Genomic DNA, 72089 nt, shown 5'->3' with positions numbered 1-72089 from the left:
AACCATGTCAACAGAAACTCCAAAGCGTATATACTGCAGGTCAAATAACTGTGTCATATGCGGATTTTTGTTTGTGGAGAGATCTGTGTCAGTGACCAGAATATTTTGAAAGTCCCTCCGATCCCTAAATAGAAGCCGTTGTCTGATTGGTTAAAGCTATTTAACCGTCTCACTTTTGATTGGACAGTCATTGGTCGCTCAAAGGTTACCTGATGCGACCTTCTACTAGGTTTTGTTAAACCCAGTGGTGGAGTGCAACAAAATACACTGAGACTAAGTTTACTTACACTGTTGCCTTAGCTCACATGCACACTTTTGAACAATCACGATCATTATAGCAGATTGCGGGAAATAAGCATCGTTAGAAACCAATCCATATCCAATAAAATCACTTCGTACAACAGCCAAAATACCATTGACAAGGGTACAGGCATACTGCTGATGTTGAGATCTCTTGAACAATACCCGCCATCAAATAAATCACCTCACATGTTATTCATACAAAGCATCGAAAACCGAGGTATTTCATGCTGTTGCATCAAATTATCGAGTGGAAAACCACTGAATTTCGGAAATAGACAACCGTACATAATATTTGAGAAATCTTTCACAAAATAATTTCCAAACATTGCATAAATGAGGACGCACTGGATTTTAGTCTGGGGGTCCTTAAATATATCTCTGCATCCAATACACAGGAATCCTGCATCACGTAAAACCCTGAACACCCCAGTGGTTAAACACCTCAGTAACACCTCCATGATTAAACACCTCAGTAACACCTCCATAATTAAACACCTCAGTAACACCTCCATGATTAAACACCTCAGTAACACCTCCATGATTAAACACCTCAGTAACACCTCCATAATTAAACACCTCAGTAACACACCTGAGCGGATAACCCCAAATTTGCCGTACAACACCTACAGTGTATCCATGGCTACCGTCCTTTCATACACTCCACTTCACCTTCAGAAGTATGTCATCTGACATGGTTAGCTGGCCAATACAGTTAATGTACATCAAACCAGTGGAGCAATAACACCACCCAGCCTCAACACAGGAACACCTGTCCCTTGTGTCTAGTAGACAGACATACATGCACAGTTCTAGAGCCACTAGGCTAGAGGGATGAAAGGTTCCTCAGTAGAGACAGTAAACTGAAATAACAATGCATATGTGTACACCAGCTCCCTACATGAAGGACAAAATTAAGGTTGTGTACTTCATCCAATAAAGGTAACTTTTGATGGTGTGATCTACCAGGACACAACAATTCTACTTGTAGCACCTACAAAGTTGAACACACACTGAAAGGAGAATGAGAGTTAAACTCAACAGTTTTTTTATACTTTTTTCATTCTTACAATGATAACCTTTTATTGATCTAAGTTTCATAATGACTGATAACAACTTTTGGTGTAAATCCCAAAAATGACATAATAATAATAATAATAATTAGTACATTTATATTGCACTAAATTAAAATATACAGCATCCTCATAGCAAAGAAAATTATAACCACTGAAAACCCAAGGTGCGAGGTTATATCAAGTAACGTCTTGTCCCACTGGGTACTCATTTTCTGCTGGCTGAACAGCGGCAATGTTGAACAAATTCACTTGGCTCTGGTGAGACCACATGCATCACATGCCACAATCCAGGCAATTAAAAATAAAAACCAATACCATCTGCCAAAATAAGACCACATAATAGCTGCCCTAGGCACATAGCGAGTGAGTGAGTGAGTGAGTGAGTGAGAGAGTGATAGGGAGCTAGCGAGTTTAGACTTTTAAAGATATTAACAACACAGCTGGGAAGTTGGGAAGACCAGAAATGGGCTCCACATATTGACCCGATATAAGAAACTTAACGTGGGGTTTTGGCTAGATTTTCCTGCCACCCTTTGGGAGCTTAGACATGTCAGAGAAAGGAAAGGTGGATGATGTCTGATAAAAGACAACAAAATATATTTCTTGTTAACTACATGTAGCGATTTAAGTTTAGAAACTTCTTCCAACGCAAACAAACTGTTTCAGTCACAGTTGTAGAATAGAAATTAGTCTTTCTTCAGGGAACTTCTGCGGGAACTATCAAATGTGCCAAAAGACAAAAGGGCTGAGAAGAACCAAATCAAAAGTGCCAATGGGAAAAATCAAAAGGGCCGAGGTGAAAGTCAAATGGGCTGTGACAAAACGTAAAAAGGGCACTGTTCTTAATCATACGGGTCAAACAGAAAAAAAGTTTGGAAAGGTTTACATTATTAATTGACACATATATCATTGAACATATTATCATCACAACAACAAAAAAATGTTAACGGCATGGTAACAGGCAAGCACGTAGCCAAAATGTCATGTAATGGCAATACATATAATTCACAATTTACTTAATTAACACAAGGTCTCATAATTAACAAAAATAATTGATCAAAATTTACACTAGTTCATTCAATCATGATGTATCTGACTTGGGGCGGACGGAGTACGACATGAAGCATTATTTGGATGATTTTGACATTTTTCGCCGAGGATAAATGAGTTAAATGCTGGTCAGTAGCAACAATGAGATTTAAACAGATCCTGTGTTGCAGTCTCCCTCACTCATAACAAGGTTCGTTGATCTACTTAAGAATCAATTTGATTCATTAGCATCGCTAAATAACAATTAAAGAAGTTCAATAAACAATTTAAGAGCTTCTAATTAGGATTTAAGCAATAGGATGTACTACTCACCTGAGCACTTACATGGACTGAGACAAGTATGCCAGCCTCAGCTGCGTGGCTATGTTTTAATTAGATTTGGATTAACACTCACAGCAACAACAAAAACAAACATCCCATCCAGATTAGTCATGACACTCAGTCAAGAAGAGTTTGTTCAAATTCCAATGAAAACCTGGGCTTTGTTTTGACCTTTCTGACTTTTCATATCCACCAATATGACTTCTAGCCTTGGCCCTTTTGACTTTTACTTTCAGCCCATTTGTACTTTTGCCCTTTGGCTCTTTTGTCCTTCGACCCTTTTGCCTACAACCCACTTTCTGCAAAAATGCTGGAAGGCAATGACAGTTATGCAAGTGTTTACAGTTAATGGGAAGCGGTTACAAAGATCTTACTTCCACGAGAGTAGAAATTTGTATGGTCGCTTTATACAATGAATACGGTAGGCCATGTGCATGATGTAGTTTGTGTATGTAACTACTTCATGTGATCAGTAATCAGTTACAGAACACAGACCTTAAGGATCATGTCGGCCAACACTGTCGACAGCTGTAGAAGACGACAAGGAAGGAAGTTAGACGGTCATGAAGGATGTATACAAGTGATGTTACTCAACACCAACGATGAGGCCCCATCAGCTGGCTTGGAAACTATTGCCTCTCTATTCTCATCGACGTGTTAGGATTAGATGCAAAATAACACTGCATGCATTGATTACAGACATCTGCATGAAACACAACATACTTACCAACGCAGTCATACAAACAGAAAAAGCCGAAATTTATGTAACCTTTTCAGGGCCTCTGTCTCACAAGCAAAGCACGATGACAGCATGAGTCGTCCACGCGAGCGACAGATTTTAAACATTGCCATCAATGACATAATCATGATGGTGCATACTTGAAATAACTAAATGGAATCGGGTACATCTTAATTTATGGCACTTCCTACCTTAACGACTGCCTTTTCACGAGCAAACGACTTCACTTCTACAGCTGACTTGACAAGAGATGACCGACTGCTCGCGGGTTAGTATGAAAGTCAAGGGGTCACCACAATGCTGGGTCATCAAAAACGAAAATTGAATTACAGAAATCTATAGTATGCATATGTCAATCACACGTGAGTGTCTATATGGTGCACATATAAAATTCCACCCAAACTCTCTTCCCTACAATGCTCGAACAAAAGCATTTTATGAGGACACTACAGCCTATATATTTTGCAACAAATACGGTATGGAATAACTGATCCTCTCAACACCGTTTTCTTTATATATTAAGTGGCATATTTTATATATTTATAATAAAATCTATTCCTTAAATTACCAATCTGACCAGATAAATTCATACTGAGAAAATAATGTTTCAAGTAATTTCAACTCCTGTGTGATGAGATTGTTTAAAGACTGTCGTATTTTGTTGGCCCCCATCTTATTTACGCAACCCTGTTTTAATCAGATTCAGTGACAGTGATTCAGTGCTTGTATGCGATTTCTGCGACTTTTACATGAGTCATGCAGAGAGAAAAAAATAAAATAGATAATATCAAGGACGGCCGATGAAACTGCTGAGTCACCCCTGTAGAGTCTGAGAAACACGGTCTGTGTTTGTTAACACGTGACTCGCTCGTGTAGGATTGGGGTTTGACAATGTAGTAGGTTCTAAATATTTGCTGTCGAGATGTGTACAATCCCTTCACACCCGTTCACATTCGCAAGTGTAAAGCAAGTCACAGTTACTGACAAAGTAAGTACAGGTTGGAGCAAAGACTACGGTGTCACCTGTCATCGCCCGGTCATGCCTTGGCTTCTTTTAGTTAACACCAGTACAAGCGTTGGGGCAGAGAATATGGTCTCCGTTTGAAGGTGTTACGTAGTAGCGCCCCGTCATTCCTTCACTACATTTAGTAAATACCAGTAGAAAGACTATATATAGTCTCTGGTTGAAGGTGTTACATGAAAGCGCACCGTCATTCCTTGACTGCATTTAGTAAACACCAGTACAAAAGGATGGAATAGAGACTATGGTTTCTGGTTGAAGGTGTTACTTGGTAGCGCCCCGTTCTGCTGTGACTATATTTAGTAAACACCAGTACAAAGGATGGGACAGAGGCTATGGTTTCTGGTTGAAGGTGTTACTTGGTAGCGCCCCGTTCTGCCGTGACTATATTTAGTAAACACCAGTACAAAGGATGGGACAGAGACTATGGTTTCTGGTTGAAGGTGTTACTTGGTAGCGCCCCGTTCTGCTGTGACTATATTTAGTAAACACCAGTACAAAGGATGGGACAGAGGCTATGGTTTCTGGTTGAAGGTGTTACTTGGTAGCGCCCCGTTCTGCCGTGACTATGTTTAGTAAACACCAGTACAAAGGATGGGACAGAGACTGTGGTTTCTGGTTGAAGGTGTTACGTGGTAGCGCCCCGTTCTGCCGTGACTATATTTAGTAAACACCAGTACAAAGGATGGGACAGAGACTGTGATTTCTGGTTGAAGGTGTTACGTGGTAGCGCCCCGTTCTGCCGTGACTATATTTAGTAAACACCAGTACAAAGGATGGGACAGAGACTGTGGTTTCTGGTTGAAGGTGTTACGTGGTAGCGCCCCGTTCTGCCGTGACTATATTTAGTAAACACCGGTACAAAGGATGGGACAGAGGCTATGGTTTCTGGTTGAAGGTGTTACTTGTGTCAAGATCACAGATGATTTTGTTTATATAATTAGTTTATGGTACTGTAAATAGATGTAGTGTGGTATTGTCAGAGTGGGTTATAAATACCAAATCCAGAGGTAAGAACCACATATGAGTATGTACTAGATCTTCAAAACCGTCTTGAGGAGACTATTCACGTAGCACAGCAAGAACTTCAAAAGAAAGCATGTAAATACAAAAAGTTCTTTGATGTGAAGTCCAAGCCAAGAAAAATGAAGGTTGGTGATAAGGTATTATTCTGTTGCCCACTGATTCAAACAAACTGTTGCTGCAGTGGAAAGGGCCATATGAAATACAGGATACCTTTGGCATTGGCAATTACAGAATACAGGTAGGTAGCAAGATCAAAACCTATCATGCCAATCTACTGAAAAGGTACATTGAGAGAGAGGAGGTCAAGGACACAGCTGTATGTGACGTCAGCATAGCTCAACTTGTGTATGTCAGTGCTGGTCTGGTGGATGTCAAGGCTGAAGAGGTGAGTATGTTAGACATAGCTTCACCTTCTTTAGTTTCTAAGGAAACGTATCAGGATGTAGACATTTCTGAAGATTTGACAGAGGAGCAACAAAATGAGGTGAGGGAGCTCATAAGTGAATTCAAAGATGTACTGAGTGATTTACCGGGGAAGGTAGATTGTATGGAATATAAGATCAAGCTGACATGTAATGAGCCTATACGATCCAAGCCCTATCCACTTCCTCATCACATGAGAGATGTTGTAGCCAAGGAGATACAGCTAATGTTAGACATGGGGGTGATAGAACCTTCTCAGTCACCATATGCATTCCCCATTGTACTTGTGAAGAAGCCTGACTCGACTTACAGATTTTGTACCGATTTTCGCAAACTGAATCAGGTGACCGTATTTGATGCCGAACCAATTACATTAGCTGATTCCATCTTTGCAAGGTTACGGAACTGTAAATATCTTACCATAATTGATGTAAGCAAAGCATATTGGCAGATTCCAATGGAAGAGAGTAGCAAAGAACTGACAGCATTTATAACTCCTGATGGATTATACCAATGGAAGGTGAAGCCATTTGGAGTAGTTAATGCACCTGCAGTATTTTCCCGACTGATGAGACAAGTATTGCACAACATACCAAATACAGACAACTTCATAGACGACATCATAAAAGGAACTCAGAACTGGTCACACCACATGGTATGTCTGAGAGCAATATTTACGAGGTTAAGACAATTCCATCTCACAGCTCGACCTTCAAAGGTAAAAGTGGGATATAAACATCTGGACTTTTTAGGGCACAAGGTGGGTAGTGGTCTTATTCAACCAGAAGGTAAGAATGTAGAAAAGATCCTAAATGTGGAGCGACCTCAAACCAAGAAACAAGTGAGAGCATTGTTGGGACTGACCGGGTACTACCGGAAATTTATCCCAAACTATGCAGCCATAGCAGTTCCGCTTACTGATCTCACAAAGAAAGGAAAACCAAACAAGGTAACATGGACAGAAAGCCAGGAATTAGCTTTCACAACGTTGAGAGCCCATGTGTCAAGTTTTCCTATCTTGAAACTGTCCGACTTGGAGAAACCATTCTTGGTAAGAACAGACGCTTCTGACGTTGGCATCGGAGCTGTACTGCTACAAGAACAGGAAGGTGAGCGATTTCCAATATTGTTTGTGAGTCGGAAGTTAGTAGATCGTGAGAGAGCGTATTCTACAATAGAAAAGGAGTGTTTGGCTATTGTGTGGACAATACAGAAGTTAGAAAGATATCTGTATGGGAGAGAATTCATCTTGGAGACCGACCACCAGCCCTTAATATGGATGACCAAGGCAAAAATGACCAATGGACGAGTGATGAGGTGGGCCCTAACTTTGCAACCCTACAGATTTCTAATTCGTGCAATCAAGGGAAGTGAGAATGTTGGGGCTGATCTCTTGAGCCGGTGTTCACCCTAGTCATATTATGTGTATGGCAGTGTGTAAATAATGTACTCTCTGCATATCCAGATTATTTGTCAGCAGCTATTTCTTATGTATTACTGTGCTATTGTACATTCAGACAATTGTGTTTTATGATATTTATGCATTAACACAAACTTAAATGTGATCTGAGTGTAATATATAATTGTACTTGTGTACAATTATTTGAGGAGGGGGAGTGATGTCAAGATCACAGATGATTTTGTTTATATAATTAGTTTATGGTACTGTAAATAGATGTAGTATGGTATTGTTAGAGTGGGTTATAAATCGTTGGGGGGTTGTTGTTAGATTATATTCAGTAATACTATGGGAACAGGGTTATGTTCAGGGAAGCGTGACCAGGTATGGCCAGAGAGCTGGGGAGTTAATTTATAAACAATAGAGAGGTGTTGAGTAGCTTGGGTATGGGACGTCAGTATGAATAGTGAGGAAGGGTGGTAATCTGCACAGTCAGCCAGAATCACCATTGTGTTCACCTGCATGGGTTCAACTTTTGTAAGTTTTTATTATCATTATTACTTTTGTATTCATTGAGTGAGTAGATGTAGCAAGAAATTGTTTAACTGATGTAGTATTTCTAGATATATGTGTACATTGTAACATTATATAGCCACAAAGCCATTCAAAATTTGAATGTTACCGTTCCACAAAAACTGTTCCACTTTCATATATGTAAATCGGAGCAAAGTACATGTATAATGTATAAGACATTGACACATGTCTTAATGAGTAACTGTAGTTACTTATATTGTATTGTAGTGTCCCGGAACTGGCCGGTTATCCTTAAAGTAAGGAGAGGGGTATTATCTCCGCCTTTAAGGAGACAGACAAGAGTCTTCCCTGATGTGTAAGGAGCATGTATCTCCTAGTAATGTGAGATGTGGATGGCACAGCCATCAACCATTACACAGGCCCCTTAAACTCCGTGAGGGAAACCATCGCCTGGGTGTGAGGGATACCACACAAATACCATGACGTCACCAAGTGGAACCAAAGTGCACTGACGTTCTTATTACATTATAAAGAGAAAGTGTTCTCTCTGAGTGGCAAATTCCTTTGTTGTTATTCAGTTCAATTGTTTAGTTCCAATTGGAATTATATGTAATCATTATCTATATTAGTGAGGGTATTAGGATTTTAGTGTAGTTAGTAGTAGTAGTGTTATTATAACTTAAACAATATAAGTGGTAGACAGAACTGTATATGTAGCTAGGTTAGGTAATTAGCTATAGATTAGTTAGTTGTATTTGCACCTGTAGAATTAGTTTAGTATAGGTATTGGCATCCTCGATATCTCCAGGGTATACGTTCCGATAAGTCTCCACTATACCCTGGACGCATTTACGGATCAGCCCGATAATTTTATTACCTCCCTTTACTGGCTCCGCATTCTCACAGCAGCCAATCAGCTAGGCCGCCGTTATAACCGAGCTTGCCAGTGTCACCAAAGGAAGTCGTCGCAACTGCGAAGTTTGGTCGCAGTGCGACTTAGATGTTAGGGAAATCATACAAGTAAATTGACAGGTTCAAAACTTTAAATCAACATATGCAAGAACTCCTTCTACCTCTTCAAGAGAACCTATGCATGGTTTCTGTTGCCAGCTTTACACGGTTAGATAATTTGAAAAACGAATGTGAGTTGTGACTGGATCGCTCAACTTCCCAGCGAAGACACCTGATTGGATAAAAAGACAGCCAAGGGAGGTAATAAATTTATCTGGCAGGGCCGTAGTTGCATCCAGGGTATAGTGAAGACATATCGGAACGTATACACTGGAGATATCGAGGATGAGGTATTGGGGTTACTTATATCTTAAGGGGAGGAATAAAGTTTTGCAAAACAAACTATTCTTCTGTTGTGGTTACTTTGGTATGTGACAACTTGGTAACGCCTCGTTCTGCCGTGACTATATTTAGTAAACACCAGTACAAAGGATGGGACAGAAACTATGGTCTCTGGTTGAAGGTGTTACTTGGTAACGCCCCGTTCTGCCGTGACTATATTTAGTAATGTTGGAGGAGCGTGTACGGTCTCCAGTTGAAGATGTTACTTGTAAGCGACCTGCCATTCCTTAATTGACTACATTTAGTAAACACCAGCAGAATGATATTACTGCGAATCAAATAAGACCGGTTTCAACAACAACTGAATAATACCAGAAAGTATCTGTCTGGTTTTTCAATCACACTAACTGGAAGCAGTTGAATGTCACCCTTTCCACAGCCAGGGATAATGTACAACAGAAATAGGTCACGCCCTTGCTTTCTTACCATTTGTACTAATTAACGTGTGCCTCGCCATGCTCCAACGCACACCGTGACTTGGCTCGTTCCCAGCGCAACTTCAGCTGTGTTTAACAGAACTTCAGTCAGTTTATTGTATCGGAATTATAGTAAGAATTAAGAGCAAGTATTATAAGTGAATGAATGAAAGAAAGACAAAAAGTACACTTATGAATGTATGAAAGAATAAATGATACACCACGGCCATCCCTCCAAAAACATGTTTAAGAACGCAAAAGTATCGCAAAAGTAACACGTGTTGAAGAAAAACTATACTCGATTATTTGGAACTCTTTTTATCACTGCACATGAAAGATTTCTGGTTAGTAATAAACGGAACCCCATTTTTTTTTTTTTTTTAAAAAATTAAAATTGTGGTTAATTAATACCAAGCGCTCAAAAGTTGCTAAAAAGCCGTCTGCTTCTCTCTCGCCCGCAAACGAAAGCGCAGACAGGTTACGTAACTCTGTCGCCAGAGCCCTACAGTGACGTCATAGAAGGAACGATTTTCAGTTAAATGTATAGAAAATGTGTAGGAAGCTCGTCATTTTGCTGATCTCTCGACGTCACCAAAGACATGCCGAATTGTTGTGTTGCCGTCAATTGTTCCTTGGGGTCGGGTGATGGTGTCACTATGCACAGATTTCCACCGGACCCCGTAGTTTGTGCTTAAATTGGTTGTTAGTGTGTGCGAAGTGAGCGTTGTGGAAGCCTGTGGTATATACTAAATCGGATGGTTCAATCTATACCACGCTTCCAGGATAGAAAATGGGCTTCAAATTTCACTGAGTTCATAAAATCAAGACTGCTTACTACACATTGCTGACCAAAAGGATTTTGCATGGATATAACGCTTTCTTCCTCGGAAGGTTGTAGTCGAAGTGACAATATTATGGTAGGCAGGGAGCCTATATATTTTAGAATAATAACTAGAAACACTCAAACAACGCAGTGTAGTATTTCAATGGCGGATCAGATCAAATAAGTGTAGCAGTACTAACTATGTCATAAACAAAGATGACAACACGGCTACGGGTGTGATTCGGTTTTAATGATGACTATCCTCATCAGTTACACCCTGAAATACACAATAACATTTATAAGAACAATAAATATATCCAGAGCATTATAAACCTTTAAGCTTTGCATACAAAGGTATGAATAACATATGCATTGTATATATCATTAGACCTACATGAAGATAAGGTATTTGGTCGTTGTATGTCATTACAATACTGGCCACGAAACCAGTGCAGCATCAGGCTACACAATTACATTAGTAATAACGACAACCTGCATTAAAGTTGTTCAGATATATTTGGATGGATACAATATGAAGCATGCACACGTCTTACTGTCTGTGACACATAATACAATAGATAATTGAAAACATATATATAGAGAGATATGCAATAACAAACATACCAGAGGTATGGTCCCTAGGTGTGTCACACTAGAAGGACATGATGGACACATTGACTCCAGCAGTATCTACAACATGCAAACAATTAAAACTAACGTCCCTTCACAATTTTGGTACACATGTAAACATCATGATCAAACCAGAGCACATACTTACAGACCTGGCATAGCACACAACAAATACCGAACACCCTAACACTTTCGTAAATGCACATACATTCACAACACATACATTATAAAAGCTTCGTAAACATGTTCAAATACCTGACTATCTAGATTTTGCCATTTACTAAATCTATCACAAATATCGAAATTACCTTATTTAGAATACATAATAAAATGTTTATATAATCTTATCTATGTAAGATATACACATATGTTTATGTATACAATATAAAACAAACATACCTTGGTAGTATTGAGAATATGATTTTTCAAACTGAGCTGAAGTTTGTCAGTGACTTGTCTATTCAGTGACTGAGGTGCAAGTGAGAGTTAAAAAGCATGCAAGCTGATAACAATAGGGTGAGCCACTCAACCAGAACATTTGCCCTGCTTTTAACAATAGAAGCTAGTAGGGTGGTGACTGACCCAAGCACAGCTAAGTTAAAATATTTACAATGTAATATAACCTGTTAATTAAAATCCTTTTCACCCATATTACAAACTAATATCAAATGCTTATATTAATACTAATATATATAACTAATACTAATATCAATAGCTGATACCAATACTAATAACTAATACTAATACCACTACTAATACTATATATACTATAAACTAATAACTAGTACTAATACTAACACTAAAACTAATAACTAGTACTAATACTAACACTAAAACTAATAACTAGTACTAATACTAACACTAAAACTAATAACTAGTACTAATACTAACACTAAAACTAATAACTAGTACTAATACTAATATGACTAATAACTACACTGTACAAAGCTGACAGCCATATGAATATATGTGACTGCCACATAAGCGATATGTCACATTTTTCACACACCTCAAATACACCCTAACATGTTTTTTTAGATGATGAAACTATCACTATTACAATCGAGAATGGAAGCCAGTGGGCTATAATCAGGAAGCCTATATAGACGGGGAAAAGAAACTCCTCGAAAAGCCACTGAACGTATGTCTCAGGTCGTTACGTAACCAGTGTAACCAATATGGTGGCAGCGTAACATTTAAGATTGAACCTGGTTTATTTTCAACAGCTGATTAAGTTCGCTGAGTGTTGTAACAACTGAAACCCTACATGTAGAAGATAGGTTAACTATTTTGTCACTTCAGTTTAAGTCAAATAATAATTGTTATTCGAGTCAGAATTGGGACTGTTGAAAATAAACCGGGTTCAGTCTTAAATACTAAGCTGCCGCCATATTGTCGACATTGGTCACGTGACGAAGCGAGGCATACGTTCAGCGGCTTTACGGTCCTTTCTCCCTTTCTACACAGGCTCTCTGCCACAGCAATGTATTTTTTTCAGCGCATTTCACTGTTAAAATTCACAAAACCAAGAAAAACAGATGAATCCCGCCATTTCAGAACAGCGGATGTTCTGTAACCCAACGACTGGCATCCTCGATATCTCCAGGGTATACGTTCCGATATGTCTCCACTATACCCTGGACGCATCTACGGATCAGCCCGATAATTTTATTACCTCTCTTTACTGGCTCCGCATTCTCACAGCAGCCAAAAAGCTAGGCCGCCGTTACAACCGAGCTTGCCAGTGTCACCAAAGGAAGTCGTCGCAACTGCGAAGTTTGCTCACAGTGCGACTTAGATGTTAGGGAAATCATGCAAGCAAATTGACAGGTTCAAAACTTTAAATCAACATATGCAAGAACTCCTTCTACCTCTTCCAGAGAACCTCTGCATGGTTTCTGTTGCCAGCTTTACACGGTTAGATAATTTGAAAAACGAATGTGAGTTGTGACTGGATCGCTCAACTTCCCAGCGAAGACACCTGATTGGATAAAAAGACAGCCAAGGGAGGTAATAAATTTATCTGGCAGGGCCGTAGTTGCATCCAGGGTATAGTGGAGACATATCGGAACGTATACACTGGAGACATCGAGGATGAACGACTGGTGAAACGGTACGCATGTATCACCGCACAGCGTGACATTGTATCGCGGTACAAGGTATCCGGTTTGGTCCGTTTCGGTTCGGTACATGAGATTTGAACATGTTGCAGAACATTGCCAACAAGAACCAAGCCTTACACTGTTTAATGACATGGCAAAAGAAAATTACCCGGTTCTTTATTATTCAGAATGAAAAAAAACCCCCTGTCATTTCAAGACTACAAAGAAAAGATGGTACGAAAACACATCACCAGACAACGACCCTATTATTGCTAGTTGATGCTTTCAGTTGAGTTTACGAGGCAAAATATAATGAAAACCCACGAATTACCCCAGTCTCTCCAGACAGAACAATATCTAGCGGAACAAGAATATATCTCATTGTGCTGTGTGAAGTTTCCTTCTGTTGTTTTGACCAAGTTTCTCTTCATTTGTTCGTTCACTTGAATTGGCTGAGGAGATAAGTACGATGTTGATTTTGACTTTGCAAAAATTCTTGAATAATCTTACTAATTATATAAAGACGGTAGGTTTTGCATACGTAGAATTAGGGTAAGGAAGGTAGGTGGCTAGATTCAGCTGTCCGGAAATTCGTTTACCCGGACAGCATTCGAAAGCGAGGTTTGACTATTCAGCAATGCTCTGAGATCAGCCATGTGTGTTTTCATCGAATAAGAAGTGCACAACTGCTTTACGAAAGGTACCATTGACCAAACACAGCACCACTTGTGGAAGTCGCGGTGGCTGAGCGGGCTAGGCGGCTGACTTTGTGTGCTGGCGATTAGGTGCCTGACTCTGAGGGTGCGGGTTCGAATCCCGGATGGGATCTCTAACACAAGAAGTAGGCATCTCCAACATACAAGAAGTAGGCATCTCTAACACACAAGAAGTAGACATCTCCAACATACAAGAAGTAGGCATCTCTAACATACAAGAAGTAGGCATATCCAACATACAAGAAGTAGGCATCTCTAACACACAAGAAGTAGGCATCTCTAACACACAAGAAGTAGACATCTCTAACACACAAGAAGTAGGCATCTCTAACACACAAGAACTAGGCATATCTAACACACAAGAAGTAGGCATCTCCAACACACAAGAAGTAGGCATCTCTAACACACAAGAAGTAGGCATCTCTAACACACAAGAAGTAGGCATCTCTAACACACAAGAAGTAGGCATCTCAAACACATCTAACAGATAAGAAGTAGGCGTCTCTAACACAAGAAGTAGGCATCTCTAACACACAAGAAGCAGGCATATCTAACACACAAGAAGTAGGCATCTCTAACACACAAGAAGTAGGCATCTCCAACACACAAGAAGTAGGCATCTCTAACACACAAGAAGTAGGCATCTCTAACACACAAGAAGCAGGCATCTCTAACACACAAGAAGCAGGCATCTCTAACACACAAGAAGTAGGCATCTCTAACACACAAGAAGTAGGCATCTCAAACACATCTAACAGATAAGAAGTAGGCGTCTCTAACACACAAGAAGTAGGCATCTCTAACACACAAGTAGTAGGCATATCTAATACACAAGAAGGAGACATCTCTAACAGACAAGTAGGCATATCTAACACACAAGAAGTAGACATCTCTAACACACAAGTAGAAGGCATATCTAACACACAAGAAGTAGACATCTGTAACACACACGAAGTAGGCATCTCTAACACACAAGAAGTAGGCATCTCTAAGACACAAGAAGTAGGCATCTCTAACACACAAGAAGTAGGCATCTCTAACACACACGAAGTAGGCATCTCTAACACACAAGAAGCAGACATCTCTAACATACAAGAAGTAGGCATCTCTAACATACAAGAAGTAGGCATCTCTAACATACAAGAAGTAGGCATATCCAACATACAAGAAGTAGACATCTCTAACACACAATGAGTAGGCATATCTAACACACAAGAAGTAGACATCTGTAACACACAAGAAGTAGGCATCTCTAACACACAAGAAGTAGGCATCTCTAACACACAAGAAGCAGGCATATCTAACACACAAGAAGTAGGCATCTCTAACACACAAGAAGTAGGCATCTCCAACACACAAGAAGTAGGCATCTCTAACACACAAGAAGTAGGCATCTCTAACACACAAGAAGCAGGCATCTCTAACACACAAGAAGCAGGCATCTCTAACACACAAGAAGTAGGCATCTCTAACACACAAGAAGTAGGCATCTCAAACACATCTAACAGATAAGAAGTAGGCGTCTCTAACACACAAGAAGTAGGCATCTCTAACACACAAGTAGTAGGCATATCTAATACACAAGAAGGAGACATCTCTAACAGACAAGTAGGCATATCTAACACACAAGAAGTAGACATCTCTAACACACAAGTAGAAGGCATATCTAACACACAAGAAGTAGACATCTGTAACACACACGAAGTAGGCATCTCTAACACACAAGAAGTAGGCATCTCTAAGACACAAGAAGTAGGCATCTCTAACACACAAGAAGTAGGCATCTCTAACACACACGAAGTAGGCATCTCTAACACACAAGAAGCAGACATCTCTAACATACAAGAAGTAGGCATCTCTAACATACAAGAAGTAGGCATCTCTAACATACAAGAAGTAGGCATATCCAACATACAAGAAGTAGACATCTCTAACACACAATGAGTAGGCATATCTAACACACAAGAAGTAGACATCTGTAACACACAAGAAGTAGGCATCTCTAACACACAAGAAGTAGGCATCTCTAACATACAAGAAGTAGGCATCTCTAACGCACAAGAAGTAGGCATCTCTAACACACAAGAAGTAGGCATCTCTAACATACAAGAAGTAGGCATCTCTAACATACAAGAAGTAGACATCTCTAACACACAAGAAGTAGGCATCTCTCAGACACAAGAAGTAGGCATCTCTAACACACAAGAAGTAGGCATCTCTAACACACAAGAAGTAGGTGTATGTAACACACAAGAAGTAGGCATCTCTAACACATCTAACAGATAAGAAGTAAGCGTCTCTAACACACAAGAAGTAGGCATCTCTAACACACAAGGAGTAGGCATCTCTAACACACAAGAAGCAGGCATCTCTAACACACAAGAAGCAGGCATCTCTAAGGCACAAGAAGCAGACATCTCTAAGACACAAGAAGCAGGCATCTCTAACATACAAGAAGCAGACATCTCTAACACACAAGAAATAGGCATCTCAAAGACACAAGAAGTAGGCATCTGAAACACACACGAAGTAGGCATCTCCAACCTACAAGAAGCAGGCATCTCTAACGCAGAAGAAGAAGACATCTCTAACGCACAAGAAGTAGACATCTCTAACGCACAAGAAGAAGACATCTCTAACATACAAGTAGTAGGCATCTCTAACACACAAGAAGTAGACATCTGCAACACACACGAAGTAGGCATATCTAACATACAAGAAGTAGGCATATCTAACACACAAGAAGTAGAGATCTGTAACATACACGAAGTAGGCATCTCTAACACACACGAAGTAGGCATATCTAACACACAAGAAGTAGACATCTCTAAGACACAAGGAGTAGGCATCTCCAACACACAAGAAGTAGACATCTCTAACACACACGAAGCAGGCATCTCCAACACACAAGAAGCAGGCATCTCTAACACACAAGAAGCAGGCATCTCTAAGGCACAAGAAGCAGACATCTCTAACACACAAGAAGCAGGCATCTCTAACACACAAGAAGCAGACATCTCTAACACACAAGAAGTAGGCATCTCTAAGACACAAGAAGAAGGCATCTCTAACACACACGAAGTAGACATCTCTAACCTACAAGAAGCAGACATCTCTAACGCACAAGAAGAAGACATCTCTAACGCACAAGTAGTAGACATCTCTAACGCACAAGAAGAAGACATCTCTAACATACAAGTAGTAGGCATATCTAACACACAAGAAGTAGACATCTGTAACACACACGAAGTAGGCATATCTAACATACAAGAAGTCGGCATATCCAACACACAAGAAGTAGAGATCTCTAACACACAAGGAGTAGGCATATCTAACACACAAGAAGCAGAGATCTGTAACATACACGAAGTAGGCATCTCTAACACACAAGAAGTAGGCATATCCAACACACAAGAAGTAGAGATCTGCAACATACACGATGTAGGCATCTCTAACACACAAGAAGTAGGCATCACTAACACACAAGAAGTAGACATCTCTAAAACACAAGAAGCAGGCATCTCTAACACACAATGAGTAGGCATATCTAACACACAAGAAGTAGACATCTCTAACACACAAGGAGTAGGCATATCTAACACACAAGAAGCAGAGATCTGTAACATACACGAAGCAGGCATCTCTAACATACAAGAAGTAGACGTCTCTAAGACACAAGAAGTAGGCATATCTAACACACAAGAAGTAGGCATCTCAAACATACAAGAAACAGGCATATCTAACACACAAGAAGTAGACATCTCTAACATACAAGTAGTAGGCATCTCTAACACACAAGTAGTAGGCATATCCAACACACAAGAAGTAGACATCTCAAACAGACAAGTAGGCATCTCTAACACACAAGAAGTAGACATCTCTAACACACAAGTAGTAAGCATATCTAACACACAAGAAGTAGGCATCTCTGACACACACGAAGTAGGCATCTCTAACATACAAGAAACAGGCATATCTAACACACAAGAAGTAGACATCTCTAACATACAAGTAGTAGGCATCTCTAGCACACAAGTAGTAGGCATATCCAACACACAAGAAGTAGACATCTCTAACAGACAAGTAGGCATCTCTAACACACACGAAGTAGGCATCTCTAACACACAAGAAGTAGACATCTCTAACATACAAGAAGTAGGCATCTCTAACATACAAGAAGTAGGCATCTCTAACATACAAGAAGTAGGCATATCCAACATACAAGAAGTAGACATCTCTAACACACAAGAAGTAGGCATCTCCAACATACACGAAGTAGGCATCTCTAAGACACAAGAAGTAGGCATCTCTAACACACAAGAAGTAGGCATCTCTAACACACAAGAAGTAGGCATATCTAACACACAAGAAGTAGGCATCTCTAACACATCTAACAGATAAGAAGTGGGCGTCTCTAACACACAAGAAGTAGGCATCTCTAACACACAAGTAGTAGGCATATCTAACACACAAGAAGTAGGCATCTGTAACACACACGAAGTAGGCATCTCTAACAGACAAGTAGGCACATCTTACACACAAGAAGTAGACATCTCTAACACACAATGAGTAGGCATCTCTAACACACAAGAAGTAGGCATCTCCAACACACAAGAAGTAGGCATCTCTAAAACACAAGAAGTAGGCATCTCTAACACACAAGAAGTAGGCATCTCTAACACACAAGAAGTAGGCATATCTAACACACAAGAAGTAGGCATCTCTAACACATCTAACAGATAAGAAGTGGGCGTCTCTAACACACAAGAAGTAGGCATCTCTAACACACAAGTAGTAGGCATATCTAACACACAAGAAGTAGGCATCTGTAACACACACGAAGTAGGCATCTCTAACAGACAAGTAGGCATATCTAACAAACAAGAAGTAGACATCTCTAACACACAATGAGTAGGCATATCCAAGACACAAGAAGTAGGTGTATGTAACACACAAGAAGTAGGCATCTCTAACACATCTAACAGATAAGAAGTAGGCGTCTCTAACACACAAGAAGTAGGCATCTCTAACACACAAGTAGTAGGCATATCTAACACACAAGAAATAGACATCTGTAACACACACGAAGTAGGCATCTCTAACAGACAAGTAGGCACATCTTACACACAAGAAGTAGACATCTCTAACACACAATGAGTAGGCATCTCTAACACACAAGAAGTAGGCATCTCCAACACACAAGAAGTAGGCATCTCTAAAACACAAGAAGTAGGCATCTCTAACACACAAGTAGTAGGCATATCTAACACACAAGAAGTACACATCTATAAGATACAAGAAGTAGACATCTCTAACACACAAGGAGTAGGCATCTCTAACACACAAGAAGTAGACATCTCTGACACACACGAAGCAGGCATCTCTAACACACAAGAAGCAGGCATCTCTAACACACAAGAAGCAGGCATCTCTAAGGCACAAGAAGCAGACATCTCTAAGACACAAGAAGCAGGCATCTCTAACATACAAGAAGCAGACATCTCTAACACACAAGAGGTAGGCATCTCAAAGACACAAGAAGTAGGCATCTCTAACACACACGAAGTAGGCATCTCTAACCTACAAGAAGCAGGCATCTCTAACGCAGAAGAAGAAGACATCTCTAACACACAAGGAGTAGACATCTCTAACACACAAGAAGCAGGCATCTCTAACACACAAGAAGCAGACATCTCTAACACACAATGAGTAGGCATATCTAACACACAAGAAGTAGACATCTCTAACACACAAGAAGTAGGCATATCTAACACACAAGAAGCAGAGATCTGTAACATACACGAAGCAGGCATCTCTAACATACAAGAAGTAGACATCTCTAAGACACAAGAAGTAGGCATATCTAACACACAAGAAGTAGACATCTCTGACACACACGAAGTAGGCATTTCTAACATACAAGAAACAGGCATATCTAACACACAAGAAGTAGACATCTCTAACATACAAGTAGTAGGCATCTCTAACACACAAGTAGTAGGCATATCCAACACACAAGAAGTAGACATCTCTAACAGACAAGTAGGCATCTCTAACACACAAGAAGTAGACATCTCTAACACACAAGTAGTAGGCATATCTAACACAGAAGAAGTAGACATCTGTAACACACACGAAGTAGGCATCTCTAACACACAAGAAGTAGGCATCTCTAAGACACAAGAAGTAGGCATCTCTAACACACAAGAAGTAGGCATATCTAACACACAAGAAGTAGACATCTCTAACATACAAGAAGTAGGCATGTCCAACATTCAAGAAGTAGACATCTCTAACAGACAAGTAGGCATCTCTAACACACACGAAGTAGGCATATCCAACACACAAGAAGTAGACATCTCTAACAGACAAGTAGGCATCTCTAACATACAAGAAGTAGGCATCTCTAACATACAAGAAGTAGGCATATCCAACATACAAGAAGTAGACATCTCTAACACACAAGAAGTAGGCATCTCCAACATACACGAAGTAGGCATCTCTAAGACACAAGAAGTAGGCATCTCTAACACACAAGAAGTAGGCATCTCTAACACACAAGAAGTAGGCATATCTAACACACAAGAAGTAGGCATCTCTAACACATCTAACAGATAAGAAGTGGGCGTCTCTAACACACAAGAAGTAGGCATCTCTAAGACACAAGTAGTAGGCATATCCAACACACAAGAAGTAGGCATCTGCAACACACACGAAGTAGGCATCTCTAACAGACAAGTAGGCATATCTAACAAACAAGAAGTAGACATCTCTAACACACAATGAGTAGGCATATCCAACACACAAGAAGTAGCTGTATGTAACACACAAGAAGTAGGCATCTCTAACACATCTAACAGATAAGAAGTAGGCGTCTCTAACACACAAGAAGTAGGCATCTCTAACACACAAGTAGTAGGCATATCTAACACACAAGAAATAGACATCTGTAACACACACGAAGTAGGCATCTCTAACAGACAAGTAGGCATATCTTACACACAAGAAGTAGACATCTCTAACACACAATGAGTAGGCATCTCTAACACACAAGAAGTAGGCATCTCCAACACACAAGAAGTAGGCATCTCTAAAACACAAGAAGTAGGCATCTCTAACACACAAGTAGTAGGCATATCTAACACACAAGAAGTAGACATCTGTAACAGACACGAAGTAGGCATATCTAACACACAAGAAGTACACATCTACAACATACAAGAAGTAGACATCTCTAACACACAAGGAGTAGGCATCTCTAACACACAAGAAGTAGACATCTCTGACACACACGAAGCAGGCATCTCTAACACACAAGAAGCAGGCATCTCTAACACACAAGAAGCAGGCATCTCTAAGGCACAAGAAGCAGACATCTCTAAGACACAAGAAGCAGGCATCTCTAACATACAAGAAGCAGACATCTCTAACACACAAGAGGTAGGCATCTCATAGACACAAGAAGTAGGCATCTCTAACACACACGAAGTAGGCATCTCTAACCTACAAGAAGCAGGCATCTCTAACGCAGAAGAAGAAGACATCTCTAACACACAAGGAGTAGACATCTCTAACACACAAGAAGCAGGCATCTCTAACACACAAGAAGCAGACATCTCTAACACACAATGAGTAGGCATATCTAACACACAAGAAGTAGACATCTCTAACACACAAGAAGTAGGCATATCTAACACACAAGAAGCAGAGATCTGTAACATACACGAAGCAGGCATCTCTAACATACAAGAAGTAGACATCTCTAAGTTACAAGAAGTAGGCATATCTAACACACAAGAAGTAGACATCTCTGACACACACGAAGTAGGCATTTCTAACATACAAGAAACAGGCATATCTAACACACAAGAAGTAGACATCTCTATCATACAAGTAGTAGGCATCTCTAACACACAAGTAGTAGGCATATCCAACACACAAGAAGTAGACATCTCTAACAGACAAGTAGGCATCTCTAACACACAAGAAGTAGACATCTCTAACACACAAGTAGTAGGCATATCTAACACAGAAGAAGTAGACATCTGTAACACACACGAAGTAGGCATCTCTAACACACAAGAAGTAGGCATCTCTAAGACACAAGAAGTAGGCATCTCTAACACACAAGAAGTAGGCATATCTAACACACAAGAAGTAGACATCTCTAACATACAAGAAGTAGGCATCCCCAACATATAAGAAGTAGGCATCTCTAACATACAAGAAGTAGGCATGTCCAACATACAAGAAGTAGACATCTCTAACAGACAAGTAGGCATCTCTAACACACACGAAGTAGGCATATCCAACACACAAGAAGTAGACATCTCTAACAGACAAGTAGGCATCTCTAACACACACGAAGTAGGCATCTCTAACACACAAGAAGTAGACATCTCAAACATACAAAAAGTAGACATCTCTAACACACAAGAAGCAGGCATCTCTAACATACACGAAGTAGGTATCTCTAAGACACAAGAAGTAGGCATCTCTAACACACAAGAAGTAGGCATCTCTAAGACACAAGAAGTAGGCATATCTAACACACAAGAAGTAGGCATCTCTAACACATCTAACAGATAAGAAGTAGGCGTCTCTAACACACAAGAAGTAGGCATCTCTAACACACAAGTAGTAGGCATATCTAACACACAAGAAGTAGGCTTCTGTAACACACACGAAGTAGGCATCTCTAGCAGACAAGTAGGCATATCTAACAAACAAGAAGTAGACATCTCTAACACACAATGAGTAGGCATATCTAACACACAAGAAGTAGACATCTGTAACACACACGAAGTAGGCATATCTAACACACAAGAAGTAGGCATCTCTGACATACAAGAAGTAGGCATCTCTAACACACAAGAAGTAGGCATCTCTAACACACAAGAAGTAGGCATCTCTAACATACAAGAAGTAGGCATCTCTAACATACAAGAAGTAGGCATATCTAACATAGAAGAAGTAGACATCTCTAACACAGAAGAAGTAGGCATCTCTAACATACACGAAGTAGGCATCTCTAAGACACAAGAAGTAGGCATCTCTAACACACAAGTAGTAGGCATCTCTAACACACAAGAAGTAGGCATATCTAACACACAAGAAGGAGACATCTCTAACAGACAAGTAGGCATATCTAACACACAAGAAGTAGACATCTCTAACACACAAGTAGAAGGCATATCCAACACACAAGAAGTAGACATCTGTAACACACACGAAGTAGGCATCTCTAACACACAAGAAGTAGGCATCTCTAAGACACAAGAAGTAGGCATCTCTAACACACAAGAAGTAGGCATCTCTAACACACACGAAGTAGGCATCTCTAACACACAAGAAGCAGACATCTCTAACATACAAGAAGTAGGCATCTCCAACATACCAGAAGTAGGCATCTCTAACATACAAGAAGTAGGCATATCCAACATACAAGAAGTAGACATCTCTAACACACAAGAAGTAGCCATCTCTAACATACACGAAGTAGCCATCTCTAAGACACAAGAAGTAGGCATCTCTAACACACAAGAAGTAGGCATCTCTAACACACAAGAAGTAGGCATATCTAACACACAAGAAGTAGACATCTCTAACACATCTAACAGATAAGAAGTAGGCGTCTCTAACACACAAGAAGTAGGCATATCTAACACACAAGAAGTAGGCATCTCTAACACATCTAACAGATAAGAAGTAGGCGTCTCTAACACACAAGAAGTAGGCATCTCTAACACACAAGTAGTAGGCATATCTAACACACAAGAAGTAGGCATCTGTAGCACACACGAAGTAGGCATCTCTAACAGACAAGTAGGCATATCTAACAAACAAGAAGTAGACATCTCCAACACACAATGAGTAGGCATATCTAACACACAAGAAGTAGACATCTCTAACACACACGAAGTAGGCATCTCTAACACACAAGAAGTAGGCATCTCTAACACACAAGAAGTAGGCATCTCTAACACACAAGTAGTAGGCATATCTAACACACAAGAAGTGGACATCTGCAACACACACGAAGTAGGCATATCTAACACACAAGAAGTAGACATCTGTAACACACACGAAGTAGGCATATCTAACACACAAGAAGTAGGCATATCTAACACACAAGAAGTAGACATCTCTAAGACACAAGGAGTAGGCATCTCTAACACACAAGAAGTAGACATCTCTAACACACACGAAGCAGGCATCTCCAACACACAAGAAGCAGGCATCTCTAACACACAAGAAGCAGGCATCTCTAAGGCACAAGAAGCAGACATCTCTAAGACACAAGAAGCAGGCATCTCTAACATACAAGAAGCAGACATCTCCAACACACAAGAAGTAGGCATCTCTAAGACACAAGAAGTAGGCATCTCTAACACACACGAAGTAGGCATCTCTAACCTACAAGAAGCAGGCATCTCTAACGCACAAGAAGAAGACATCTCTAACGCACAAGAAGTAGACATCTCTAACGCACAAGAAGAAGACATCTCTAACATACAAGTAGTAGGCATGTCTAACACACAAGAAGTAGACATCTGTAACACACACGAAGTAGGCATATCTAACATACAAAAAGTCGGCATATCTAACACACAAGAAGTAGAGATCTGTAACATACACGAAGTAGGCATCTCTAACACACAAGAAGTAGACATCTCTAACACACAAGGAGTAGGCATATCTAACACACAAGAAGCAGACATCTGTAACATACAAGAAGTAGGCATCTCTAACACACAAGAAGTAGGCATATCTAACACACAAGAAGTAGAGATCTGTAACATACACGAAGTAGGCATCTCTAACACACAAGAAGTAGGCATCTCTAACACACAAGAAGTAGACATCTCTAACACACAAGAAGCAGGCATCTCTAACACACAAGAAGTAGACATCTCTAACACACAATGAGTAGGCATATCTAACACACAAGAAGTAGACATCTCTAACACACAAGGAGTAGGCATATCTAACACACAAGAAGCAGAGATCTGTAACATACACGAAGCAGGCATGTCTAACATACAAGAAGTAGATATCTCTGACACACACGAAGTAGGCATCTCTAACATACAAGAAACAGGCATATCTAACACACAAGAAGTAGACATCTCTAAGACACAGAAGTAGGCATATCTAACACACAAGAATTAGACATCTCTAACACACAAGAAGTATAGGCATCTCTAACATACAAGAAGTAGACATCTCTAAGACACAAGAAGTAGGCATATCTAACACACAAGAAGTAGACATCTCTAACACTCACGAAGCAGGCATCTCTAACACACACGAAGTAGTCATCTCTAACATACAAGTAGTAGGCATATCTAACACACAAGAAGTAGGCATCTCTAACACTCACGAAGCAGGCATCTCTAACACACAAGAAGTAGGCATCTCTAACGCACAAGAAGTAGACATCTCTAACATACAAGTAGTAGGCATCTCTAACATACAAGAAGTAGGTATCTCTAACACACAAGAAGGAGGCATATCTAACACACAAGAAGTAGACATCTCTAACATGTAAGAAGTAGGCATCTCTAACACACAAGAAGTAGACATCTCTAACACACAAGAAACGGGCATCTCTAACATACAGTAAGCAGACATCTGTGGAACACAGAGCGGATAAAGTGAATATTTGATCATATATCAACTCCTGAATGATGATCACATATACTTGCTGTTATTACTATCATTATTAATTAGTGATAAAATATATAATAAAACATATTAAACATGTACTAGTTTGGATATATTCTTATCTGAATTTCATCTATGGCCCTTTTGACTTAAATGTCTGGTATTTATATATATGTCAACTGAGTCCGGGATTGAAGTCAGAAGTGAGGTAGATGTCAGACGGTCCCTGCTGTAGTGAAATCCAGGGATATATAGAAGTGAGGTAGATGTCAGACGGTCCCTGCTGTAGTGAAATCCAGGGATATATAGAAGTGAGGTAGATGTCAGACTGTCCCTGCTGTAGTGAAATCCAGGGATATATAGAAGTGACACAATCAAGACGTAAATCTTTGTTGTGCCCAATCGTACCCACAGCACCGTGTTGGCGCTGCCCCGGCCTTTGAAAGGGTGTACGAGACTGTAAGGTCCCTGTAAAGTCTACGCTTCTTGAGGCGCAGGGGATGAGTTGGTCATTTTGCATTTTGACAAATCCGTGTTGTACTTCATTCTGGCCGTTTTGGGTTTGGCTGTTATGTTCTGTTGACACACTGCTGGTTTGAGTTCGTCCAAACGTTACTTCCGGGCCGGCTGATGGTGTAAACAGATATCATGACTTTGGACATTTCCGAGAAAATAGCGGCCTTCACCCTTGGGGTGACAGGACTGCTGACCACTCTGTTCTATAGACTGTACTCTAGCCGTGAACGAACTGCTGACAGAGTTCGGGTAAGAAGCAGCGGCTCTGCCACCAGGGTGACGTTTTCAACGTGCCAGACTAGAGTAGGAGTTGAAACGAAAGTAACTGATTAGAGAGATACACATTCCAACTTGGACTAAATACGTACCCATGTTAACAGACAAGGGCTCCTTTCACGACACAACCTTTTCTGCGGTTAATCTCAACTCCCATTGTATTGTTATATTAGTGAGTTACGATCACCTTTGTGGAAGAACTCTTGGGCTCCTTTCACAAGGCAGCCTCTACTACGGTCAACCATAGAAAAGGTTACTTGGTGAAAGGCGCCCCTGGACATCCAACTGCAGAAGTCTACAACCTCGATACTTGACTTAGCCATAACTGTATATAGAATTGTGAAGTTATCAGGTCTATTTTACCATGGATTCCGATTAGCGTGACATTTAATCAACACGTTTGTGAAAAAAGAAATTATTTAGCTGGTTAATATTTACCAAAGGAGAGAAGTCCATTGTATCATTGTAAACAGTCTAAGTTGTATGATTCTAACTAAAAGTGCTTTATGGTTCAACTTCTTTATTATACAAGGTCACAACGTATTGAGACAGATTCTAGTCTCTTCTTCTGGTGAGGTGAGGATAAAACTAAAGGGTTGTAGTATATATACACATAACAATAGACCCATAACAATGGGTAACAAGATATACAGGTTTATATTAATTGATGTACAGGCTTCGATTGATTGATGTGCAGGCTTCAACTTATGTACAGGCTTCAACTGATTGGTGTGCAGGCTTGTGTTGATTAGGTTAACGAGTTACAGGTAAAGATGTTTGGATAAAGATTAGTCACTGAGGATAAGGTGGTTCCATGCATTGGGTAAGTAAACACCTCCGTCTCTGTTGATTGAGGGCTTGTTCCGCTTGATTGCAATGGCTTCTAGGAGCTTCCGTTTTTTTAAGTCATTGGCGTTCCTAACTAATGTCCTGGTGTTGTCCCAAACAATCTTGTGATTGGGGTTGTGCATGATGTGTTCACATACAACAGACTTCTGATCCAAATTTTGAACTGATGTTTTGTGTTCTTTTAACCTGATAGTCAGTGGTCGACCAGTTTCACCAATATATGTCTCTTTACAACTGCATTGGATCTGGTAGATGCATCCTGCTGGATTGTTGCATTTAGGTGTTGTTGGCCCGCGTCCATTAGCTGATAGTAGCGTTTTCAGGTTGGTGTCGCTACAGAAGGTGACGTCTATTCCTGTTGTTTTCTTGATGAGACGGCTGATGCGATGACTTATCTGGCCATGGTATGGTATGTTAATTCTGATGGGAGAAGGTTCTGGTTTAGTTGACTTGGGAGTTTCTTTCAGGGTCTTGGTGATGGTGTTGCTGACTAGATGGGGTGGGTACTCGTTAAGGTCTTGGAAGGTTGATTTCAGCTGTTTTAATTCGCTGTGGAGGCTGTCAGGACTGCAGACTGCTTTTGCTCTTCGTGCCAGGGTAGCTACTATGCCTGTCTTGATCTGGGGATGATGGGTGGACTGGTGATGAATGTACTGATCCGTATGTGCTGGTTTACGGTAAACACTGGTGGCTATGGATTGTTGACGTCGGTGGAGAAGAACGTCCAGGAAGGGAAGCTGTTGGTGTGTCTCTTCTTCCATTGTAAACTGAATTCTTGGGTGTTGGGAATTCAAGTGTTGCAGCAGGGCCTCTGGATCTTGGTTGTCGTCGATGAGGGCAAGGACATCATCTACTTTGCGGAACCAGTGCTTTGGGGTGAATGGTGCAGTTTTCAGGGCAGTTTCTTCAAAGGCAATCGTTGTGACCTTGTATAATAAAGAAGTTGAACCATAAAGCACTTTTAGTTTGATTCCTCCAACTTCTAAATGCCTTTGAAACAACTTGTATGATTCTCTCGAGGGTAATACGGTCTGATGTGTTCCTTTTTCTAGCAGCGTCACCCGAGCTGGCACCGCTTGCCAGTCAAACTCATCTTTACACTCCTTACAGTTACAGCACCGCTTGCCAGTCAAACTCATCTTTACACTCCTTACAGTTACAGCACCGCTTGCCAGTCAAACTCATCTTTACACTCCTTACACTTACAGCACCACTTGTCAGGCAAACTCCCCCTTACAATCCTTACAGTTATGACACTACTTTCCAGTCAAAACACCCCTTCACAATCCTTACTGTTAAGGCACTGCTTGCCAGTCACACTCCCCTTTACTGTCCTTACAGTTAAGGCACCACTTGCCAGTCAAACACCCCTTTATAATCCTTACAGTTAAGGCCCCAATTGCTTATCAAACACCCCTTCACACATACTTACAGTTGTAGTCCCACTAGCCAAAAAACATCCCTTCACAATCCTTACTGTTAAGGCATCAGTTGCCAGTTAGACACCCCTTCACAATCCTTACTGTTAAGGCACCAGGTGCCAGTTAGACACCCCTTCACAATCCTTACTGTTAAGGCACCAGGTGCCAGTTAGACACCCCTTCACAATCCTTACTGTTAAGGCACCAGGTGCCAGTTAGACACCCCTTCACAATCCTTACTGTTAAGGCACCAGGTGCCAGTTAGACACCCCTTCACAATCCTTACTGTTAAGGCACCAGTTACCAGTTAGACACTCCTTCACAATTCTTACTGTTAAGGCACTTGATGCTAATACAGCTGATTAACCACCACTTGCCTATCAAACACCCGTTCATGATCCTCAGAGTTTATTCTTCTCTTGACCACTTGTTATGGTTGACCAACACTTAACGTCCTGTCTGTGCTTGACCATCCTCTCTTAATGATTATGGATGATATTCCTCTGTTCAGAACGCCCGGAGTGTTCCCCTGAAGGAGCTGCATGATGTTTTGCGTGAGAATGACAACCGACTACCGTATGCAACTGTGGAAGGCATAGTAGTGCCGTACTACCAGGAGCTGCGGAGTAGCCACTGTGACATGAAGGGCGTCATCCAGCACATACAGAAAGTAGAGCACAAGTCTAAAAGGGTGCAGGGATATTGGTGAGAACTTCAGTGTCGTGTAGATATTGGTGAGACCTTCTGTGTTGTGCAGATATAAGTAAGAATTACAGTGTTGTGTATAGATGTTGGAGAGAACTTCAGTGTTGTGCAGAGATATTGGTGAGAGGTTTATGGTTAGGGTTGAGATACTTTTGAAGAATGGCCTGTATGCTGTTCAGTATTCTCACTGTACATGATGTTCCTATTTTGCAGGTCGGATGCCAAGAAAATCATGCAGGACACACTGGAAGCTGTTCCCTTTAAGTTGGTGGAGCCACCAAAGGGAAAACAGGAAGTGTACGTGAATGAGGCTCTCAGCGCTGACCTCCTTCAAGATGAACTCACAGTCACTTTTGACCATTTTGAGCCAGGCAAATCATCTCTGCTGCAAAGTGGCATTGACCGAATCTTTGGTGAGGTGTCAAAGGGTATTCAGGACACAGAGAAGATGTTGCTGGTTGGCACAAACCTGAGGGGCATCGGCGAAGTTTGTCTGGAGGATGGGAAGGCCATGATTGGACCACCAAGTGATGGCTCCAGGTTTATACTAACCAAATTAAGTAAAGCGACAGTAGTCCGCAAGTTTGAATCCCAGGCGTACGTTTACAAGTGTTTGACTGTTGTGTTGGGAGCAGTCAGTTCTGGACTGTTGTTTTACATCTTGTGGAAGTTTTACAGAAGGTGGAAAGACATACGTCAACAGCAGGCTGAGTTTGCCCAGATCCGAGCGACTAATGAACTCAATGACTCTGATAACTCAAACTCAGATCAGCAGTGTGTGGTGTGTCTGGCCAGGAGGAGGAGCATCATCATCATGGACTGCAGGCATGTGTGTGTGTGTTCACACTGTGCGCAGCGACTCCCATCACCGAAGAAGTGTCCTGTGTGCAGATGCTACGTTAAACAGTTTCTTCCCTTGTATAATGCATAAACAGAAACTATTTACCCACCCTGACACACTGACATGATACTCCAGTGTGATGACAGTCAGATGCATATAATACATAGATACTGCAGTGTTCAGTATTCATGAATTCCCCCGACAAACCAGATCAAGCGTTAAACACTTCATTGTTTCAGCGCTCAATTACTGCAGTAGACCCCAGGCATTTGAGGTCATTCTTCCTTTTGTGACACTTGAATCAAGTGTAGAATGCTCATGGAGAGCAGTGTCTGATATTTGCATATGTGTAGTTATTTGTTCCTTGTGTTGATTGGTCATTTAAAGACATATGATGTCAGGGTGCTCAGTGTGTTCAGTGAGGAAGAGTCTCTTAAGTTTGCTCTTTAGAACAGCATGCCTTGATTATGTCAGAACAAGCCAACACCACAAAGCAGATGATATGAACATGTGGTCGCAGTTTGATATGGTGTGTGGGTGCAGTGTGATATGAACATGTGGTCACAGTGTGATGTGGTGTGTGGTTGCAGTATGATATGAACATGTGGTCACAGTTTGATATGACATGTGGTTGCAGTGTGATACGAACGTATGGTCATTGTATGACACAGACGTGTGTTTGCAGTATCATACGAACATGTGGTCATTGTATGATACAGACGTGTGTTTGCAGTATCATACGAACATGTGGTCATTGTATGATACAGACGTGTGTTTGCAGTATCATACGAACATGTGGTCATTGTATGATACAGACGTGTGTTTGCAGTATCATACGAACATGTGGTCATTGTATGATACAGACGTGTGTTTGCAGTATCATACGAACATGTGGTCATTGTATGATACAGACGTGTGTTTGCAGTATCATACGAACATGTGGTCATTGTAAGATACAGACGTGTGTTTGCAGTATCATACGAACATGTGGTCATTGTATGATACAGACGTGTGTTTGCAGTATCATACGAACATGTGGTCATTGTATGATACAGATGTGTGTTTGCTGTATCATACGAACATGTGGTCATTGTATGATACAGACGTGTGTTTGCAGTATCATACGAACATGTGGTCATTGTATGATACAGATGTGTGTTTGCAGTATCATACGAACATGTGGTCATTGTAAGATACAGACGTGTGTTTGCAGTATCATACGAACATGTGGTCATTGTATGATACAGACGTGTGTTTGCAGTATCATACGAACATGTGGTCATTGTATGATACAGACGTGTGCTTGCAGTATCATACGAACATGATGCAGGATGAATTCACAGTATGATGCAAATGTATGGTTGCAGTATGATATGGACATGTTGCAGTATGATATGTATGGTTGCAGTATGATGTGGACATGTTGCAGGATGATATGGACATGTGATTGCAGTATGACACAGACATGTTACAGGATGATATGGACATGTTACAGGATGATATGGACATGTTGCAGGATGATATGGACATGTTGCAGGATGATATGGACATGTTGCAGGATGATATGGACATGTTGCAGGATGATATGGACATGTGATTGCAGTATGATACATATCATGATTGTCACAAGAATAGTTGTAATGAAAACTCTGAAGATGTATCAGCTGGGTGACATGTTGTTTGAGTTGTATTCTACTTCTGCCTTGAGATGTGTATATCAGAATCATTATATGAAACACAATAAACAGGAAATATGTACCATTCTTCCCAATAGGAGCTATGAAGGCATGTTTGTATGTTATATTTTATTAAAACCATACAATATTTTCAACACTCTACAGCCATCATTCCCAGTGCCCTGCTCTCACCTTAGGCAAGTGGGTTTCTTCAAAATTGCCTGTGTTCACCCAGCAGAAATGGGTACCTGAAAGGATAAGGTCACATGACTAGAACTTTCTAGCACCTAAGAGGCGATTTGGGTTATCCAGGGTAATAATCTGCTGTGCTATTCATTGTTAGTGCCATGGAGTTTGGCGGTATATAAATGGGTACATTATTATAACTGTATTCATAACTCCCTCACACCCTCAACCCCCAGCCCCAGAATGTAGGAATTGTTCAAGTTTGGTGAAGCGTTTTGTTCTTTCAGGGCATTGAGTAAACCCTGCTTTGTTAATGTTTTGAATTAAAGTGATTGTTAATAATGTTACGATGTATGTGTTCGTCCAGCATGGAGAGTACATGATACCACCATGCTGGAGGAACTGACTTTGTGATAGTCATCTGCCTGTGCAGGTGCTTTGTACTCATTAAAAGAGTTGACCTATTGTTCATTGTCCAGTTGTTGTTGTTCAGTCTGTTAAAGTGTGGTGTGTTGTTTAAGTTAGCAATATTTTGATAAACATATTCTGCTTATTCCAACTTCTCAGTGTCACTTAAAGAAGACATTTAGAGTCACAGCTCAGCTGAAAATGTGATGTTCGGAGATTTTCTCATTTATTTCTGAAATGGTCAGACTGAGAACTTTCTTCATGACATGACATCATAATTTCTCATGATTGTTCGATTAAAGAACTGAAAAGAAAAATGCTGTTAGTATATCATATCCTCAAAACCAAAGTCTGTGTAAGTTTTGACTCTTCGGTGTAATACCAAGAGATTTCCAAAGGTAATCCACCATTTATTTATGGGAAAACTGAACTAGCATAGAAGGAGAGTGTAATCTATATTCCAAAGAGTCTGTGTGTGTCAACACATATGGCATCAAAGACAGCACAGAGTTGTCTCCTTTAACACACCAGGAACCTATGATTTTGTGTTCTAATCCAGACGTTGTCGGTTTCAATAAAATGATAAACATCAGAAACTTGGAAAACCTCTAACTCTCCTCCCCAAGAAACTAACACACCATTATATAACGAGAATATTCTGTCAGTTGACATTAAACCTGACTCGTTCACACCCTCACAATATCCTGGTGCTAAGAGACAGTTCTGGTTACTATATCTTCGACCACCTCTGTTGTGTAGTTAATAGAGCATCTGCCTCCAGACTGGAGGCTTGCTGGTTTCGTCTCTGACCGGATCATAACAAAAGACATTAAAATATGGTACTTGGTCCCAGTCTGGCACTTGGCATCAATGGGCACAACAGGGACTGGTCGGCTGAGAGTCAGTATGTGTCTGAATGGGGTGTTCATTCTCAGCTGCAGCATGATATCTCTGTGAGGTAGCACTATAAAACCAGCTGAAGTCTGGTCCAGTACAAGCAGCCTCACATACACACACATGCACATTGTCATATGAGTGTTGTATTCTGTGCAACCTTAAACCCCTTTTCGCCTTGCCTACCATGGCTTCAACAGTGACGACATGTAATAAATATGTTATTATATATAGACTCTGGTTTCAACTTCCAGCTTGCAGTACATTGTGATGTGAAGAATCCCCAGTAAACTTGTTGATGTAGTCAGATTGTCAGATACCTATGTGAACTGATACATGTGAAGCCTGAAAAAACAGAAACATGTTACATTCTGATTCAACCACACTTCTTTCCACTATATCTGTTGTGACAGTAAACTATATATTACTGGCTTATTTTAATTACTACTGTTGGCAACTATTTTTTGTTTCTCTCTATTTTGTACACTAACTATGTAATTATTGTTTAAACTAAAAGTGCTTTATGGTTCAACTTCTTTATTATACAAGGTCACAACGTTTCGAGACAGGTTCTAGTCTCTTCTTCAGGTGAAGTGAGGGTAAAACTAAAGGGTTGCAGTATATATACATATAACAGTAGACTGATAACAATGGGTAACAAGATATACAGGTTTCTATTAATTGATGTACAGGCTTCAATTGATAGATGTACAGGCTTCAAATTATGTACAGGCTTCTACTGATTGGTGTGCAGGCTTGTGTTGATTAGGTTAACGAGTTACAGGTAAAGATGTTTGGATAAAGATTAGTCACTGAGGATAAGGTGGTTCCATGCATTGGGTAAGTAAACACCTCCGTCTCTGTTGATTGAGGGATTGTTCCGCTTGATTGCAATGGCTTCTAGGATCTTCCGTTTTTTTTAAGTCATTGGCGTTCCTAACTAATGTCCTGGTGTTGTCCCAAACAATCTTGTGATTGGGGTTGTGCATGATGTGTTCACATACAGCAGACTTCTGATCCAAATTTTGAACTGATGTTTTGTGTTCTTTTAACCTGATAGCCAGTGGTCGACCAGTTTCACCAATATATGTCTCTTTACAACTGCATTGGATCTGGTAGATGCATCCTGCTGGGTTGTTGCATTTAGGTGTTGTTGGCCCGCGTCCATTAGCTGATAATAGCGTTTTCAGGTTGGTGTCGCTACGGAAGATGACGTCTATTCCTGTTGTTTTCTTGATGAGACGGCTGATGCGATGACTTATCTGGCCATGGTATGGTATGTTAATTCTGATGGGGGAAGGTTCTGGTTTAGTTGACTTGGGAGTTTCTTTCAGGGTCTTGGTGGTGGTGTTGCTGACTAGATGGGGCGGGTACTCGTTAAGGTCTTGGAAGGTTGATTTCAGCTGTTTTAATTCGCTGTGGAGGCTGTCTGGGCTGCAGACTGCTTTTGCTCTTCGTGCCAGGGTAGCTACTATGCCTGTCTTGATCTGGGGATGATGGGTGGACTGGTGATGAATGTACTGATCCGTATGTGCTGGTTTACGGTAAACACTGGTGGCTATGGATTGTTGACGTCGGTGGAGAAGAACGTCCAGGAAGGGAAGCTGTTGGTGTGTCTCTTCTTCCATTGTAAACTGAATTCTTGGGTGTTGGGAATTCAAGTGTTGCAGAAGGGCCTCTGGATCTTGGTTGTCGTCCAGAAGAGCTAGGACATCATCTACTTTGCGGAACCAATGCTTTGGGGCGAATGGTGCAGTTTTCAGGGCAGTTTCTTCAAAGGCAATCATGTATATTTCAGTCAGTAGTGGTGATAGAGGGGATCCCATTGCCAATCCATGGATCTGTTGGTAGAGCTGGCCATTCTAATTGAAATATGAAGTGTCGAAGCATTTACTTACGAGATCGACGATGCTTTGGGCTGTGAGTTTGGTGTCTAGGTCTGGTAGAGATGTTTCCAGTCTAGTAGATAGGATGTGAATGGCTTCTTTGATGGGCATATTGGTAAATAGGTTTACCGTAAACCAACACATACGGATCAATATATTCATCACCAGTCCAACCATCATCCCCAGATCAAGACAGGCATAGTAGCTACCCTGGCACGAAGAGCAAAAGCGGTCTGCAGCCCAGACAGCCTCCACAGCGAATTAAAACAGCTGAAATCAACCTTCCAAGACCTTAACGAGTACCCACCCCATCTAGTCAGCAACACCACCACCAAGACCCTGAAAGAAACTCCCAAGTCAACTAAACCAGAACCTTCTCCCATCAGAATTAACATACCATACCATGGCCAGATAAGTCATCGCATCAGCCGTCTCATCAAGAAAACAACAGGAATAGACGTCACCTTCCGTAGCGACACCAACCTGAAAACGCTACTATCAGCTAATGGACGCGGGCCAACAACACCTAAATGCAACAACCCAGCAGGATGCATCTACCAGATCCAATGCAGTTGTAAAGAGACATATATTGGTGAAACTGGTCGACCACTGGCTATCAGGTTAAAAGAACACAAAACATCAGTTCAAAATTTGGATCAGAAGTCTGCTGTATGTGAACACATCATGCACAACCCCAATCACAAGATTGTTTGGGACAACACCAGGACATTAGTTAGGAACGCCAATGACTTAAAAAAAGGAAGCTCCTAGAAGCCATTGCAATCAAGCGGAACAATCCCTCAATCAACAGAGACGGAGGTGTTTACTTACCCAATGCATGGAACCACCTTATCCTCAGTGACTAATCTTTATCCAAACATCTTTACCTGTAACTCGTTAACCTAATCAACACAAGTCTGCACACCAATCAGTAGAAGCCTGTACATAATTTGAAGCCTGTACATCAATTAATAGAAACCTGTATATCTTGTTACCCATTGTTATCAGTCTACTGTTATGTGTATATATACTGCAACCCTTTAGTTTTACCCTCACTTCACCTGAAGAAGAGACTAGAACCTGTCTTGAAACGTTGTGACCTTGTATAATAAAGAAGTTGAACCATAAAGCACTTTTAGTTTGATTCCTCCAACTTCTAAATGCCTTTGAAACAACTAATTATTGTTTAGTTTGAAAGTTGATGTACAAAAACTTTTTATATAATTTTAAAATGCTGTAGTTCATTTGAACCTATGCCTTTTGCTCACAAGCGTCACATCACATAAACAGCTATGGAATCAAATTGTCTCCCCTTGTTTGCCAGGGGAGTTAACTGTGGGATCATGTGCGTCACTTATGTCAACAGTGTCATGTTCGCTCAACAAGCGCTAGGGTGATTTACAGCTGGTTTATGGCAGTTCTTCACTTCAAATGCAAGTCAAGACTGTGACAAACCTGCAACAAGTTGTAACAAACAGTTTCCCAGTTCCAGTCGTATTTACGCGTTGCAAGGCGCATCTCTATAGCTTACAGGTAAGTGTATTAATGTTTGGAAACATTTGACATGATTTGTAAACCATGGCCCTTTTAGAGAATTGCAGCGCGATACCCAAGTGTGTATCACATTTCTAACCCTGAGTGCATGAGATGGCAGTCAAGTCGAGATAAAAGTTTATACCAAGTCAACTTCCATGTGTAGCCTGCACCATCAGTAACTTGACCTTACCTTCAGTAACATTGCTGTACCATCAGTAACATCACCTGTACCCTCAGTAGCATTGCTGTACCATCAGTAACATCACCAGTAACATCACCTGTACCCTCAGTAGCATTGCTGTACCATCAGTAACATCAGTAACATTGCTGTACCATTAGTAATATCACCTGCACCATCAGTAACTTGACCTTACCATCAGTAACATCACCTGTATCATCAGTAATATTGCTGTACCATCAGTAACATCACCTGCACCATCAGTAACTTGACCTTACCATCAGTAACATCACCTGTATCATCAGTAACATTGCTGTACCATCAGTAATATCACCTGTACCATCAGTAACTTGACCTTACCATCAGTAACATCACCTGTATCATCAGTAACATTGCTGTACCATCAGTATCATCGCTGTAGCATCAGTAACATTGCTGTACCATCAGTAACAACACCTGTACCCTCAGTAGCATTGCTGTACCATCAGTAACATTGCTGTGCCATCAGTAACATCACCTGTACCATCAGTAACATTGCTGTAGCATCAGTAACATCACCTGCACCGTCAGTAACATTGCTGTACCATCAGTAACATCACCTGTACCCTCAGTAACATTGCTGTACCCTCAGTAACTTGACCTTTCCATCAGTAACATTGCTGTAGCATCAGTAACATCACCTGTACCATCAGTAACATTGATGTACCACAGTAACATCACCTGTACCATCAGTAACATCACCTGTTAAAACAGTAACATTGTTGTAGCATCAGTAACTTGACCTTACCATCAGTAACATTGTTGGGATTGTGTCGTGTTTCCTTCCCTTTCCACCGGGACGTTGCTTGTGCATGTGGGAAGACCTCGAGAAAGATCCGTTCATCAGCCATGCTTTGAGCACCTTCAGCTCCAACATGTTTTATCGATACAGGATGCTGTTGGCTCCTCTCACCATGGTCATCATCATGGCAAACATTGTCAATTTGAAGAGAACAATATAAACCCTAGTGGACAAGGTCAGTGGTCTGACCATAGGCCACGATCGATTGAGCAAAATGATCACCAAACAACTCGATTTCAGCCTGCAAGACATGGGCATGCTCGTGTTCAACGTGGGAATGGCTGTGGCCACCAAAGAGATCATCAAGCAAGGCATCATTCTGGAAAACATATGGAAATATTAAAATAGAATACATATAAAGATGGCCATGATCGCGTTGATGGTGGGCAGGGCTATTATCAACGCCTTGGCCTTCTTGGGAAGCAATTACCTCTTCTCCCAATTACGTTTGAACAATTCCCCTGAGATCAAAGCGGAATGGAAATGTCATGATTTGGCAGTGGAGCTGCAGGCACAAGCCAGGTACACGCAAAAATGCATTGAAAAAGAATCGATTTCTTCAACACCCAACTTCAGAGCGAAAACCACGCTGTTCGAAGATTCAAAGACGCCAACGACCCCATGCAACAATACTGCCCGCTCAACAGCAAATGGCTATACCACCTCAGCAATGAACCCTGAAGGAATATGTGGTGAAACAACACATCAAAGACCTCTGATTCAAGGAAACCTGTTAATGAACAAACCATTCAAACACCAAATGAACTTGCTGAGAAGCAGCGGACACATGACTTACAGACTGAGGATCAATAAGACCTTGCTGTCTCCCATGGACAATTTATTACAGCCCGTGAGGGTACAGAAAAGGTGCTGACACTCTCCCAAAACTCACCAAAGCTGCACGAGTCTTGAAAGAAGCATGGCTTAAAAAGCAAGCTATCTGGCAAGTCTACCTCCTGGCACCTTGGTACATCCCAAGAAAAAAATTCAACATTTTGATGCTGAATCGCATTTGCCAAGCCGACCTTCTGTTTCTCCTGCACAACATGGAGACACAAAACCTACAAGTATGCCCTGAGCGTCATTGATGTCCACAGTCGTTACAAAGAAGTCGAAGTGCTGATGACAAAAGATTCAAACTAAGTCTCTAAAGCCATGGAATGCATCTATAACTTCACCCACTTCACTTCGCCAGCCATGTTGCAAGTCAATCCCAGATAAGAGTTCTTGGGAACCTGCTGCCCCGGCTCGACGTCAACATGAAACCAGGCATGACAGGAGCTCATTACAGCCAAGCCATTGTCGAGAGATTCAATCGTACCCCAGCCGCCCTTGCATCAGTACTCGCAGGATTTATTTCATCCCTGAAACAGAAGTATGGAATGGATCGCACGCTTGCCGCGAGAGGTAGATGCGGCAGGACATCGCGATGAAAGTGAAGAGAAACCATTACCAGACTGGGTTAGCATTAGGTACTTGAACCAGCCAAGCGAATATGAGGGAGACAGCAGAAAACATGCCACTGATCATATATGGTCCATGAAAACGTGCAACATCAACCTGGTTGACATCAAAGATGATGAACCCAACTTGTACCACTTGTCGCTGACAGCATTCGTCAGAGAGGAGTTGATGATTGTACCTCACAGCACGATCCCTTACGCATCACCCACCTTGTTATGATCGTTCTCTATAACATTCCAGCTAACACTGTCTCCTGTGCAACTTTCCCTGACACTGATTGTTTCTTTCAAAGTTTTTCGAAGTCCAGCCACAAGTCCAACAGCTGCATGTCAACAGCTAAGGGAGTGAACAGAAACATTCTACTAATGCTTCATTTATTTTCATAGTCTGAATGTAAAAGGCATTGAAGACAGAAGTGATTGTAACCTCATTACTCCATGTCATTTACATAACAAGTTGAGAAATATGTCTTGGCCATGTATTTATACAAGGATTATATATGTATACACATGTACTCTAGGCTAGAGTTCTTTAAGAACAACTAAACTCAATTTTTGGGTACTCTTTTTATCACTGCATATGAAGGACCTCTGGTTAGTCATAAACGAAACACCATTTTTTGTTTTAAAAAAAACTTGTGGTTAATTAATACCAAGTGCTCAAAAGTTGCTAAGTCTGCTCCTCTCTCACCCGCAAACGAAACTGCAGACAGGTTACGTAACTCTGTCACCAGAGCCCTACAGTGACGTCATAGAAGGAACGATTTTCAGTTAAATGTATAGAAAATGTGTAGGAAGCTCGTCATTTTGCTGATTACTCGACGTCATTAAAGACATGCCAAATTGTTGTGTTGCCGTCAATTGTTTCTTGGGGTCGGGTGATGGTGTCACTATGCACAGGTTTCCACCAGACCCCGTAGTTTGTGCTTAAATTGTTTGTTGGTGTGTGCGAAGTGAGCGTCGTGGAAGCCCGACCTCGCTTAGGTTATGTTAAACTAATTAATCAATCAGCGTGTTATCGGTTAATCCTTTGATCGATCCAGACACAAGAAATTCCAAATGTGGGCCTTTGTCGGGTAATCTAAGTGGCGTTACCACTAATTATACCTGTTATAAATTCATTAACTCAGCATCAAGTGACTGATGACAAATAACGTGTAGGTTTATACCACCTAACACGGATTACTACCAAGCAACACCAAGTGATTTTGACAGAATCGTCTATGAAAACAAGGGTTGTAACTCGAAAACTAGGCAAAGCAGGATACAAAACTAAATGATAGTAGATTGTGAGAACATATAGCTTTCATTTTTCTCAACAGATTTCGCGATTTCAGGTTTGTACAAACCTGTAAATAAAATAGTTTAACCCCTGAAATGTAGATGAATACTGCACAGACCCTCATTTCTATACCTACAATTACTTCACGCAGACGCGCTGCACTCATTGGTTGAAATTTCATTTGCGGCTGAGAATTGTGCACTGTTGTCAAAAAGGTTGATTTAAGTTAATTGTCAGCAAGTGATTTTGTATTTGTACCCTACTAGAGTATATGTGATCCTTCAAAAAGTCTTGAATAAGTCTGATTGAGAGTCCCTATAATAACAATACTGTACTGGTGAATGCGTATGGTTGCGAGTCTAAGAATATGAAACAAATTTCTTGTACAGCATGAGTGAGAGGCTTGTGTCATGTGACTGGCTGAAGAGCCAGATCGAGGGGGGGAGACAACCGCATGACTTGGTCATCCTGGATGTTTCCTGGTCCAGCACCAAGGACTGCCACAGTGAGTACACTAGGTAAGACAAAGCTGTTGTTTATCATGGATGGTGTTGTATAGATGTAAACAGAATATGATCACTCTCTCCAGAGTGGATTCATGTGCAGTTTATGATCACTCTCTCCAGATTGGATTCATGTGCAGTTTATGATCACTCTCTCCAGACTGGATTCATGTGCAGTTTATGATCACTCTCTCCAGATTGGATTCATGTGCAGTTTATGATCACTCTCTCCAGATTGGATTCATGTGCAGTTTATGATCACTCTCTCCAGACTGGATTCATGTGCAGTTTATGATCACTCTCTCCAGACTGGATTCATGTGCAGTTTATGACATATTATTAAGAAAATACTCCACTTTTGTGCTTCTGTACCAAATATCATAATCATGTACAGTGAATAAAAAAATATGCATTATTTTGAATGTTTTCTTGACAAATAATTAATTTGAATCAAACTTTCTTTCTGATATACATAACCACTGAGGTGGAGCACACAAACGATATGTATACTTGGATGGCGGCTTGTGTAAAGCTGGTTTATGTTTAAGATGGTTCTGATCAGATTTTCTGAAACCATCTGTAATATAAATTATGGCTGGTAACTCAACAAGCTGATACACAGAAGATTGTTTTCAAGTACTGTGTTTGTGATTGTCACTTTATGACTCACTCACTCGCTTCAATTATGAATCATATGGCAGGATCACTCTTGAGTTGAGGAGAGAGTTTGCTCTTCCCACTGTACCAAGTTTTTTTTACCTCCTCACTTCCAGGTTTAATGCAAGTTTTTTCATGCAATGCACCATGTTCTACTTGTTATTTTTGCAATGCTCCATAGAACTATTTGGCTGAACTACATAAAGCCATGTAGCATTAAACCTGAACTCACTCACTCACTCACTCACTCACTCACTCACTCAGAGAGCACATACCTGGATCAGTGTACTTCAACGTGTTTGACTTGGCCATCCATACCGACCTGCATCCACGGAATATACCCACGTTAGATGTCTTCCAGAAGGCAGCTAGGGATGCTGGCATCAATAACATGTCTCATGTGGTCATCTACAGCAACAGTGACTTCTGTAGCTTCTTCATCTCAGGCCGGGTGTGGTGGACATTTAAGGTGAGGTCAAGGTCAGGAACTTTATTGTAGTCTTTCATCGGTTTGATCGAAAACACCTTTCTTATAGTCTCTGTAACCTTGGATTTTGATGTAACATCGTGTTCTCCGTTAAGACACACTTTCTTTAGCCAGAAAACACAGGCAATAAATACAGTTCTTATCAATATGTCCTTCAAATGATTGATTGCCTTTTTTCTGAAGTTTGATTCTGAAATGACAGGTTTAGTTTGAAGAAGTTGGTTGTGTGTTGTGCTTATTCCTGGTCCTCAAAACGTTATCAAGATGAATGCCAAGTTGTGGAGAACTTAAAGAAAAACACAAAAAAATAACAAAACTGCAATCCAGTACTCCAGTCAAGGTGCCTGCAGACTCTAAGATGATCATTGACAATCAGCTGATAAGTCGTGACTATAACCTTCTAGCGCCTAACAGGCAGCTTGGGTTATCCAGGGTAATAATATGCCTGCTTTGACTGTTAGCGATATGAGCATTCACCTCATGAGTGGAGTTTGGCGCAATATAAATGCAGATATTATTATTCTAGTAAAGGTTCAGTTATATTTTGAAGGAATCATTAGCAAAGGCATATCCAGAATTTCACATATGTGGTTGAAGTGGTTAACGAGAAGGTGAAAAACAATCTGTCATTTGTTCACACTTGGATGATGGGATGAGGTCAGATATGATATGAAATATGTTCAGTATAAATGGATGAGATCATGTCATAATCACCATTCAAAGATTTGGATTTTTTGTTTTATATTTAGACGTAGCTGTTTTTAAAGGGCACTCCCATTATTATCTTTCAAAAACTTTTTGTCCAGAGATTCAAGTTGGCACTGTTTACAATGTATTGAGAGCTGACACTTATGTGACTATTCAGTATTTTGTTTGAACCCTTGGAATCATGCATGAATAAGTGAAAATATTAGAATAAGTTATATCCTTTTGATTATGTCCTCTGAAAGTGGGATGGATAGTGTCTCCAAAAAAAGCTCTATCAGTAAACATCATGGGGGGAGTCACTTTAAGAAGCGATTGTAGTTTCAAGTTGCATTTTTATGCACTGTAATATTAAGTTTGATTCTAGAGGACTACTGCTTATCTCAAACACACAAAATGTTTGAACCATACTTTGTTTCCTGAATTTGTGGGAGTTACCAAGATAAAAAGTCAAACAAAACAGGGATCATGAGGCTGGAACATGGCAAAAACAGTTTGCTTCAGCTTGACAGATTTTATGTAGAAACATAAAATATGAAAACAGTTGCATTTTGATAACTGTCCAGGTGAGGCTGAACACTGTTGCGACACCTTTTGTGCAACAGTGTCATTCTGTATGCTCACTGTGTCATTCTGTAGACTTATTGATAATTTGTGTTGTAATAATTATTTCTTGGATTTAAATCTATAGATTGTTCTGACAAAAACATAAAATTGGTTATACTTTGTTCAAGATCTGGGGGCACCCAAAGGTTTCCATCTTAAATGGAGGCTTACAGAAATGGAAGTCTCTTGGTTACCCAACGACTGCTGACACAACTGACGTACAGGTGAGCTAGTGAGGGAGTCAAGACCCAGGTTGGTTCTGTGTTCTTGGTGAGATTTTCACCTTATCCTACTTGATATCACCGTGTCTCACTTGACATCACTTTGTCTCACCTGGAACCACCTCGTCTCACCTCACTTGACATAACCTTGTCTCACCTGACAGCATCTTGTCTCACCCAATATCACCTTTATCATCTTGCCTGACACAACTTTGCCTCACCTTGTTTCACCTAAAATCACCTGGTTTTACCCGATATGACCTTTCTCACCTCACCTTACATAAACTTGTCTCACCTGACATCACCTTGTCTCACCTCAACTGACATTACCTTTCTCATCTCACCTGACATCACCTTGTCTTACATGACATGACCTTGTCTGACCTTGGTTCACCTGAGATAACCTTTTTCACCTCACCTAACATAACAGTCTCACTTTACACCACCTTGTCTCACCTGACACCAGTTTGTCTTACATCACCTGACATAACCTTGTCTCACCTTATCTCACTTTGTCTCACCTGACCTTGCCGTATCTCACATGACCTGACATAACCTTATCTCACCTTGTCTCACTTGACCTCACCTTGTCTCACATCACCTGACATAACTTTGTCTCACTTGACATTACCTTGTCTCACCTTATACCAACTTGCTTCACCTAACATTACCTTGTCTCACCTGATATCGACTTGTCTCACCTGACATCACCTTGCCTCACCTGACATCACATTGCTTGCCTCACACACATCATCTGTAATATTTTCTAAAAGCATGGCATATTGTGTTCTAGGTTGGCAACTTTGAGGCAAAGTGGACCCCTTCCTTGTATCGGACATTTGATGAGTTTAATGAGGCCCTTTCAGGACAGAAGATCCAAGTCTGTGACTCCAGGGGTACCGAGAAATATGCTGAGCATGGTAACTGTTGTTACGCTATATAGTTCTTCGTATTGGATATGTGCTCAATGTTGAGCACATTGCTTGACTGACCTCATTGTTGAGCACATTGCTAGACTGACCAGGTTGGACTCTCCTCAATGTTTAGCACATTGCTAGACTGACCAGGTTGGACCCTCCTCAATGTTTAGCACATTGCTAGACTGACCAGGTTGGACCCTCCTCAATGTTTAGCACATTGCTTGACTGACCATGCTGGATCGACCTCATTGTTTAGGAGATTGCTTGAGTGACCAGGCTGGACTGACCTCAATGTTGAGGAGGTTGCTTGACGGACCATGTTTCACTGACATAATTGTTTAGCACATTCGGTGACTGACAATTTTCTTTGGCCTCATGAGCTGAGCACATTGCTGTCCTGACCACTTTCTTTGACTGACCTCATTTTGAGCATCTAGCTTGACCAAACACTTTCTTTGACACTTTGTTTTATGACCAAATTGCTTGACTGACCCAAATTTATTGGTTGAACCAGAAAGCCCAGTGGTTAATGCATTGTTAGAGTTGATTTAACAAACCAGTGATAAATACAGTGTTTGTTATTTTGCTGTTTAATGCTGTACACATCATTGTTCCATCCACCTGTGTCTGGACAGACATTGCAGTGGTTGCTGTTGTTTGAAGTGTACTATGCTGGTGGAATGTGACATTATCCAGTCCTCCACATCACAGATGCTGGACACTAATTCCTCGAAGTCAGTCGTGTATGACATACAGTTGCTATTTGGGACATGTTTTAACTGGCTATTCCCATGACACTGACACCAACACTACAGTCCATTTGAGTCAAATCTCCGTAGTGAATTGCACTCCAACTCAAAAACAACTAATTGTAAAGGACTCAAACAAACGCCAAATTTAATAGGAAAAACACATCAGAATATTTATATAATAATTGTCAAAAAATATAATATTTTTTTTTTAAGAAAACATCATTATTTTCATTTGATACTGCAAGACTTGTGACAAGGGTGTAGCAACAGCTCAGGTAACAGCCAGGTAAGCGAGAGGCATTGGCTAGAATTTGTCATGTGACGGTTTGTGCTACTGATTGAGCGACTGATTCAGCTCAGTTTACTGCTGATGTTAAAACTTTAATGTACAAGGTCTACGACTTCTTCAAGTGGGAAACTCAATGGGACAGACAATTTTATGCACTTGATAAATTTCTTAAATGTACATCTTGTGCTGTTGGGGTTCCAGAGCAGCAATTAAAACATTATTAAAACAACAAACTCCATCTTCAAACACGTGTGCCCTGGAGAGGGGTGTATCAAAATCCACGAAAATTGAAAAACCAAAGTTTATATGGCACTTATCATTACACATATTTCAAAGAGAAATGGAAACTACCTGTGTGTTCTCTTGTGTTTAGGCCTAAAGTGGAAATGGAAACTACCTGTGTGTTCTCTTGTGTTTAGGCCTAATGTGGAAATGGAAACTACCTGTGTGTTCTCTTGTGTTTAGGCCTAAAGTGGAAATGGAAACTACCTGTGTGTTCTCTTGTGTTTAGGCCTAAAGTGGAAATGGAAACTACCTGTGTGTTCTCTTGTGTTTAGGCCTAAAGTGGAAATGGAAACTACCTGTGTGTTCTCTTGTGTTTAGGCCTAAAGTGGAAATGGAAACTACCTGTGTGTTCTCTTGTGTTTAGGCCTAATGTGGAAATGGAAACTACCTGTGTGTTCTCTTGTGTTTAGGCCTAAAGTGGAAATGGAAACTACCTGTGTGTTCTCTTGTGTTTAGGCCTAAAGTGGAAATGGAAAGGTATTTATGGAATGGGTACAAAAACAACTGGTACCAGCGTTGCCATCAAAGAGTGTAGTTGTCATGAACAGTGCTTCATATCATAGTGTCAAGGATCCTCATTAGACATGATTACATGGTTAGAAAACCATAATGTACCATTTCCACTTTGCACATCACAACTAAAACTTTATGAAATTGTTAAAATATACAAAAGAGCACCTGTGTATAAAACTGATCAGTATCTGAAATCACAATGTCTTGATGTCTCACGTTTGCCTCCTTATCAATGTGATTTGAACCTGATTGAACTGATCTGCGGTATCATCAGATCTCACATTGCCTGGACTAACACGATGTTTAATGTGACAAGACGTTCAAAATCTAGTCCACAAATCCATGGCTAAGATTTTACAAAACACTCAGCTGAGAAAGTTGGAACTGCTGTGGAGCATCAGTACTGGTTTCAAAGCTGTTTACAACAGGCGACTCTCAGTCCTGTTATCATATGAGTGCACTCTGATGACTCTGACAGCAGCGACTCCAACAGCTTTTATATTTTGTTGACAAAAATTATAACAAAATTCTGAAGAGTTGTGTTTTTCCTACTTACATTGGCGTTAGTTTGGGTCATTTACAATTATTTGTTTTTGAGGTGGAGTGCAATTCATTGGGGAGACTTTGACTGACATGGGCTGTAGGTGATGAATGACTTGGACCATTCTGACACCTCCACCATCCCTGTCTGGCCAGTCCCGAAATGACATCAGACATTTACTCATGGAACTCTAATGGATATGGTTGTCTGGCAGGTCACATTCCTGGCGCCCATAACATCCCACTGTCATCACTGATGGATGAAGACAGTAAGGAGATGAAGTCTGTCGAGGAAGTGAAGAAACGTATGTTCTTGAAACCCATGTAAAACCCACATTACCCGGCAGCTGTTTTGCAATGTCTTGTGTGTCACATTCTCTTTCCACACAGGTTACTTATATCTTCCTACAAACCTCTGTTCTACTTCAGCCCTTACATGGTGCGAGTGTTCGTGATTGGTTGCAGTCAAATTTAGTTGTGCAATCAGCGATTTTGTTTCATTCACAAGGCATTGGTAATTTTTCTGTATGCTTCAGTAAAACTGCCAGGGATTTCCAAAAAGTGGTCGGCCTCACTTGGACAGTGAAATAAATGCAACTGTTTTTTCTACATATCTGTGAAGCTCAAGCAAATTGCTTTTGCCATGTTCCAGCCTCAGTTTGACATTTTATTTGGTACCCCCAGGAAACACGAATCGACAATAAAAGCATCACTAACTTCAGGAAACAAAGTATGAAGGAAACATTTTGTGTGTTTGAGATAAGCAGTAGTCCTCTAGAATCAAACAGAAATATTACAGTGCATAAAAATGCAACTTGAAACTACAATCGCTTCTTAAAGTGACTTCCCCCATGATGTTTACTGATAGAGCTTGTTTTGGAGACACTATCCATCCCACTTTCAGAGGACATAATCAAAAGGATATAACTTATTCTAATATTTTCACTTATTCATGCATGATTCCAAGGGTTCAAACAAAATACTGAATAGTCACATAAGTGTCAGCTCTCAATACATTGTAAACAGTGCCAACTTGAATCTCTGGACAAAAAGTGTTTGAAAGATAATAATGGGGGTGCCCTTTAAAAACAGCTACGTCTAAATATAAAACAAAAAATCCAAATCTTTGAATGGTGATTATGACATGATCTCATCCATACTATACTGAACATATTTCATATCATATCTGACCTCATCCCATCATCCAAGTGTAAACAAATGACAGATTGTTTTTCACCTTCTCGTTAACCACTTCAACCACATATGTGAAATTCTGGATATGCCTTTGGTAATGATTCCTTCTTAAATAAAACGGAAGCTTTTCTAAGTTTGGACATCGAGAATATAGTGAGGTCGGGCACTTTTTGGACACGCCTCATAGGTTGATCCGCAAACGTCTCTTGTAGACAGAACTTACTCATGGAATGGATGATCAATGGCATCTACATAGTTCTTGTTGACAATGGACAAGCTTGCCATTAAATGTCATGTGTGCCAGACCAACACATGTTCCAGCAGGGATGTTTGTGGCCTTGCATTTGCTTGTATGAGTCAAGTGAGATCTAGGTCAGTGTAGGAAGATATGACAAGAACCTCAGTGGGAAGAGAATCTGTGCGTCAATGAGGTGTGTAGTCTGTGTTGTGTTTCACATTGTGTAGTCTGTGTCATGTTTGACAGTGAGTAGTTTGTGCTGTGTTTGACAATCAGATTCATATCAAGCTGTGTGACTGCAGACTGAATTATGTCAGGTGTGATGTAACAGTGTGACTGCAGAATAAAATGTGTCAGGTGTGATATAACACTGACTGTAGACTTCGTGTGTATTTGATGTGATATAACAGTGTGACTGCAGACTAAATGTGTACCAGATGTAATATAACTGTGTGACTGCCGACTGTGTGTGTATCTGATGTGATATAACAGTGTGACTGCAGACTAACTGTGTGTGTCAGGTGTGATATAACAGTATGACTGCAGACTAAATGTGTACCAGATGTAATATAACAGTGTGACTGCAGACTGTGTGTGTATCTGATGTGATATAACAGTGTGACTGCAGACTAAGTGTGTGTGTCAGGTGTGATATAACAGTGTGACTGCAGACTGTGTGTATCTGATGTGATGTAACAGTGTGACTGCAGACTAAGTGTGTGTGCCAGATGTAATATAACAGTGTGACTGCAGAATTAGTGTGTATCTGATGTGGCATAACAGTGTGACTGCAGAGTAAGTGTGTGTGTCAGGTGTGATATAACAGTGTTACTGCAGACTTTGTGTGTATCTGATGTGATATAACAGTGTGACTGCAGACTAAGTGTATGCCAGATGTAATATAACAGTGTGACTGCAGACTTAGTGTGTATCTGATGTGATATAACAGTGTGACTGCAGACTAAATGTGTGCCAGATGTGGTTTAACAGTGTGACTGCAGACTTAGTGTGTATCTGATGTGATATAACAGTGTGACTGCAGACTAAATGTGTGTGTTTCAGTGTTTGCAGGTGCTGGTGTGGATCTGACACAGCCAATCGTCACCCACTGTAACAGTGGGATGTCATCCTGCTCTCTCGCCTTTGCTGCTCTCTTGTGTGGCAACAGTGATGTCGCTGTCTTCCACGTGAGTCCACCTGTCACATCTGGTCTCTGCTGGCTCACCTGTCACACCTTTCACACCTGTCCTCATGACCATAGATCATGTTTGGGGCATTAGGATACAATATTCATGTATTTAAACCAGTCCTTCGTCAAGAATGGAATGCAATACCTCATCAACAAATTAAATTTCTGATACAGTTAATGAGGAGGAGGGGGCAGAGATATTGAAGGGGGCAGAGGTTACACCAGATATTTATGTTGTGCCAGTTGTTGACACTATTGTGATTTCTAGAGGATTGTGGGCCAAAATCATGAAACTGTTGTATGTAACATCATACAACCAGCAATACAACACAAGTCAGCTGGAGGTCAGTTTTGATTTCCAGAATATATTGCATTTGGTGCTCTCTTTGCATTTAGATTTCTTATTTCGTTATTCCTGACAGGTCAATTTATCTTGAATGTAGGGATAAGTTCCTCGTCTTTGGTTAATGGTAAAATATTGATACTTTGAAAAACATGGGGTGTTGTAATATTTTTTTCTATGTTTATATTAGATCTGACTACTTGTGGCAAGTCTTCAGCTAGCCTGCTGCAACTGATATGCTTTAGATCATCACTCACAATTAAAGTTGTTAAATAATACCTGTTGGTAGGTGCTCTAACTCACCTTTAATGTTTATCTGCATGTTTAATGTATTTGAAATAGTTCAAAAATTTGAAACTGAACTAGTGATCAGTTTGTGTTTTGCTGCAGGGTGGATTCACGGAGTGGAATATCAAAGCTTCAGACAGGATTGACAAGAGCAGCTGAACTACTGTGTCGACACTCCCACATGCTGAGATTTTACTGTTTCAAAAAAAAATATATTGTTATATAACCAGACTTTATATGCTGCCAAAATATTTACATGATGCTAAAGTAACTATAGAAACCAGGTGCGATTTGTCAGGTATGTCTGAGAAGGAAAACGTTGTGCAGGTCATGGAAAACATAATATACCTATTGCCATAGTAACCAGATTGTCATGTATGGTCTTTTATTTCATTATCTCAGAGAAAGAAACTTTTGCACAAGGTGATGGGACAAGAAAGGCCTCCAGGATGTAGGCAGTGTAGACTTGATGTACGAGAGGACTAAATGACATCAGGGGCCAGATCTTCAGTGCATGTTATCCTAAGCACAAGTAATATTGATCATCACTAACATCCCTCACTGGACTGTTGTCTCATGTGCCCCTAGCAATGTCAGATGGGATCAACACCTTTGTTTCCCTCATTCCTTCTGCAAAGCTTTGGGAAGGAGTGACATTTGTTCTTTTGCAGGATTAAAAAATGATGGCAGCTTTTTGATGTTGATCTCATGAGGTCATGATGTCACTGTGTTGTGTTACACTCCATTTTCTACACTATGGTTTTTAATTAATGAATATTGTTGTAATTGTTAATTTGATAATAAACTTAAATGAAAATCAATAACACATTTCTTCAGTTTTGAATGATCTGTACCATTGACTAACTTTCGTGACTCCTGAGATCTAAGTAAGTGAACACATCAGCTGTATTCTTATTCATAGATGTAACCAGGGAGCCTATATAGCTGTAGAGTACACACATTGAAACTTGTGTATGTGCAATCAGGCCACTATTTGAATATGACATATTTGCACCAACACAGTTTGAGAAAAGTATATTCAGCCACATACACCTGCTGACATGATGCTGGAGCACTTGTCCAGCATACGTACCTGACAGTCTCCTGTTACATGACGCATGTGACATGTTACACTCAAGACTCTGACACTTGTCATGCAGACCCTGAAACAAATATACCTAATGTGGCCTATGCAAATCAAGAACGGGATGGCCTAAAAGTCGGGCCGGGCCGGGCCACGGCGTGCCAAATATATTATTGGATAATGAACCCATTAATGAGCACCATGTCTACAAATGATTAATGCAACATGCATCCTTGACAATAATAATGAATTTCCTACGAGCTGGCTGACCGAGGTTACGTCTAAAAGTGGAATCGATAAACGAAACAAGATTTAAAATGCTTAAATATTTGACTTCATTCTGACACAAGCTTCTATCGGCACGAAAATGTTTCCTACGTCTACATCCAATTAATACCACCCCATAAATTCACTATTCATAGTATTTAAAGCATGCAAGATATCAACTCTTCCCCACACTCTAAACATCATCTCAACCACAATAGTTTGGCCCGAACTCTCAAAACCAGCTTAAACCTAGAACATGCATCTTCAATTGTAATTAAATCCATAGACCGGCTTTATATCCACCTAAATACTACTTCATAATGTTATCAAGTGCAACATGTAAAGAAAACTGGCCCCTTAAAGTGAAGCCCTTTTCGCTCTCCATTCTCAACATAGCCTTAATCAAAAGTGTTAAGTCTCTGTTCGGCCCGACTTGGCCCGACCCCTCAAACACAGCTTAATCCTAACACACGTGTACTGTTTTGTGTTTACAATTACAGATGACTATTCGATCTACCTAAATGCCTCTTTGTTGAGTCTCAAAACGTAGTATTTGAAGCAATCACGTTGTTTAAAGTCAACCCTATTTCTAGACATTCTCAATAAAGACACAGTATCACAATCTTTCGGTCCGGCTTGGCCCGAGCTCTCAAAAGCAACTTCAACCTAACTCATGTATGTAGAAATGCATTTAAATCCTTAGAGTGGTATCATATCCACCTAAATACTACTTCATAATGTTATCAAGTGCAACATGTAAAGAAAACTGGCCCCTTAAAGTGAAGCCCTTTTCGCTCTCCATTCTCAACATAGCCTTAATCAAAAGTGTTGAGTCTCTGCTCTCAAAAGCAACTTCAACCTAACTAATGACAACGGAAAGGAGTAACACAGCACTGTGAAATTTAGTATGCAAAACATTATGTGCACCCATCCGATCTTTTCCCCATCCGCTGAAATCTGAAATATCGAATTTATCTGAATAACTAATCAGTAGTCGGACAATGCCTTGACCTTTAGACCTTACTTTGCAACCGCTTGTATACGTAAATGTCAGATTAAACTGTTCTTATTCATAAAAACGTAACAGGCATTCAAATGTCATGTTTTGAATAGATACATAAAACTAGATGAAATACCCTGGGTTCCGTTTCCCTATAATGTCAACCAGTTTCGAAAAGTTGACCAAGACCTGTCCAGGCGTCCTAGGCATGTACGCCAGGTCGTTACTCCCTGCGTGGACGATGATGAACTGGAAACAATTTAGAATTAAAAATAACTTCAGAAATGAATCCATATGGGCGATCAAAATATAATGTGCGCTTTGTAGCTTGCAATATCCAAGGATATATTACGACCACGCACGTGAAATAATCCTCATTCTGTGCAAAATCCTACATACTTCGACTGTTATCTATCTTAAAGTTCTCAATGTCCCGCAAGAGATCTGGAATATCATCCATCTTGGCTCCGGACAGAGACCTTGTCACGATCCCTTCTTTCTCCGTATAACGTCCAACATACTTCAACAACGAGTCGCCAAGAAGTAATGCAGACATTTTCAGATCATATGACTTGAAAACAGTTTTATAGTGATACATTTGGAGAAGGTTACGTGAGACACTGAGGGTTTATGAAAATATACTGCTCCCACGGCCCTCTTTAATGCTTTTATTGTCTGTATGTGTGTTCAGGAAAGCAAGTGTATCTGAAAGGCTGGACGTTTACAACATCCGGAAACAGCATCTCCGAGTAGTCCTTTGTGTTGCAAAGCTCATGCAGTGAAACCAAATTTCTATTGGTCCGGAGCTGGACAACCTAGAGGCGTATTGGATGTGTTTTCATAGTTTCGTATGTTCAAATTATGTAACCATGATATGTCATACTCAAGGTATTAAGTTTCTGATATGTTTAAATCATGCCATGAATAGTCTCACTCGTCTGTCTGTATCTGTGATGGTATTCATTGATGTCTATGCTATAAAAATGTGCGGGAAAGTTCTATATTCTTAACCACTGAAAAAAACCCAAGCCTTTCAAGCGTTTCATGTCATATATCTGGGTGTAATATCTTCTACTATTTTGTCCGTTTATTATATGTGTACATGTTCATAAATATATAATGAAACAAATGTCTCATTTTAGTATTTGTAATTTAGTCAGTTATTGTGAAAAACGTTATAAAGAAACGGTGGAGTAATCAAAAACTCTGAAGGCCCCTGACAGGTAATTAAGAGCAACAGTATGTTGATTGAATCGCAAAACCTAGCTGATTGCAATTAGACAAGGGTAATTAAGCAAGCTGGATGCAGGTGTAATTAACAAGTCCATCAAGTTCATTACAACCGGTAGATATGATACTAAACTATGGATTTAAATAGAACTTAAGATACATCTGTGAGGCGTAAGGTGCTTTAGAGAGGTCGGGACAAGTCGGGCTGAACAGAGATTTAGCACTTTTGGTCAAAGCTATGTTTGAAAGACAGGTAATTCACTTTAAGGGACCGGTTATCTTTACATTTTGCATTTTGTAACACTACAATGTGATGTTTAGGTAGATATGATACCAATCTATAGATTTAAATACACTTAAAGGTCCATTTGAGAGATGAAAATTGCTTCTGACTGAACTTGCACGCAAAGCCGGACCGCACGCTTGTGATACAGTGTGTATGTTGAGACTATATAGAAAAAGAGTCCTGCGCTGTGAGGAAACGTGTTTGCACATGCTCTGCTAAGTGTTATTTAGGTAGATATTATTACATTTTGTCTGTCATGTGTACTTGTAAATTTAAATCTTTTAACACATATTTATAATCATGTCACAGTTGCCCACTGGCTCTCGCCAATGCCCGCTCCTCTTCAACATAAACATCCTCTGCTGATTCAGCATGAGACAATAAAGGTTAATTAGGAAACCCCAAATGTTTTAATTAAGGAAAGAAAAGCTATAAAAACACTGTCACTTCCTGCCCAGAACCCCAGGATGTCACACCTTACGCGCTAAGAGAAGTAAGTAACCTTCTCACACAGACATATCAAGGAGAACACATAACAACAAGACAATGTCTTTTCTCTGGGACTCTCGGTATGTTATCAATTTTGGTTTTTCATCGTTAACTATACATTTTCAACCAAACCATACTTGGAATTCTAGCTACCCAAATGCGCAGATTTCGTTTTAATATTCTGCAATCCATTTTTAGTAGTACCCGGTGGCCCGGCCCGGCCCGGCCAGGCCCGACTTTTCTTGGCCCGACGTTTAGGCCATCCCATCAAGAACAAGAACATATGGCAAGTCTTCAAGTTTCTGGGCTATCTTTTTATTGTATCATGTAAACTTTTTTTCTGTAAAATGTTAATTTCAGATACTAGCTGTTGGTCTAAGAAAGACGTGTAATGGGATCTTCCAACGAGCTCTTTCAAAATCGATTGTTGTATTCGCTGCACCAACTATAAAACCTGTTGTAACACAAAAACGATGTCTGGTCAGCAGTGTCCGTGTTGCCGCAGTGATGCGCTTACGCCTGACAGACCGCTGAACAAATCAGTGACCAACCATAGACCGCTATTCAGAACACATATTGATCTCAAACCAGAAGATTCAAAAGTTAGATTCTGTATAGGTCTTGTGGGAATTAGTTCAAAATGGTTTATATGATCTGCTGTCGAAATGTAAATACCAGATTGAGAACAGATTTCAGTAACGGGGACGACTTAACAGCACAAGACACAAGTCTGTTTAGGCTGTAATTCTGGTGTATTACTGTAGTTGTGACTGTATAATACAGATCTGAAACAATGTATATGAATATATAAATCTCCATAAAAAATACCCATTTTATCACATTCAATTCATTGTACATTGTTCAGATAACAATTGCTGTGCCATGTAAAAAGAACATAAAATATATGGATATAAAAATAACGCTTCAGTTACATAGTGAGACTCTGTGCAATTATGGAACACTGTCGGCATCTTCCAAACAATGAAATCTGACCATCTGTGGAACAGCTTGCCCGAAACCGGCCACATGTTGTGAAGCACCAAAATATACACCATCCATGGACCTATAATATATATGCCTTAATTAGCATGGAAATGCTAAATCTCACCAGAAAAGTAAACGTACAATCGGTTTGGACTCAAACACTAATCTGAATGAATTGTAAGTTAAATTATTGACACCAACAACGTCTAACTCGGAGTGAAAACATGCATACAGCTACAATAAATACTGAATGAACGTTTGCAGTTTATTTCTTTTTAATAAAATCAATTATAACTAACCTGAAATCCACCAAAGTCTAAATCATCTACTCGTGACTTTCAAACCACCTTGCCCAGTTGGGAAAAACACAGCAAGTGAACCACCTTCACACTTTCCAAATGCAACTGACCCGTGAAGGTCCCGGGGTAGAATAGCCCTCCAGCAACCCATGCTTGCCATAAAAGGCGACTCAGCTTGTCGTAAGAGGCGACTAACGGGATCGGGTGGTCAGGCTCGCTCACTTGGTTGACACATGTCATCGGTTCCCAATTGCGCAGATCGATGCTCATGTTGTTGATCACTGGATTGTCTGGTCCAGACTCGATTATTTACAGACCGCCGCCATATAGCTGGAATATTGCTGAGTGCGGTGTAAAACTATACTCACTCACACACCCCCAAATGCAACTAAATTCAACATCCAATCAAGATGCTGCTCATCCTCAGCCAATGGAAACCAAGGATAAGACAGCAGGCCTGACCTCATTAAAACTTGGCTAATTTGCACAGGAACTACTTCTAACCCATGACCCAGTGATGACTTTGAATACATCATGGACTTGTGAAAATGTAAACCTGTTCACTGACAATTGTATTATTGTTTAAAGTGCTATGAACTGATCCCAAACAGACAAATAAGACGAGACATGTTAAAATGGTTTATATTTTTCCAGAACACTTTACAAATCGTATATTTTGTTACATTTCTATAACATATCAATTAAAGCTCTGTTCGCATGGTACATGATTTGCACATATGTAAGCTTGCACCCTAATGTATATTTACATACATATGCAAAAGCATATTTACTCTGCGTTCGCATGAAGAAAAGTGTGTGTGTGTATTGTTAGGGGGTAAACAACTTGTTGCCATGTGATCATTCAGTCTCTAACCTTTTCCATGTGAGGATACCATGTAACAACCTGGTTCTAGGGCAGAGGAACAGATACAGAATGGATCCATACTATGACTAACCTGTTTGGCACAGGCAAGACAACAGTACATGTATAGGACTCTACACACCAAGTATGCCATATCCTACTGGATCACTTAATGGAGACCTATGTTATCTACCAAGGGTGAGGAGCTGGATCTTATGATCCAAGGTTATGAAAGGCGATGGAATGTTCCAAACTGTGCTGGTTCCATAGATGACACACATATACCCATCAAGTACCCCAAAAGAAGCCCACGGTGATTACTTGAACAGAAAAGGCTCTTACTCAGTTGTAATGCAAGCCATGTGTGATCATCAATGTGTATTCCGTGATATAAACATCGGTTGGCCAGGCCTTGTCCATGACGCTAGAATCTTTGTAAATTCAGAAATATTTCACAAAGGCGAGTCTGGAAAACCGTTTCCTCAGTTTCACAAAAGGGTACCCTCCCCAGGAAGAGATTTTAATCTCCCAACTGTTATTCTCGAAGATGGAGCCTACCCTATGACGAAATAGCTTCTGAAGCCATACAGCAATAACCATTTCTGTGAACCCTGCTCATTATCCTTTGCTGAAAACAATGAGCGATTTCATGGTGGCTGAATCTTTGGAAGAGCATCCTCTGTTTCAGGGTTATCTGCACTGGTTCCAGGTCTTGGCTCTTGCTCGTGGTCAGAAGGAAGAGTGTTATCCCTTTTTGTCAGCCTCTGTATCACTAGTAACCCAGACACTTCTCCATCAGGACCAACCTCTGTGTCACTAGACACATCAGTAACTATGTCATCATATGCATGGGTTTTATCTATTGCAGAGTTCTCAATGATCTTCACAGGAGAGGACGAAGGTCTACAACCCAATATTTCATTGAAGTTCTCAAAATGCTTGCAGAGTGAACGGCCTCTACCATTCTCCTTCAGTTTTCCCATACACATCCTGTAGCATTTGTGAGAGTATGCAATTTAACTTTACATTGTTCTGGTGTCTTTTGAAATCCATAGTCCTAAAGGACTGAAGAAATAGTCCTGTAAATACCTGTGCTGTTGGTTTTAGGATCATCGAGGCTTTCCTCCACATGTAACTCATGTCAGATGTTCAACAAGGCTGGTGTTTGTTGTTTCAAAGGCATTTAGAAGTTGGTTGGTGGAAACAACCTAAAAATACTTTATGGTTCAACTTCTTTATTATACAAGGTCACAACGTTTCGAGACAGTTCCTAGTCTCTTCTTCGGGTGAAGTGAAGGAGAGTCTAGGAACTGTCTCGAAACGTTGTGACCTTGTATAATAAAGAAGTTGAAACATAAAGCATTTTAGTTTAAGGCTAGTGTTAACGTTTCATCGTCTGACCAGGACGCGCCCTGCCTCTTGACCCTCTTTGTCATTTTGGAAGTCTGATGCACGAAGAAGCACTGCGAGGGAGACGGCAACAATTCCTGCCAAAACTGTAAATGGATCTTATGCAATCCTGGCTTCTATATAAGTTTTATGAAAGTTCATCTTTCAAGACATGTTTATTTTGCACATGTGCAAAGTTATTATGCGTTCGCATGGGACAATTTGCTCGCCGTGCAAATTTGCACATGTGCAAAAGTATATTTACACCTGAGTCAAATCAGATGCAAATTTACTTCCAGTGCAAATTTGCATGGTGTGTAAATTGTGTCCGCATGAACTAGTTTGCACATGTGTATTTTATTTGCGGGCGTATGTATATTTACATGGTGTGCAAAAGGGTCCATGCGAACATGGTATTAGGAACGACAGAGATGAAGAAGAACGATGATCCAGGAGGTGTTTCAACACAACAATGGTGGAGACGGTTGTGTGTGTGACTATGGTTGGAAGTGTTTTTGCACAGTAACCTTCCTAATCATTTTGGGAACCGATCGTTCAATAGTCATGTGTGGCAAGATTAACCATTTGTTGGATATGCCGAATATAGAAAATTATTTGAAACAGTAGTTTGGGCCATTCTCCATTTTGAGAAAACTAAGGACCGAAGAAACGTTTCCAGATTTCTTGAGATCATTTCACGAAGACTCCACAACTGCTGTGGTATTATCACCTCCTTATATTATGGTGTTATCACCTCCTTATATTATGGTATTATCACCTCCTTATATTATGGTGTTATCACCTCCTTATATTATGGTGTTATCACCTCCTTATATTATGAATCATGTGCTAATTTCGTTTATCTCGACACAATCGAGCACAATTGTGCTTATTCTGAAACTTGAATCATATGGAACATTGTCCACTACGTTCTAAATCGAGTTAAGCAGTATCATGTGGACTGTGGACTCTCTCGCTTGAGAAGACACACATCAAAGTATGTCATGTTGTTCTATTCATTCCTGTCATATACATGTATACTAATAACCCAACGTCTCCATGGGGGACTTCCCACTCTTTACATTTTATTTCTTTGATATAAGTTGAATGTGTCATCAGGGGTTCTGCATTCACAAACGAAAGTTGTCTCAACTGAACTAAACATCGCAGCTGCTACTTGTGCAAACCCCCAACGTAATAATTAATAGGTTAAATGATAATTTCTAAAAATAGATATAAATAACTGACTGGGGTCCTCAGATTTCTCCTAATCTAGACTTGTATCTAGGATTGAATTGGTAGACATGGGTCTGCCAATCAGTATATGTATCTGTTTGAATTCCGAGCACTCCATTAATCCTGATTATTTCACCTTTATTTATCTTATGGAAAATTGATGAATGCCACCATTCCGTTTGTAAACGGTTATGTGAATGCTTAAGATGTATATTTGCTTAAAACAAAAAGTGGAAAGGTTTGAGGGAGCTGACTAAATAAAGTACACTACATAATTACTATAATGTCCTTGTTAGCCAAAGAAACACGTGGTCACTGAACCGGAATAAACTGCAGGTGTGATACAGGCACGCTTCTTGACTGACTACTACAGCAGACAACGAGATCCCTTCGTACTCCACACTCAGTAGAACTTCGACACGCACGTAAAATATCTCTTCGGTGCGTTTGGGTGACCAAAATCAACAGTGCCCGAGTTTTCTTTTCACTGACCACTGTCTACATCTCCGTGTGCGTCGACGTCTCCGTGTGGGTCTAAATCTCTATGCGTCTACTTCTCCGGGTGTGCACATCTCAATGTTCGTCTACATGTCCGTGTGCGTCTACTTCTCTGTTCGTAGGTGATGTCCGGCATCAGTTTGCCCTTTTACTCGGAGACAATATATATGTTGGGAGAATCAGTGTCTGTGAGAATTAGTGTCTTGGTGCTGCGGGCCTGTTGTTGTAGGTGTAGACGGGATGAGAACCCCTCCAACATACAGAACACTCTCTAAAGCTGATCACTACTCCGTTATGTGTGCTCGGTCTGCAGGCTATGTCCACGTGTCATCTAAAACAACATCGCTTTCAAGTGCAACGTATCACAAAATACTTTATTGAAGTAGATCTTGCACATGTGGGTTTATACAGTCGTCACGTGTTCCACGTCTTCGAATGGGAGTAACACCTGCTATGTCCAACGCCCATGTTAACCTAATTTGCCTTTCAGATGAAACCGCAGGTCGATCTGACGTTAGACAAATTAAATAAATCAGATACAACACATTTTCATGCGAAGAATATACCGAATCAGGTAACAGTTTTACTATTTAAAAAATCTTTTCACAGATGGATTTCAAGATAGGTGGAACAGATGCTGGGCCCACGGTTATTGTTTCTAAAACAATTTCATGGCGATGTGCTGACAGTTCAGTTTTCACACTAGAATACAAGAAAATTATGACAGTACTGAAATATTAGCATATTACTGTTGAGTCCAAACATTTTGTGATTCCCATTTCCGTATTCAGTCCATAAAAAATATGTATAGGTTAACCCGCCTTATAAGGTAGAATGTAAATAAACTCTATAGTTTAGAGAATGATCATAGGGTTTACACCACAGCTGAGTGTGTGACGGGTCTGGCATGAAATGTCTCAAAGTAATAGGAAGGTTCGGAAGGCAGGGATTTGTCACCTGAACGAAGGTTTCCACTTGGTTGATACACCACTGTCAGAGTTGGAGGATATGGAGAAGATGTTGTGTACTGATTAGCTGACAAGACACCCGACGTTTAATTGTATTCTTTCATGTCCTTCTACCCAATGAAGTTATCTGACTGCAGGCTTCCTCCAGGATTCTGTATTCTGTATTCTGTGAAACTGATCCTCAGAGAACCATGGAGGATGCTGTCCTGCTTGCTTGCCCTGCTAACAATGGTTCAATCCTCTAAACATGGACATTATGCATATGACTAACGACGTGTTGTTTCCTCGGGTATTCTAACCCTCTGCCTATCGCTTGTATGTTGCTGGCAGACCACTCCAACATCAGCGGCAAGTAGTCGTCTCACACGGTCTGACATCACGTCTCCACGCCGTTACCGCGGATGACGAGGCAGCTCTGGGTCTGGTCATCTGTCTAGGTCATTCAACCTACGACCTCTCTGCAGGTTGTCTAACACGTGTTGTCTGACTTCTTAACGTTGACCCGTTGACAAGATAACATCCATACTTGTGATGTAGTCAGCATCGTACAGTGGACCTTTATGTCCAGATGTCCGTTACTGCTGGTGGAGATGTGTTCTGGCGAGTTCAATGCCTTATGTAATAATGTCCATTTGTATGGCGCCCACACACTGGTGTATGCTCATGGCACCGTGTCCACACACTAGTGCATGCTCATGGTGCCGTGCCCACACAGTGGTGTATGCTCTTGGTGCCGTGTCCACACACTAGTGTATGCTCATGGTGCCGTGTCCACACACTAGTGTATGCTCATGGTGCCTTGTCCACACACTAGTGTATGCTCATGGTGCCGTGTCCACACACTGGTGTATGCTCATGGTGCCGTGTCCACACAGTGGTGTATGCTCTTGGTGCCGTGTCCACACACTAGTGTATGCTCATGGTGCCGTGTCCACACACTAGTGTATGCTCATGGTGCCGTGTCCACACTAGTGTATGCTCATGGTGCCGTGTCCACACTAGTGCATGCTCATGGTGCCGTGTCCACACTAGTGCATGCTCATGGTGCCGTGTCCACACACTAGTGTATGCTCATGGTGCCGTGTCCACACACTAGTGTATGCTCATGGTGCCGTGTCCACACACTAGTGTATGCTCATGGTGCCGTGTCCACACACTAGTGTATGCTCATGGTGCCGTGTCCACACAGTGGTGTATGCTCATGGTGCCGTGTCCACACACTAGTGTATGCTCATGGTGCTGTGTCCACACACTAGTGTATGCTCATGGTGCCGTGTCCACACAATAGTGCATGCTCATGGTGCCGTGTCCACACTGGTGTATGCTCATGGTGCCGTGTCCACACACTAGTGTATGCTCATGGTGCCGTGTCCACACTAGTGTATGCTCATGGTGCTGTGTCCACACACTAGTGTATGCTCATGGTGCCGTGTCCACACTAGTGTATGCTCATGGTGCCGTGTCCACACTGGTGTATGCTCATGGTGCCGTGTCCACACTAGTGTATGCTCATGGTGCCGTGTCCACACTGGTGTATGCTCATGGTGCCGTGTCCACACTAGTGTATGCTCATGGTGCTGTGTCCACACACTAGTGTATGCTCATGGTGCCGTGTCCACACACTAGTGTATGCTCATGGCGCCCAGTTTATAAGCTCGAGGCAGAACTGCAGCAGCTGGTAGCTGTACAAGTCATTCATAGTACCTCGTGAAAAGATGGGTCTTCAATAGGGATTTGAAGGAGTGAAGGGAGGTTGCTGTGTTTATGGATGTGGAAAGACTGTTCCAAAGTGGACAGTACTGTATGTACTGTAGATCTGTTGAGCTTTCCGGAAAGGTGGGAATAGTTGATGTTGAAAGTTCCTCATTACACTGTCCGGCACAACACATTTCCTTTTAAGATATAATCGGATTCAGAATAACATTTGAGAAAACGTTTAAATATTTCAAAGCTGCATTATAACGAGCCAGTGCTCAAGTAGACCAAAGAAAGTGCTCCCACGGTTTCTGTTTTATAGTTTATTCTGAATTAACGACTGGCGTTCAGTGGAGGTTGCACAGATACTTTTCAAATCAAAACATAAAAAATAGAGGGTCATTTTCAAAACATCTGTCTGTTCTGATCTGCTAATGTCTCCATTCAAATAGGGGTGAGCAAAACCATCTTGTGGACAGAGAGTTCCCCATCGCGGAGACCCTTCTAACGTTGCTTTTGATTAAATGCCGATCTTAAAAGTTCGTTTAAGGCGGTATTTTTTGTCAAAAAGCTCGGACCTGATGGTTAATGTCAATTGATAAAGAAGCATCTGCAGTATTGAGTATGAGTCGTTGATCAATACTTTTACTAGCACATTCATTTATTCATTGCTGCCGTTGTGTATCTAAGGGGTCAGAGGCTAATGAACCGATTACTATACAGAACTCACAGATCAAGGGAATCGATTGGAGCTTTTGTCTATAGATCACACCCATACTCCCACGTTGTAGAGTGGTGCGTTTTGGAGTCAGGTTCGTCACTGATGTTTACACCAATAACCACAGGGAGGAACACTATGTATGATTAAGATAAATTTTTTTGTGTTGTATGTTAATAAGTTTTAGTTTATATATTGTTTTCAAATATGTAAGATGCTCTATTTCCTTCTTGGCACTGCTGTGAGATGCTCTATTTCCTTCTTCGCACTGCTGTGAGATGCTCTATTTCCTTCTTCGCACTGCTGTTTGATGCTCTATTTCCTTCTTCGCACTGCTGTGAGATGCTCTATTTCCTTCTTCGCACTGCTGTGAGATGCTCTATTTCCTTCTTCGCACTGCTGTGTGATGCTCTATTTCCTTCTTGGCATTTATCAAACGATACATTCTGTTTACTCAGTTTGCTTAAGTAAGTAAGTGCATTATAAACATTCCTGTACATATGAGTACATTACCCGTGTGCCATTTGGTGTGCTTATTCTTCAATATATCCTGTAACAGCTCCGGTTTGATGACGATGTACCGATGCACATCTATAAGTCACATCAATAACACCCTATCATCCTTAACGTTGAATCGTTTCATATTTACTCACTACCTTTCTCATGCCCATCAGATAACTCTTACCTCAAACCAATAGCTTAACGCAAGCACACGTAGGTTTAACATGTAAGCAGGCCTTCTCTCTCACTTAAAAATACCACTTAACATGAATCTTCTGGTCTATCAGCAGGTATATACTGTTATAGTTAGGGTTAATTCATTCATGGGTCAACAGTCACTAGATCCGAAACTGTTACTTCCTGAATATACGACCATAGCCATTTTTCTCTGCTGATACCAAAACCTTTTTCATTTTCGATGCATAACAAGCAAATGGAATCAAAGTATTTCCTAACTTGCCTCTGATTTTGGAAACTGCATAACTATTGTCATGATTTTATCAGTGTTGTTGTTTCATCTGTACTTATATAAATATCTACTGTCTAGTTTTCTCAACCACCCGCTGAAGGAGTCCAAAACGTCGTGATGTCACATACATTTTCATCTTCTGTGTGTATCAAAAGGACGTTCAAAGTCCGGCACGGTCTTCAAGCTGGAGTGGCGCTGTTGGATAGTTTAGTGGCTCGTCATGCCGATGGTGTGGGTTCGATTCCTCACATGGGTACATGTGGTGTTCGACTCCGTGCTATTGTTGGACTATTACTCACTCACTCAAGGTGTGGAATGCCGTGTGTCATACGAGTCTGTGTCTTTATAAGCCGCAGCTGAATCTGTTGTAGCTCTTGATTTACTGTGACCTCCTTGTTTTGTCCACGTGACCCCGGATTATATTCCCCACACGGGTAAAGTGTGTGAAGCCCATTTCTGGTGTAGCCCACCATGATGGACTATTTCCAACCTGACTAAAAGTATACTCACTCGCCTTGTCCATACACTGTAACACAAAGTGACCGTGTGTAAACTGTAATTAACCATTGAAGCCATGATAAAGTCACAAAGGTGTATTCTGACCACCTGCTTCACTACCCTCCACCCTTCTGACCACCTGCTTCACTACCCTCCACCCTTCTGACCACCTGCTTCACTACCCTCCACCCTTCTGCCCACCTGCTTCACTACCCTCCACCCTTCTGAACTCTGCTTCACTACCCTCCCATCTTCTGACCACCTGCTTCACTACCCTCCACCCTTCTGACCTCCTGCTTCACTTCCCTCCACCCTTCTCACCACCTGCTTCACTACCCTTACCCTTCTGAACTCTGCTTCACTACCCTCCACCCTTCTGACCACCTGCTTCACTACCCTCCACCCTTCTGATCTCTGCTTCACTGCACACCATCCTTCAGAACCCTGCTTCACAACACTCCATCCTTCAGACCCCTGCTTCGCTACACGCCATCCTTCAGAACTCTGCTTCACTGCACACCATCCTTCAGAACCCCCTCACAATGTTGCTACTTGTATCTTCCGGGCATCTTGCTATTCCAACTGTTCGCCATTCATTCTTCAGACCTTGTTCGACCAGCTCCTAAACCCCTGCTATTCATGGGCGACTTATATTGCCATAACTCTGACAAGGAAATACTAACACAAATACAGGGGGAATGGCTCCTGGCGTTATCTAGAATGATTTACCATTTCCCAACAATTCGTATATTTATCAAATCCGCTGTTGAAACACCTTTAACACGGTGGACCTAACAGAAAGCCAGTTTTCCACTATTTCAAACCCTATTTACTGAAACATAGCGGCATAGCGCACAGACGCCCTTGATTCCGAGGCTGTCCTTGACAAATCGCTATCCTCTCTGGTTGTTCCGTACTCGTACAGTGATGTTCAACGGTTCAAAGATATACTCTGGACCTTGGAGACGTGACACACCCAGGTGAGAATCAATATAGTGCATGAATTTTAACCAAAGTTATGTAATATCTACTTGGGTTGTAAGTCAAGACGTTATGAGGTCGTATCGGCCACCGGGTGTATACTCACCTATATCTGCCTAAACAGACGAGGACGAACGTATTACTTGTAAGTTGTGATTACAAACTCACGGTCAAACATATGGTAAGGGTTTTGCAATGGCACGGGATTCACAATAACATTCCTGTAAGATTTCACCCATTTGAATTTGAGTTGTCATCTTATATCAAAATCCGTTTTAAATTATTCGTGAATACTAATGTAACAGCCCATGCACCAGCTTGTGAAATATGTTGTGGTTTTTAAACATGAATGTATTTGTGTCTACTTGTTCATGCCGCCATGTGTCTGAAATAATGCTGACGCGACTATATATTGTAACCCACTCATTCAAACCCATTTAGCAAGTACATACAATGAATATTTCCTACAAGTCGCCCGTGCTTCGGAGACCACAGTTTTGACCCTCAACTCATCAACATGATAAGAGCGATTACGGAACAGTGCCTCCTTTCACAAAGCACTAAGGTGAAGGTTAAGGTAAACGTCAGTAAAGGCTGCTGGGTGAAAGGAGACCCACTAAGGTGATCGTGAAGGTTAAGGTAAACGTCAGTAAGGGCTGCTGATTGAATGGAGACCCACTAAGGTGATCGTGAAGCTTAAGGTTAACGTCAGTAAGGGCTGCTGGGTGAATGGAGCCCCACTAAGGTGATCGTGAAGGTTAAAGTTAACGTCAGTAAGGGCTGCTGGGTGAAAGGAGCCCCACTAAGGTGATCATGAAGGTTAAGGTTAACGTCAGTAAGGGCTGCTGATTGAATGGAGACACACTAAGGTGATCGTGAAGGTTAAGGTTAACGTCAGTAAGGGCTGCTGAGTGAATGGAGCCCCACTAAGGTGATCGTGAAGCTTAAGGTTAACGTCAGTAAGGGCTGCTGGGTGAATGGAGACCCACTAAGGTGATCGTGAAGGTTAAGGTAAACATCAGTAAAGGTTGCTGGGTGAATGGAGCCCCACTAAGGTGATCATGAAGGTTAAGGTTAACGTCAGTAAGGGCTGCTGAGTGAATGGAGACCCACTAAGATGATCGTGAAGGTTAAGGTTAACGTCAGTAAGGGCTGCTGGGTGAATGGAGACCCACTAAGGTGATCGTGAAGGTTAAGGTTAACATCAGTAAAGGTTGCTGGGTGAAAGGAGACCCACTAAGGTGATCGTGAAGGTTAAGGTAAACATCAGTAAAGGTTGCTGGGTGAAAGGAGCCCCACTAAGGTGATCGTGAAGGTTAATGCTAACGTCAGTAAGGGCTGCTGGGTCAAAGGAGCCCCACTAAGGTGATCGTGAAGGTTAAGGTAAACGTCAGTAAAGGCTGCTGAGTGAATGGAGACCCACTAAGGTGATCGTGAAGGTTAAGGTAAACATCAGTAAAGGTTGCTGGGTGAATGGAGACCCACTAAGATGATCATGAAGGTTAAGGTTAACGTCAGTAAGGGCTGCTGAGTGAATGGAGACCCACTAAGATGATCGTGAAGGTTAAGGTTAACGTCAGTAAGGGCTGCTGGGTGAAAGGAGACCCACTAAGATGATCGTGAAGGTTAAGGTTAACGTCAGTAAGGGCTGCTGGGTTAAAGGAGCCCCACTAAGGTGATCATGAAGGTTAAGGTTAACGTCAGTAAGGGCTGCTGGGTGAAAGGAGCCCCATTAAGCTGATCATGAAGGTTAAGGTTAACGTCAGTAAGGGCTGCTGGGTGAAAGGAGACCCACTAAGATGATCGTGAAGGTTAAGGTTAACGTCAGTAAGGACTGCAGGGGAAAGGAGCCCCACTAAGGTGATCATGAAGGTTAAGGTTAACGTCAGTAAGGGCTGCTGGGTGAATGGAGACCCACGAAGGTGATTGTGAAGGTTCAGGTAAACATCAGTAAAGGTTGCTGGGTGAATGGACACCCACTAAGGTGATGGTGAAGGTTAAGGTAAACGTCAGTAGAGGCTGCTGGGTGAAAGGAGACCCACTAAGGTGATCGTGAAGGTTAAGGTAAACGTCAGTAAGGGCTGCTGATTGAATGGAGCCCCACTAAGGTGATCGTGAAGCTAAAGGTTAACGTCAGTAAGGGCTGCTGGGTGAAAGGGGCCCCACTAAGGTGATCGTGAAGGTTAAGGTTAACGTGAGTAAGGGCTGCTGAGTGAATGGAGACCCACTAAGGTGATCGTGAAGGTTAAGGTTGACGTCAGTAAGGGCTGCTGGGTGAAAGGAGACCCACTAAGATGATCGTGAAGGTTAAGGTTAACGTCAGTAAGGGCTGCTGGGTGAAAGGAGCCCCACTAAGGTGATCATGAAGGTTAAGTTAACGTCAGTAAGGGCTGCTGGGTGAAAGGAGCCCCATTAAGGTGATCATGAAGGTTAAGGTTAACGTCAGTAAGGGCTGCTGGGTGAAAGGAGACCCACTAAGATGATCGTGAAGGTTACGGTTAACGTCAGTAAGGGCTGCAGGGGAAAGGAGCCCCACTAAGGTGATCATGAAGGTTAAGGTTAACGTCAGTAAGGGCTGCTGGGTGAAAGGAGACCCACTAAGGTGATCTTGAAGGTTAAGGTTAACGTCAGTAAGGGCTGCTGGGTGAATGGAGACCCACTAAGGTGATCGTGAAGGTTAAGGTAAACATCAGTAAAGGTTGCTGGGTGAATGGAGACCCACTAAGGTGATCATGAAGGTTAATGTCAACGTCAGTAAGGGCTGCTGGGTGAATGGAGACCCACTAAGGTGATCATGAAGGTTAAGGTAAACGTCAGTAAGGGCTGCTGAGTGAATGGAGACTCACTACGATGATCGTGAAGGTTAATGTTAACGTCAGTAAGGGCTGCTGAGTGAATGGAGACCCACTAAGATGATCGTGAAGGTTAAGCTTAACGTCAGTAAGGGCTGCTGATTGAATGGAGACCCACTAAGGTGATCGTGAAGGTTAAGGTAAACGTCAGTAAGGGCTGCTGAGTGAATGGAGACCCACTAAGGTGATCGTGAAGCTTAAGGTTAACGTCAGTAAGGGCTGCTGGGTGTAAGGAGCCCCACTAAGGTGATCGTGAAGGTTAAGGTAAACATCAGTGAAGGTTGCTGGGTGAATGGAGACCCACTAAGGTGATCGTGAAGGTTAAGGTAAACATCAGTAAAGGTTGCTGGGTGAATGGAGCCCCACTAAGGTGATCATGAAGGTTAAGGTTAACGTCAGTAAGGGCTGCTGAGTGAATGGAGACCCACTAAGATGATCGTGAAGGTTAAGGTTAACGTCAGTAAGGGCTGCTGGGTGAATGGAGACCCACTAAGATGATCGTGAAGGTTAAGGTTAACGTCAGTAAGGGCTGCTGGGTGAATGGAGCCCCACTAAGGTGATCGTGAAGGTTAAGGTAAACATCAGTAAAGGTTGCTGGGTGAAAGGAGACCCACTAAGGTGATCGTGAAGGTTAAGGTAAACATCAGTAAAGGTTGCTGGGTGAAAGGAGCCCCACTAAGGTGATCATGAAGGTTAATGCTAACGTCAGTAAGGGCTGCTGGGTCAAAGGAGCCCCACTAAGGTGATCGTGAAGGTTAAGGTAAACGTCAGTAAAGGCTGCTGAGTGAATGGAGACCCACAAAGGTGATCGTGAAGGTTAAGGTAAACATCAGTAAAGGTTGCTGGGTGAGTGGAGACCCACTAAGATGATCATGAAGGTTAAGGTTAACGTCAGTAAGGGCTGCTGAGTGAATGGAGACCCACTAAGATGATCGTGAAGCTTAAGGTTAACGTCAGTAAGGGCTGCTGGGTGAAAGGAGACCCACTAAGATGATCGTGAAGGTTAAGGTTAACGTCAGTAAGGGCTGCTGGGTTAAAGGAGCCCCACTAAGGTGATCATGAAGGTTAAGGTTAACGTCAGTAAGGGCTGCTGGGTGAAAGGAGCCCCATTAAGCTGATCATGAAGGTTAAGGTTAACGTCAGTAAGGGCTGCTGGGTGAATGGAGACCCACGAAGGTGATCGTGAAGGTTCAGGTAAACATCAGTAAAGGTTGCTGGGTGAATGGAGACCCACTAAGGTGATCGTGAAGGTTAAGGTAAACGTCAGTAGAGGCTGCTGGGTGAAAGGAGACCCACTAAGGTGATCGTGAAGGTTAAGGTAAACGTCAGTAAGGGCTGCTGATTGAATGGAGACCCACTAAGGTGATCGTGAAGCTTAAGGTTAACGTCAGTAAGGGCTGCTGGGTGAATGGAGCCCCACTAAGGTGATCGTGAAGCTAAAGGTTAACGTCAGTAAGGGCTGCTGGGTGAAAGGGGCCCCACTAAGGTGATCGTGAAGGTTAAGGTTAACGTCAGTAAGGGCTGCTGATTGAATGGAGACCCACTAAGGTGATCGTGAAGGTTAAGGTAAACGTCAGTAAGGGCTGCTGAGTGAATGGAGACCCACTAAGGTGATCGTGAAGGTTAAGGTTAACGTCAGTAAGGGCTGCTGGGTGAAAGGAGACCCACTAAGATGATCGTGAAGGTTAAGGTTAACGTCAGTAAGGGCTGCTGGGTGAAAGGAGCCCCACTAAGGTGATCATGAAGGTTAAGTTAACGTCAGTAAGGGCTGCTGGGTGAAAGGAGCCCCATTAAGGTGATCATGAAGGTTAAGGTTAACGTCAGTAAGGGCTGCTGGGTGAAAGGAGACCCACTAAGATGATCGTGAAGGTTACGGTTAACGTCAGTAAGGGCTGCAGGGGAAAGGAGCCCCACTAAGGTGATCATGAAGGTTAAGGTTAACGTCAGTTAGGGCTGCTGGGTGAAAGGAGACCCACTAAGGTGATCGTGAAGGTTAAGGTTAACGTCAGTAAGGGCTGCTGGGTGAATGGAGACCCACTAAGGTGATCGTGAAGGTTAAGGTAAACATCAGTAAAGGTTGCTGGGTGAATGGAGACCCACTAAGGTGATCATGAAGGTTAATGTCAACGTCAGTAAGGGCTGCTGGGTGAATGGAGACCCACTAAGGTGATCATGAAGGTTAAGGTAAACGTCAGTAAGGGCTGCTGAGTGAATGGAGACTCACTACGATGATCGTGAAGGTTAATGTTAACGTCAGTAAGGGCTGCTGAGTGAATGGAGACCCACTAAGATGATCGTGAAGGTTAAGGTTGACGTCAGTAAGGGCTGCTGATTGAATGGAGACCCACTAAGGTGATCGTGAAGGTTAAGGTAAACGTCAGTAAGGGCTGCTGAGTGAATGGAGACCCACTAAGGTGATCGTGAAGCTTAAGGTTAACGTCAGTAAGGGCTGCTGGGTGTAAGGAGCCCCACTAAGGTGATCGTGAAGGTTAAGGTAAACATCAGTGAAGGTTGCTGGGTGAATGGAGACCCACTAAGGTGATCGTGAAGGTTAAGGTAAACATCAGTAAAGGTTGCTGGGTGAATGGAGCCCCACTAAGGTGATCATGAAGGTTAAGGTTAACGTCAGTAAGGGCTGCTGAGTGAATGGAGACCCACTAAGATGATCGTGAAGGTTAGGGTTAACGTCAGTAAGGGCTGCTGGGTGAATGGAGACCCACTAAGGTGATCGTGAAGGTTAAGGTAAACATCAGTAAAGGTTGCTGGGTGAAAGGAGCCCCACTAAGGTGATCATGAAGGTTAATGTTAACGTCAGTAAGGGCTGCTGGGTCAAAGGAGCCCCACTAAGGTGATCGTGAAGGTTAAGGTAAACGTCAGTAAGGGCTGCTGATTGAATGGAGACCCACTAAGGTGATCGTGAAGCTTAAGGTTAACGTCAGTAAGGGCTGCTGGGTGAATGGAGCCCCACTAAGGTGATCGTGAAGCTAAAGGTTAACGTCAGTAAGGGCTGCTGGGTGAAAGGGGCCCCACTAAGGTGATCGTGAAGGTTAAGGTTAACGTCAGTAAGGGCTGCTGATTGAATGGAGAGCCACTAAGGTGATCGTGAAGGTTAAGGTAAACGTCAGTAAGGGCTGCTGAGTGAATGGAGACCCACTAAAGTGATCGTGAAGGTTAAGGTTGACGTCAGTAAGGGCTGCTGGGTGAAAGGAGACCCATTAAGATGATCGTGAAGGTTAAGGTTAACGTCAGTAAGGGCTGCTGGGTGAAAGGAGCCCCACTAAGGTGATCATGAAGGTTAAGTTAACGTCAGTAAGGGCTGCTGGGTGAAAGGAGCCCCATTAAGGTGATCATGAAGGTTAAGGTTAACGTCAGTAAGGGCTGCTGGGTGAAAGGAGACCCACTAAGATGATCGTGAAGGTTACAGTTTACGTCAGTAAGGGCTGCTGATTGAATGGAGACCCACTAAGGTGATCATGAAGGTTAAGGTTAACGTCAGTTA

General features: G+C 41.4%; 4 protein-coding genes across 5 annotated transcripts in view; 2 read left to right on the top strand and 2 right to left on the bottom strand.

The window, feature by feature from the left end:
• Positions 1-3769, bottom strand: part of LOC137257770 (probable phosphite transport system-binding protein PtxB) — a 14988-nt gene extending 11219 nt beyond the window's left edge. Inside the window, exon 1 of one of the 2 annotated variants that reach the window (XM_067795198.1) lies at positions 3678-3769. The gene's annotated coding sequence lies outside the window, so the exon portion shown is untranslated. Of the gene's footprint in view, positions 1-3242; positions 3290-3677 lie in introns of those variants that run through there. The other variant, XM_067795206.1, reaches the window with a different exon arrangement.
• Positions 3770-26016: 22247 nt separating this feature from the next.
• LOC137285760 (mitochondrial ubiquitin ligase activator of nfkb 1-like) lies at positions 26017-32542 on the top strand. Its single transcript, XM_067817758.1, has 3 exons — positions 26017-26361; positions 29170-29363; positions 29577-32542. The coding sequence occupies exons 1-3, from the start codon at positions 26245-26247 to the stop codon at positions 30292-30294; spliced, it is 1029 nt and encodes a 342-aa protein (XP_067673859.1). The 5' UTR covers positions 26017-26244; the 3' UTR covers positions 30295-32542.
• On the bottom strand, positions 32049-35155 carry LOC137277903 (uncharacterized). The gene is made up of 2 exons (XM_067809902.1): positions 34636-35155; positions 32049-32128 (listed from the first exon to the last, which is right to left on the bottom strand). The coding sequence occupies exons 1-2, from the start codon at positions 35153-35155 to the stop codon at positions 32049-32051; spliced, it is 600 nt and encodes a 199-aa protein (XP_067666003.1).
• A 1409-nt stretch (positions 35156-36564) lies between these two features.
• On the top strand, positions 36565-51112 carry LOC137257752 (thiosulfate sulfurtransferase-like). Its single transcript, XM_067795174.1, has 8 exons — positions 36565-36787; positions 40944-41072; positions 41979-42183; positions 43641-43736; positions 44527-44653; positions 47248-47337; positions 49527-49651; positions 50387-51112. The coding sequence occupies exons 2-8, from the start codon at positions 40945-40947 to the stop codon at positions 50441-50443; spliced, it is 828 nt and encodes a 275-aa protein (XP_067651275.1). The 5' UTR covers positions 36565-36787; position 40944; the 3' UTR covers positions 50444-51112.
• The last annotated feature ends 20977 nt before the right edge of the window (positions 51113-72089 follow it).

The sequence above is a fragment of the Haliotis asinina genome, chromosome 1 (genome assembly GCF_037392515.1).
Source record: "Haliotis asinina isolate JCU_RB_2024 chromosome 1, JCU_Hal_asi_v2, whole genome shotgun sequence".
Lineage (NCBI taxonomy): Eukaryota > Metazoa > Mollusca > Gastropoda > Lepetellida > Haliotidae > Haliotis > Haliotis asinina.
Note: the sequence above shows the minus strand (reverse complement) of the source record. Positions and strands in the feature narration are given on the sequence as shown.

Excerpts from the sequence above, each read along its gene's own strand:
- LOC137285760 (XM_067817758.1), top strand. The coding sequence starts at position 26,245 with ATGACTTTGGACATTTCCGAGAAAATAGCGGCCTTCACCCTTGGGGTG. Across the intron at positions 26,362-29,169 it reads GAACTGCTGACAGAGTTCGG|AACGCCCGGAGTGTTCCCCT; the intron begins GTAAGAAGCAGC and ends TCCTCTGTTCAG. Across the intron at positions 29,364-29,576 it reads AAAAGGGTGCAGGGATATTG|GTCGGATGCCAAGAAAATCA; the intron begins GTGAGAACTTCA and ends CCTATTTTGCAG.
- LOC137277903 (XM_067809902.1), bottom strand. The coding sequence starts at position 35,155 with ATGATTGCCTTTGAAGAAACTGCCCTGAAAACTGCACCATTCGCCCCA. Across the intron at positions 32,129-34,635 it reads AATTAACATACCATACCATG|GTACCCATTTCTGCTGGGTG; the intron begins GCCAGATAAGTC and ends TTATCCTTTCAG.
- LOC137257752 (XM_067795174.1), top strand. The coding sequence starts at position 40,945 with ATGAGTGAGAGGCTTGTGTCATGTGACTGGCTGAAGAGCCAGATCGAG. Across the intron at positions 43,737-44,526 it reads CTGACACAACTGACGTACAG|GTTGGCAACTTTGAGGCAAA; the intron begins GTGAGCTAGTGA and ends ATTGTGTTCTAG. Across the intron at positions 44,654-47,247 it reads CGAGAAATATGCTGAGCATG|GTCACATTCCTGGCGCCCAT; the intron begins GTAACTGTTGTT and ends GTTGTCTGGCAG.